Raw genomic sequence first — 68,299 nt, forward strand, 5'->3', positions numbered from 1 at the left:
CAGAAAAGGAAAAAATAGTGAATGAAATTTTAATAGAAATACACACTTCTGTTTTAAATATAAACTAAAATATATAATGTAGGTTGCTAGATGTGCGAGTGCAAACTCAGCGTGACGTAGGTAGCGGACCTGGCGGAACACGACACCATTACCGAATCGCATCCACTGACGCTGCAGTCCTGCACGTGCATGCTCCACTGACACGGAGCTGACATTTGTGCTTAGATTCATAAAATATGCGCAATAATTTATTTTTTTATTGTAGAATAACTTAAACTTATTAAGTAAACCAATACTAAAATATGTCTCAACTCCATTTTGATATTAACTATTTATATTGTAGAAGGTAGCAAAGCAAAGCAATACTTGCGATTATTCGAATAAAAATCCCATCAAATGTTTTTGCTGCGGCATATAACGTGATAAAATATCGTATCGTTCCGGCTGGGCGGGCGGCGCTGGGCGGGCGGCGCTGGGCGGGCGCGCGCCCGAGCGCACTCAATTTCCACCGGCCGCGCGCGCCGCAGCCTTCACGCATATTATGCACAGCCTAGCGCATGCCGGGAATATCTGCCTGAAATAGATGTACAGCCTGAACAACCCGCCGACCGGTCAATTTTTATGACGTTGATCTGAACGTGGTAAAATAATGACAATGTTTTATAAAATGAATGAAAATACACAAGTATTGTTTGCGGTTTTATTGCTCAGATCTCCATTTGGTAATTGATTACTGTACAACTTAACATGAATCAGTAAAGATTAAAAACTTGTGTATGTATGATGTGTCATGTGTCGGCCAGACGTGATAGGTCTCGTACGAAACTACGCAGCATGGAGATAGGCAATCAATACAGGTCCGGCGAGACACCCCGGGACAGTATGTCACCACACGCTGGCTGGTGCGGCGTGAGTACTGCTCACCTTGTGAAGGTTGTCGCCCACCAGCGCGACGTTGTGTACAATGTACCGCGCCCCGCGGCCCACGGTGACAGACGACCTTTGTAACTTTCAGGCTTTATCTAGATTAATAGTACTCACACTCTCCACTGTCACCCACTGTGTTAATGTTAAGAATTATTGTTCCAAAAATATTTGTTATATATGAAAAAAAAAACGGACTTCCAAAATGTAATTTTACTGTTTGAAATACATATTTTTCTTTAAACTAAATAAATGAGTTGTTTTCCTTTCTCCACTGTGTTGCAGTACTGTGTCAGCGCAGTGAGCGCGCTCTAACAATGCATTGTTCGACATCCCTTTCAACCAAAACATCTGATCAATTGCGGATTATTTCCTTTAAAATAAACACCAGAACGAGCAATTAAACAACATTGTATTTTTTTCAAGTAGGACAGAAAATATTTCTCAATCTCTTTCCTCATAATTTTACGTTTGATGGAAACGCTTTTGATCTAAACAATTTAAATACAGCGCTGTTCAGTTACCACAAAATCATAAAAATAAAACTAAAAAAAAAAACAACCTGGATACGTAACCCTGCGCTCCAGGACGAATTACACTGAGTGCTACGATAAGCTACGTTGATTTGCTACGGCGCGCTACGCCATGCTACGCCATACTACGCCGTGCTACGGTGGAATAATTGTAGCTAATTACAAGACTTTTATAAAAAAATACTGCTAGTTGAGCTTAAGACCAGTGAGTGTAGATTATAGACTCCTTTTAATTAAAATAAGTCTTTGGCGATTCCTTCAGAAACTAAATAAGAGGTGGACGTGTCGTGATTTACAAAACAATTTAAGTTTTCAATGAGTTGAAAAAAGTATTATACTTTTGTTTATATTTTCATGAAGTTTTATAATAATAGTAGTAACAGTAAGCGAGCTATCGTAAACATCTTTCAGAAACAGTTTTCAATATCAACGAAATTTCTTTAGCCAAGTGTTGACTTTTTCAATACAGGCTGTGTTTGATAAATGGTGAAATTTATGAATACAAGATCCCGTTAATGAGCCTTTCATATAAAAGTACGCAGTCACGTTTTTTAGTTGGCAAAGTGCGGCATCACGGTGCGTTCGGGTTTCAAGCAATATTACTAAAAGAATCTTGGAGCTTGTTCTTTTATTTTCGGCTTGAAATGACCTTAAGAGCTTATCGCGGAGGATAAAGGCTTTAAAAATGTTGGATTACTTGGATCATCGTATTATTGATGTTTCGGTGCGATCCGAGCATTGAATCGCTATAGAATATACATTTTTTATATGTTCTTGTTACAAGGTGGTGAGTTTTTATAACAAGAGTAGTGACGGCGGCACGTGTCGCACGAGATCACTCGATATAAACAGGTGTGAAGTGCTCAGTGCTCAGACACAATTATCTCACAATGTAAACAATTACTAATCATCGCAGTCCTCGCTAATAGTCGGCCATATTAAATATAGTTTTTCTCTCAGACATGTTCCGAGTAGTTCCAAGTTATCCTCAACAAGTGTTCACAAAACCTCAGTTTCGCAAGATTATTCTTAGAACAGCGAGCAGCGAGGGTTCAAAGAATGAGATGCCTTTGTTTGCGAACAACATTATCGCTGGCACTAATATCTCCGCGCTCTGTGCGAGGGATTTTGTGTTTCCGCTCCGAGGCATTCCTGAAGGTTTACGTAATAAGCTGTAGACCATAGACCTGTAGCTCGGGAACGGACCACCCCGCCGTTATCAGTGCTGGACCGTGCTATCTGGTTTGGAGATAAATAATTTGTTTTACTCCCATGAGTAAAACCATTTGCTTAGTTATTTTATCTACACATTTAGATATATTTCAAAGAAGCTAAGTATTTGGTATTTAACATTTTTATAACATTACTGTTTTATCGACCATTGATTTTGGGGCACCAGTACAACTACCGAGTTAAGAGTATTGAGTTTGATCCTTGGGACAGCAAATTTATCTTTGTGTTGAATGTTATCTGCTTAATACTAAGTAGTGCGTAATGTAATTGACTTGGGAGATTGTGGCCATAAATAAGATGTAATTACTTCATTGACACGGAACACGTCACGGCCGCGGCTGCGCCTGCGCCGGTCTGACGATGACAGTTAGTTGCGTGCGCCACGCAACGCGTCGCCAGCGTGCTCACGCGCAATGCATTTGTTTGTCAACAGTGACTACAAGGAGAGTTAGTTGTGCAAGTAAACTTCTTACACTAATACAATTACAATAAATACTCCTTGAGTTGTACGAACAATGAGTGGCGGCGGTAGTAGCAGTAACTATAATCTATTTTATTATTGGCGCTGGCTGTACGATGCACACGGAGTGGCGTTCTGGCCCATTGGGCGGCACGCCTGACTGCGCGTGCGCGTCTCCCACTACGTATGACATGCGAGTACGAGCTGTGGACTGACATTGATGCGATTACCAAAAACAGTATTCACATGTTATACACATTTCTCTATTTTTATATCAATTAACATTCACATTGATCAGGTGTTCGTGCCACACAGCGCACGGTTTCAGATCTGATTCCCGGATGGGGAATATTTCATAACTTGTTAACTTATCGGAAATCAGTTATAAATTATCACTAAAATTTAAATGTTGTCCTGTGTAATTAGTAATGGATTTCTCTCCTCTATCTTTATTGCAAACCTGGCAAAATGAGTATTATTTACAATGTGCACCTCTGCTCAACATTTTTAATAACGAGTTATTGAAATGTGAAGTAAATATAAAATGTATTTATTGTATTGCGTAATGATGTCCGCGTTGTGTCCAAGTTTCGTTTACTACGAACATGATTACAGAACAAAATGCAATTAACTTGACGTGTGTCTATGTTGTCTAGTATCTGACAGTAACAGTACTCAACTGTGATGGCCACCGTCTGCATAAGTTATGATTTAACAATAATAGGAAGGAAGCCATTGTTGATTCGAAGGGAGCGACTGTCGGATCCCAATAGATTAAAAATTCTATTACTGTTCCCTACTTTGTAGTTATCTACCAAAAATGGTGGACTAGACTAGGGTTCAGGTAACCGAGTAGAATTCATTGTGAACTAGACAGCAGTACCACCCTCCCGCAGTTTTGGAACAACATAGAGTATATAATGTTCGTAGGCATCATACACGTGAGGGCTTAACTTTCTTCCTCCTTCCAAAGTGTAGGTTTGCAACCATAATGTTGAGGCTCCCGGCGAGTAGTTAGTGTCTGTAACTTTAATTGCTGTAACAAGTTGTTAACTAGCTTTGAATGCATTATAACTCCAGCCATGAGAACGATAAACCGATTTCATGGCAGTTACGATAAAACATAAAGTAGGCTGCAGCCGCGGCGGGCAACACGAGTAGTAGCCGCGTTACAGCCGACCGGTGGAGTGCAGTAGTCGGCGGTGCTGTGCGGGCGGCAGCACGGCGCGGCGTGGCCGTGGCGTGGCGCGGCGGCGGGCGTCGCTGGGCGCGCGTGCCTGCCGCCGCCGCCACCCACACCACTCGCGTCCTAACCCTCGCCGCGGACGGACGGCATGGCGGCCGCGCGCTGAACGCCATTACGAATACGTGTCTGTGCTGTGAAACATAACACGCTCGATCTACCTCCAGTCGCGACCGCCGACAACAACATGACCCGGTGAGTACTCTGCTGCTCCTGCTTGGCCGCGAGCCTCACTTTTCTCCATACTTTCCATTTTACCTCGAGCCGGTGTTTTCCCTCCGGAAAATTGTAATAACAGACATCCTCGGAGATTAGTTTTGATTTATTGAATGATCAGATCGGCTTTATTTCGCCTGCGGTAGTACAATCAGTGGATGGCCAGCTCCAATGTATTGTGTGTATTGTATTGTATCGACTAAATATTTGTTTTAGTATCTCAATACAGACGCAATGAAAGGTCACGAAATTTCAATAACAGTCGAAGAGGTGAATCACTGCTAACTTGCTCACTGAGTCACCGCGGAATATTCACTGTGTACTTACTGGAGTAGTCCTTTAGGTGCCGGGGGAGCTGATGCAATTACTTTCTATACAAACACAAGTATTTTATATACAATTGTGCGTATCTTTTCAATTTGGGAACTTATTGTTAGGAAAGTGTTTTGACTTATTTTATTTTACGTTGTTTGTACGTTTTACACACAGAAATGTAGTTGTAATAGAGTATATTGGTAAAGGAGAGTAGTGTACTTGTACCGGTGCAGTGTAGTCAGTGCAGTGTGCCTGCAGCCGGCTCCGGGCTGCGCAATTACTGCGCTCATCATCACGTCGATCTCCCATCGAAGGCTGCTTGATATCACACTACATTCGGAATTTTAATGGGTGACGCAATGACCTCGGATACTTTTATTTTTGCGAAGAATGCAATAACCTGTTGTATCATCGTGCACTAAACGTGAGTCAGGCTGGCTCTCCTTGGAGTCACGCCGCCGGCACCGGCCCGGCTCGGAGCTCGCCGCGCGGTTTGCAAGACGCGCCGCCGCGCGGCCATTATTGTAGCAGTACGTTGCATACATATTGTGCTCGGGTCACTGGTTCTTTGATTATAACTAGTTGCTGGTGTAACTGAATGTAGGTTACGATACAAGTACTGCTGCTAGCATGCACACCGGCCGGGTCCACATAATCATACCGCCGTGGTTGGCGGGCGGGAACACTTGATTTTTCAATTGTATGCAGATGAGACAACGTAGCAATATTACTAGAACTCGTTTGGAAAAAACGAGCGCCATTTATGCGTATTAAATGTCTATATACAGCTTATGCAATTAAAACAGTTGAATTAAAGTAGCAGCGAGTGACACGCGACGAATATTAAAGTTTGAATGCGGATACTTGCGCAACATAATTGTTGGTGCGCCTCGTGAATCGCGAGTAATCCATGTTAATAACTGGTGTGCCGTGTATGCTGAGCAGCGCCGGCAGCGGCGGCAGTCGCGCGGGTGTCGCAAGCGGCGGCGTTAGTCGCGCGGCCGCACGCCGGCCCGGCGCCACGCCGCGCGCCGTGCGCTGGGAATCGCAATTAGCAGTTGTGTGCGATCGCCGGCGCATGGCAACAATGCACCGGACACGATGAGAACATGACACGAGCTTACATTTCATTTGCATAAAGCCGAGCTCCTAACTGGCGCGCAGCACGACTCGCAGCGACGCGGGCGTCGGCGCGGCTGCCGCCATACTGCACTCGTGCGCAGTTTTGAAATAATGTCAGAAGTGATATAGTTAGCGTATTGCACAGGCCTTTTGCAAATGCAACAACTGCAATCAGTAATTAAAAATCTAGCACAGAGGCAACTTATTAAATAAATACTGTAACTGGTCCGCTTACTTGTACAGCGCGTCTCTGAAATACCATGAGAGATGCGCTTCAGGATAGTTATACATAGAATTATTTATGTGTGCTTACACACAATGCGTATTGAAATAATTAGAGATATGAAGGGAACCGAAACCGTTCTTAAATCAGTGCAGGTTCAAAATCTACCAACGGCAAGTACCAATGTGACTTTTTCCGAGTTATGTGTACTTTCTAAGAATTTAGATACCGACTGACAAATGGTGAAGGAAAACATCGTGAAGAATCCTGGGCTTATAATTTCAAATTATAAGTTTAAAATCGCCAACCCGCGTTGCGCAAGCATGGCGATTAATACTCAAACCTTCTCCGTGAAAGAAGAGGCCTTTGGTCACTTATAGGCTGTTAATCATGGGAGACATTGTATTGTTGCGTCGACAACGAACCACAATTTTTCAGGATTCATTGAACATATATAAGTCAAAGCCAAAGTGTAACTTTACTTTATGCTTATTGTAGACGCTGTCACTGTGGAAGGAAGTCGAGTGCCTAAATTCATAGTAGTGCGGTACTATAGCTAATGATGACACTATCCCGTAGTACTAGCTAATGCAGGTGTTTTCCAATTAATCATAACTCTCCTACTTACAGAACAATCGGAGTAGACATGTCCTGGTCAAAAGTAGTAGTTGATTTAGTGGCGAGTGTCACGTTGTTGCACAATGCGGCAGTCCCACACATGCAGTATCCATGCCGGTATCAGTAACATCGCATACCTGTCCGGGACGGCCGGCGCAGGAATGCGAAATTCAATTAAGTACCTTTTTTATGTTCCGTCCATGGTGATCCCTTCTGACTGAGATAACGTGGCCCGAGATTATGATGTGAAGTTTTAAGAGGAGCATAGCAAAGTTAATTTTTTTTTTGCAAAAAAATAAGGATTTGATTCAGTAAGAATACAATATGTATCGATCGGTAAAGATAGTGTTCAAGTAATCGCAAAGCTTTACCGTGACTATAGTACCGTGTAGTTGTTCAAACCGCTCAAATTCATCTCGTCTATTTATGTAACCCTTTGTAAGAGAAACGTTCCATGAAAGAATATAATACGAGTATCTACGTGATGTAACTTTCAGCTAATTAACAGAATGTTGTCACAAGCAGCGAGGGGCTGGTTGCTGCTCGCTGGGACATAGTGACGCTGACATGTGAAAGTATTCATTAATTACCTCTATACTGTCATGTCACTGATTCTGTACAAATATTCACTATTCCTATGATGGCTCCAATACAAATTAAAAGTACATAGCTAAAATATTACGTGAACAATATTGTTCGATACTATCTCTCACATATAATTAGTTTATGTAAGTATTTCTCTATGTTTTATTTGGACAGTTATGATCCTTGTTAACAGTGTATGTGATATGGCTTGACGATCCTTGTATGTTTTGATTTATGTTTTATTCATATCGATTTTAATATTTTCTTACGTACGTTTACAGTAACTTGATACAGTGCAGATACTGGTAAAATAAATGTAGATAGTGCACGTCCAACTGTAGATACTAGATGTAGAGGTAGGTGCTACTGTAACTGATGAACGTGCAAGTTTTCAGTTTGCAACGTCCACGACTTGAGATAACTTTTTAAATTATTTTGATAAACACGTTTAGTCTGTACTTGTACTATTATATGTTACATTTAAATAACATCTAATGAGATAAATCAAGAATCTGTATTGTATTGTTTGTAGTTTAATATTAGTTTGTGAATGATACCTTTACAGAAAATCAAAGTATACAAACCGTATGCATTGTTGTTTTAGTTGAAATACTAAGAGAGACTTAATTATTTATTTATCTACAATAAGTTTCACTCATTGACTGATCTCTATGAAACAACAATTAGGTAACGTAGTCGGCTTCCGAATGTTTATCAACATTTATAATAACATCAGCGTGTATTGTAAACGTATGAACAAACAGACTGCGATGTAATCATCAAATCTTACTAATTACCTTCCCTGTTGTCTGTCTGTCGCTGCTAGAGAGAATTGTAAAATAAAAGCTTCTCACATTCTACATTCTTGGACAAGAAAAGATGATACAGAATGGTCATTACTCTTAGCACTGACAGAGGAATACGAAGTACAAATCATATTTAATAAATATTCATCCTGAAAATTCTCGAGCATTTAGTACAGTACGACCGTAAACAATCCTCAGATTTTAATGTAATGCGTTTGTTTGCCAAGTTGTTAGTAATTCGGAATTCCCAGCGTCGTAGTAGGAAGCAAACACTGCCGAGGTCTTCTGGCCAGCAGTACAGCAGGTGTTGAGTGCCTGGTGGTGGAGTGGGAGGCAGGCAGCATTGGTATGCGGCGGCCGGCGCCGGCTCCGGCACGTGTCGCCGCAATCATTACCTTCATTCAGTTTCGTTATTCAAATCGAGTGTGCGTCGAAAGTGGAAACTGTTTTATGAAATGTACCTGTCCGTGTGTTATGGCCGAGGACTTGCTAGTTGCCCTGAGTTTCCCAACGGTGCTCGTACGTACGCGCGCAGACAACATCACATTACGTTACACTCATGTGTAAAGGTCATTTCATTAATTTTCAATTTTATTGATTTGCAACCAAGTCCACAGGGAATTTTATAGTGTGGGGTAGCTTCATACATACACAATTCGGAGAAAATAAGATGAGTCTGTATTTAACGAGCGCGCGTTCGATTTCACGAAATGTTGTAAAACACAGCCTAGACTAAGGACTCTTTGGAAGTAAATAATGACAGAATATGGATTCCTAGAATATTACGTAAGCGTATGTTTTTTCAAGGAAACTAGCGACTTATACTATACATCAGTAAGATATTGCCAATTAAAGAGTGACGTTGGCGTGCAATACAATGAAACAATTTGTCAAATAACCAAAAATTCCACAAAATGTACGCATAATAAGAACAGTACAGAGATGTGGAGTGCAGACAGACAGGCCGCGCGTGCAGCGGCCGATGTTTTGACTAGTTACTCCAAACATGCCACTCATGTAGTCACACTTGTAGACCTGTAGCACTTACTTGCAGACTATAGTAGATCATAGCAGTGCACTTTGGAAACTAATTTTACAATTGTTTCTACATCCTATCATCAAGGTATTGTGCTACGATGTATAGGTTTAATGTCTTGTAGGGTCTTCATGGTGAGAAGATGGGTCGTAGTCCTGTTTTGAAATTTGGTAGATTCTGACAGATTACAAAATAGCAGCAGGCAGCAGGCAGTGGGCAGCAGATGGAGTGACGCAACTCCGGCGCATACACTTTCACTAGCGTGGACAATGGGTCCAGAGTGTTGTTGTGCATAAAATTCCGCGGGTAACAATAGCCGGACGATGTGCCACCAACAGTACACGCGCAGCTATGTACAGCTATGTACACAGCACGCACTAATTGTGCCCACTACTGGGATCCTTCTCTGTGGCTCTCGGTTGGACATCTTCGTCGTTTGGTGGTACGCATGCGCACACAGACGTTTCTTTTGTGTAATTAGTAGATAGCATCAAGTTGGCAACTAATTGAGAACTTCCACAATAGAGCAGCAGTATACATTCTGTGCACTGATATTGCGAAACTCTGTGATGTGCATATACAGCTGCAATTATCAAAATCGCAACAACTACAAAAAGGGGCGTTACATAAATATGTGCTCTATGTGTATCCGCATAACGTTTGTTTTAGCAGTAATCTGATGATATCTCCGCAGCACTGTGTGCGGCCAGCGATGCACAATAGTGTTATTGTAGGTGCGTGCGCCTGTGCATCATGTAACGCCTGGACTCGCTCGTTATGAAACAGCCAAATAACTTAACCGGATACTTAATTAATTAGTTGTTAGTATTTAGCCTACCTTACTTGTTTATAAATAGTTTCAGTTATTTACGTATTGATATACCATTCATGATACTGCTCTGCTCAGCCTCAGTATAGATAGATGAAGCGTGACGATGTGTGCAGACTGCTGATCAATAGCCGTTCGTTATCTCCGAGCGATCTGTTTGTCAGATGTTAGTTAAAGGCTCGGCGATTAGACACGTCCGCGTCGCGTCGCCGTGTCGTCGCCGTGTCGTATCGCTCTCTACCTATATACGCAGTGTAAGTACTCGCGGGCGAGACGTTATATAAATATTTCACTGACTGTACTGTAGTAAACTGCTCTGATAAGGAAATAGAGTAACTTTGGTTAGTTTCACGTGTTTGGAGTCGAACAAAAAAATTGAAAGAAACACGTTTGAGAATACAAGTTTATGTAGTGTGCTATGTAACTATACAGCGTGACATGATTTTCTTGAAACTCAATTCGCCTATTGCTGATTAGATTTTAGCCCTTTTTTGTCATTCAGTCAGTTGCTTCGCTTATAGTGCTTGCTCGCCATCAATACTCCGCAGCTCGCTACCGTCGAGTATCTGAAATACCCAATAACGGGTACATACGCAGGGAAATGTGAGTGCATTGTGCTACTTTATGTTTGAGTAAACAATTGATTGTGCAACATTTTCCTTGTGATCAAGATGGACGATAGCCGCAGCCTCTGGCTGTAACACTCGAATACTTTCCTCACTTCCTGACACAGAACTTAGACCACGAAGCTGTCGAGTCACGATCCATTGCGGGTTTTCAGTGACCTTTGAATTGTAATTACGTAAACATGCAGCAACGGACGAAAAATGTCGTGTTACAAAATGCGCAAACTACCAGCAGAATTATAATTCAGTAGTTACGTGTCTCCATTCATAGCTTTTTGAATAATAAATAGCGTTTAATGGTAGATAAGAGATGTAAAACAATTTGTAGCGCAGCAAAAAATAAGTCGTAATTGAGTGCTATTAAAGGCGGATAATTGGTCGAGGAATTAATTACTGTCGTCCTCGTAAGTATAGTTCGGCTAGATAGCATCGCGCCATTGTAGTGCGGCGGCCGGCTGCCGGGCGCGCGCTGCGCCGGCGCATTGTTAACTACCGTTACTTTACCTTTCACACTTTATCGGATAACATCGGCGACGGCGCAGGCGATGGCTTAATCAACCACAATGAGTAGGATCTTTGCTTCGAACAACATCATTGAACGCTAATTTAACTAATTTGCGTTCAATGACTTTGTTGCACTCACTTCTAACTGTCAGTTTACATCAACGTTCTAATTTCTAACCTTAATAACAATCCCGGTAACTTTTATTCCCCTTCCTCATACTCCTAGTTCCCGACCAGATCGGTGTGGCAGTAGCCCACTCTGTCAGCCTTCACTTTACCGATGGTATTTCAGAATCGATAACTCGTGGTCACATCAGTAATATTGTGCGCATATCTTATTTGATAAGATCGCGCTGCGCGCGCGCACGGCCCGTTACTCACTGACTCACGCGCACTCACTGATTCATTATGGCATACTTTTACTTGTCACACTGACACCATCGGATTCATCTTGAAATATTGATGTTTTTGGAGCGCCTCAGTCTGCTGGTAATACTGGTCAGGATTAAATATAACATTATCATGTTACATACCTATACCAGTTAATACTCGTCTGTACATACGTGATATTACATTGGCCGTACAATCTACTGCGTACTGCATACAATCATATGTTTTGGCCGCAGTCAGCACGAGCCACAAGAAATCAGTATAAGAAGTATGTATAATCGCGGGCAAGTTCACGACATGACATTGGTGAACAGTTACTAGAACGAAATATAATCCACACTGCGGTGTAGTGCCGGAGTGCGTTATCATGAACTTGACCGCACGCTCCGCCACCGCGCACGCGCACCGGTCAGCTGCCCACTGCGGGCGGACGAGAGCGCTCTTTGCCACCAGAAGGTCGCCGCTCCACGCGCTGCCTAGTCACTGCTGTACATTACTAGGTATTAGCTTAACCTTATTGAAGCTTTTACCGGGGGCTGTGTCTGCTCGTGTACGGGATAAAAGTACTTAACGTGATCTAACAGGGTGTTACTTAGTAATTGTTTCATTGGTGTGACGAAGCGTGCTTGCTCAGTACAGATCGGTCATCAGAAGAGTGGGTCCCCAGCGCCAAACATGGAGTGTCGCAGTCATTGTCTCCAGCCACCAGGCCGGGTCCCCGCGGCGCCGCCCCGGGCTGCCCGTGACCCGCCGACATACTTGCGCTGCTCTCATTGTTGTCTCGCCACATCTACTTTACATATCGCCACTGCCGCGGGCCGCGGGCTGTACTCAAGGCCTATTATAGCGAACCTACAGAATGTACTCGCAAAAACCATTTCAATATTCAGATAAATTCAGTAGACAGCGCAATACTTCGATTTGCATATTTATGCCATGTTATTGCTTTATTGTCTGTTCGGTACTGTAACTTAGATATTATTTCAGCTAAATAAGCCGTCAGAGGCAATAGTTCTGTTTTGAAACAAACGTAGGTAACTCAATTAAGTTCGGGTCGCGGCGCCGCGGCCGCTCGCATAACTTTACCCCACTCGGGATAATCCACATTTACATATGTTCCGCCGCGGCCGGCGCATGATCTCCAATTTGTTACTAGATCCGTGTCTCTCTGATTAACTTGTCGTGTCAATTCCGATACCCACATCACTTTCGGCTGTATGAGTCTTGATGTCTTACAGCGTGAAAGTGGGGTTTGATTCAATGAACAGTTATAGTGTAATATCGCGTGCTACGAGCTGGGTCACACTCTCGACTGTAATCATATTGTCAGATTTAAACAATGCATGATGTATGTGAGATGTTGCTGATCTATGTTCGAGCGCGGTCTAGATGTTGGATGAACGGCGCTACGTCGATCTATGTTCTAGATCGCTGCGTGTGCGCAAGGAGGCCGAGCTTGATTGACGTCTGTCGCCCGCCAGGTGAAAGTGTACGGGACTTTCGCAATCCCTCTCTCTCACACATACGTTTGCAAAAAACAGAACGCTGATAGCCGCGCTAAATATTTCATCGAACAAAAAATGTTGTAACACTTCGTGACACAAAAATAGAACATTGTATCAGACCGCACGCTGTTTGATGATGTCTCTATGTTCACACAGCTTGTCTGCGCATACTTTTACTTTTTACATGACCACTGCGACTACTGCGGGGGAACAATTCGTCTCGTTCTGTGGATGTGTGCAGTGTGTAGGCTCAGTGTGTCGCGCCACACGCGCCACGACGCAGGATGTCATAATTAGCCGCACGGAGTTCGTTTAACCGTGACATTTGCCAGCACATAATATAAGTTTACACGTTTGTCTGCGCATTACAAGGCGCACATGAAATTATATTGTACCCATAGCCTTACATAATTCACGTAACCGAGCACCAATTACTGCAGTGCTGCTAAACAGCGCGAGTAGCGAGCCACATCAAAACATTGGCGTCACAACCTCTGACCAAGGCGACGTACCAATGTCAGTGCTCGAGATGTAGTTAGCGACATTGTAATAAATGTAGCACTGTGACGGCCCTCTATGGACGCGACAATTAGCTACATTTTGAGCGATAAATCATCACGGCCGCGTTGGTACGATTAGACCCTCAGTTTTACAAGTCCAAACGTAATTTGCAGGCGGCATGTCGCTTAAGCTTCGTGTAATTTATGGGTGAGCGAAAACTCCCAAAGAGGCTTTAAATAAGAATTTGGGGTTTTGTACCTTATCACGTTACACTATTCGTACTTTCCTGCAGGCATTGTAGACGAGGTAAATGTTTGCTCTGGCTGGAGTGACGTGTACCTCGACACATGCGGACTGACATCGTGTGTCTCACCATCCATCATTAGACACATGCAGGACCTACTTACATATAATTCTGACGTTTGAACTACTGACACAAAAAAGGCAATGAGGTTAGAGGGTTTATATTGATTTTGGTGATTATCATTTCCCCGCTGGCTGCTAGTTGTTTCGAAGGACAAACATTAAATGTGTTTTTATTGTTTCAAGTAAATTGTGTGTTATTTACAGTACAGTGAGTGAGTCAGTAAGTGAGTGCTTAGTATTCGAAGCGGTCTGTAAGATGATGTATGTAATGTGGGTCACGTCTGTAGGAAGCTGAGAGTGCCGCCGGGTTTTCCTCAGCGAGCAGCGCGGCCTCCGCCACCAATGCCAGGCTCCTCCGTATGCAATATATATCGTCGCTCGTAAAATATGACATTGTGACCACGGAAAGGAAATTCAGATCCTATTTTATTTATTAATGTACTTCTATGTGTTTTTCCGAGACATTGCGGCTGTATTTTCCCGGCGATAAATCCGAGTCCCTAACGAGTCATTCCTCGAATTATATAAATAAACAGGATGAAAGCCTTTTGGGGACCTTCAGCCAAACTGTGTTTATCGAACTGTGGAAATATTTAGCTGAACGTACGTAATGTAAGGCTTGTTATACCACGTAGCTTTTAGTTTGGCCAGTTAGTAACTTTTCCTGATAAAATGTTTGGATCTCACACAAAATATTGCAGTATTCGGATGCGTGTGTATCGCGCCCAGGCACCACCGCGGTGTCTGCCCCAGTACTAGTGTAATGGTGGTAGCCGCTATAAATAGCCTCGAAGCAGGCTAGTATTCTAGATGTGCAACCAGCATGTGCGTACATAACACGTTATGTAAGTGTGCTCGTCTGCGCTTGCGCACCGTGCGCCACTGCCCTCAGCATTCGGCGCACGCGCCACCTTCTCTCCAAAACATGTTCACCCGATACTTTCCTAATATTTTCTATTTTGCTCCATGTTTTGGGTTTCTAACAGACCGTGTATTTTGAATGAGTATCTATTATTTGTGTACGTTTACCGGAATAAAGTAAATCAGCAAGTTGTCACAAACCGCTACACTCGCTTCTTCTGAAAACTACAACTCAATAAGTTATTGTTAAGTATCTTTAAATAGAATTGATTTCACTTGTGATTTTGCTAGTAAAATCTGAATACATCCAAGACATATTATAATTTTTCCAATAGAAAGTTCTGTTGGTGTAAATATGATTTCCTTTCCTTTTCTAGTACTTTTCCTTTTCTTATGTGACCTGAATAGTGGGTCGGGTGTACATCAGTAAATAAGGCCCGGCACACACCTCCGCATGGCAACTATCCATGGTAGCTACATCATACACATAAAAATAAATTGCGGACCAACATAAAGGTCCCGTCCCGTTCCGCCCCGCCGCCGCCCCGCTGCCGCCCCGCCGCCGCCCCGCGCCCGCGCCGCTCTGCATGCTCGATAGTTCGTTGCTTATTTACGTTTCGGACTACACAGAACTATGCGTATTTTTCGGTTGATTTCATATTCTTGTAACGTTTGTGCGAAGGTCGCGTTGTGCGTACGGTGACAGACTCTACGTATTATACACATTATGTACACAGTACACACGGTACGTACAGCGGCTGCGTGCGACGTGTACTTGTGTACTTGTGCGAGCTAGATATGTTCCGCGTACGCGTCACGGTAGCGATAGCTTATTGTTTTCTATACAGTTAGGTCACGTGACAAGATTTGTTTTTGTTTGGCCACGGTCGTCCACCCCTGCCCCTGCTCACCGTGAACTGTGCAAGGAACATCATATATAGCGTGATACGTGACAGCAATGCGTTTAATTGTTTCACCTCTACTCGCATGTGTATAAATAGAAATAGCAAGGCCATTACTCCTAATGATCGACTGACTTATTGAAGCTGGGCGAGCATTGAGGATAATGTTTTCCTCGTGTCACATGTCAAGCGAAGTGTCGCGAAGACAACATACACAGAGCGCGTCCTTATAAGAGAAAAAGTAAATATATGAATATGTAAGTAAGCGCATAATTCACGAAAACTTGTTCATTACATGGCTAGTGAGCAGCGAGCAGCGCGCAGGCAGCGCAGTGTTCCGGCAGTCGGCGCTACAAGGGCGGCCGCGAGACGAACAAAAAACTTTAGCGCTTCATTTACTTAGCTCATTCTTAAATCATTATCCACTCGACGAACTGATGGATGCTGACATTGTGCGCTTACTAAATGTTTAGGTTACACTCATTCATTGTGCTTTCAAGTAAAACTCTGTCATTGATCACTGTTACTGTGGCTGCGACGTATTTATACTGCATCTGAATATATCACTACTCTGGAAACCGTGTGTTCAATGTAAAGGCATATTGTGCATGTATTCATGGAATATAATAATATAGGATACGAAGGAGCTTAACTGTGATACCGCCTTATTTTGTCTAATTATGTTAATGAAACAAGGTGCTGATAAGATGCCGCGCGGTGACAAACTGATGACCTAAATATTCAAGAGTAGCGGTGTGCCACTAGTGCACTGTCACTAACGTTAATGTGTTTAATCAAAATAAAAGCTCGCGGTAATATAATGTACTGTACCTACATTGACTGGATACGTCGTGGGGTAGTCTACACCAGTTAATGTGCATTCAGCAAATAATATAGTTTGCATAATTATAAAGTAGATGTTGCGAATATACAGTATTGCCTGTACAGCGCCAGAATACAAAGACCACGGATGGTATAGCGCAGGGTACCGGCAGAAAACTCACTCGTCGCGACTGTTGAGACCAATACACTTTTCCTTACAGTACGAATTTTCTTTATGGCATACTAGCTACTTCCGCGTGGTTTCACCCGCTCTGCTTGGCTCCTATTGGTCATAGCGTGATGTTTTATAGCCTATAGCCTTCCTCGATAAATGCACTATCCAACACAAAAAGAATTATTTAAATCGGACCAGAAGTTCTGGAGATTAGCGCGTTCAAACAAACAAACAAACTCTTCAGCTTTATAATATTAGTATAGATTTGTTTGATTCTTGAGGTGTTAATTTTTTTTATTATTTCTACAATTCCCTTTCGATATTATATTTTTGATTTGTTTTTTGACAACGTAGGAGTAATTTTCTGATCGATTTTCATTTTCATATCTGACATTAGAGCAATGTTTAGTACGTTCAGGAACTTGTATCAGATATTGATTGCGCACCTTCTGATAATAATGACGATGATATTTTATTTAGCCGTAATATCGCTGTGACGGTAGCGGATACATCCGGACGGAGCCGGAGCGGCCGCGTCCGGTGCCGGAAGCGCTGACAGTCGCCGGTGTCGTGCCGCGCCGTGTGCCACCTCTATTGTTTATGTCAGCCATGTCATAGCCGGCGTGCCTGTAGGTTGCAGCTATCTTATATTCCTAGCTAGACATGGCATTAGTTCTGCGATGAACATCTCGTCTTTTGTTTCCCAAAAGGCTATGATACATATTATCTAAATAATAGAAGATTTGATGTGAGCCTATTGCCCTTGTATCGTGCGCAGTGATAACAAAAAACCAAACACAAACCTAAACTTATACCTTTCCTTTTTATATTCTAAAAAATACTTTTTACAAAAAATAAACCGACTTCACTAAAAAAGTTAAAAATAACTTTAATTTCGGAAGTCGGTGTTTCTCGGTATTATTTGTTTGCTACACCGACTTCCGAAATTAAAGTTATTTTTAACTTTTTTAGTGAAGTCGGTTTATTTTTTTGTAAAAAGTATTTTATTTTACACTTTTTAGTTGCGATACTCAGTATCGCAACTAAAAAAGTCGGTTAAAATTCTCTATCTCAATAACTACTTTATTTATTTGTATTGTCACAGTCAATTAAATAACTTTATTGTGATTTCTATGTGAGTATAAAGTTCCATTGGCTATTTCTGGTCTTCTTCATCGGTTCCACCTCTTCAAAGGTTACTTTTTGACTGTAAATGCTTCAATTCTAGATGAATATACAAAATCACTATATAGTTCCCTATAATATTTGAGGAGTTCCCTCGATTTCTCTAAGATCCCATCATCAGATCCTAACTTGGTGACAATGGGACTACCTCAGAACTATCTACTTTCGAACAAAAAAAGAATTTTGAAAATCCGTCGACAATTGACGGAGTATTAATTAACTTTATTGTGATTTCTATGTGAGTATGAAGTTCCATTGGAAATTTCTAGTCTTCTTCATCAGTTCCACCTCTTCAAAGGTTACTTTTTGACTGTAAATACTTCAATTCTAGATGAATATACCAAAATCACCATATAGTTCCCTATAATATTTGAGGAGTTCCCTCGATTTCTCTAAGATTCCATCATCAGATCCTAACTTGGTGACAATGGGACCACCTCAGAACTATCTACTTTCGAACAAAAAAAGAATTTTGAAAATCCGTCGACAATTGACGGAGTATTCGATGAACAAACATACAAAAAAAAAAAACATACAAACAGCCGAACATAGTACCTCCGCCTTTTTGTGAAGTCGGTAAAAAAAACTAAGTGATTAATGTGAGAACTATAATGGTACTATTTTTGCACATAGAATAATATAAAATAAATTCGCATTACACGAGCACATTTGTCTGCCATACTGTGTAATGTACGCAAACACCGCAAGTTGTGGCAGACTGCGTGTCACATTAACCATTTGGTTAGCTTTAGTGGAGTGATGAGTTAGCGTGACTGACGTGTCTGGCAGCCATCTGTCACGCTGCCGTGTCTGGCGACCATAACGCCTGGTGCCCGCGGCTGGCAGACACAGCATTATCTGGCCAACGTGCCCTGTGACATGGGTGTGAGTGGTGTTGCCGATATTAAGGTGCTACTTACACATGTATGTCATGTGAACAGTTTCCAGCTGTTGCTGCCGAATACATACTTGGTGTAAGTCGCATAGCATAGCGTTTTGATCTCATCAAACTATGTTGTAGAAACAATTTCCCCGAATCCCTCTCTAGTACGTATAACCTGAACTGTTGAGTGTGGGCCGTATGCTCCAACGGGCGGCCTGTCTGTCGGCACCACGTAACGGTGTGTCTGCATTCTCGTGCGCAGTACTGTTGGCACTGGACAGTGGACGCGGCACGCGCTGGACGCGGGCTTATAGCACAACGGTGTCATTGTTAGCTTAGCTTACTGCTTACCTCCGCGTCCGCAATCAAATTATCTTTCCTTATTAAGCAAGAATACTAATTAACCTAATGAGCATAAGATTAATTGGTGATCTATGTTAAATACGTGATAACTCTATAAAGGAGAACTGTTTCACTTTGAGTAAACAGAATAACATAATGATTAGTTTCAATTAAGTTTTTACATAACACAAACGAGGTTATATCATCAGCAGTAACATTGGTTAGTGTGCTACATAGGACGGCAGACATCAGTTCTCGCTAACAAAAACATTAGTTATGTACACACACACAGAATTGGCACATTAACATCATGTAATGTGCCCCACACACCGGCCGGCCCCGGCTCCGGCCGCGCTTTGTAACAACCGATTCATACACTACCTCGTATTGTATTACAATTCTATTAATGTTTGTAGAGTTAATATTTGACAAGTGTGTGCAAAGCACACAGTCGGGGCGGACTGCGACCTTTGAAGGGTTGCGGCACAGCCAAACACGGGGCGGATGAATGTAAGTCGAGGCGCATGCCGCGGCCTACATAAAATATAAGTGTACACTCACAACTTTGCTTGTGGCCTTCAACTTCATTTATTAATGGCTTCTGGGCAGTTAGGGTTACTTAGGAAACATTGCTGTAACAAAATGTACCGGTCCATCAATAACCAGTAGGTAACGTGTGACTAGGAACCAATATTGCCAGTTGATGGATTCTCTCTAAACTACAAGTGGAGTGTAACGAATGAGCTGCTGACGTATGTGGACGGCAATAGGTGTCGGGTGATAAATTCCCGGCGAGTACAATGTACGGTGTAGTGTGGCGACGCGCCGGCACGCCGTGCATCATGGCGGAGGGACGCGCCAAACTACTGCACACTGCACTACTACATCACTAGTGAGCTGCGAGCTGCGACCGCACCAAATATTGAACTGTCACTCCGATCCGTTGCGTTTGGACAATTGTATCCATGTACCTGCCTGTATAGTACATGGTTGAATTAGTGTAGGCAATTACTTCAGTTCAAAATATATGAAATCATTACGAAAGCATTTATTTTCGATATTTTGCAGTTATGTAATTCTCATTGTTCATCAAAAGTGAAGGCGCGAGGACAGTAAACTCGGAACCTTCAGCCATTGTGAGGAACATTGCACTCAGTACATGGAAAACTGCACATTAATATTCATTCCATTAAATTACTAACAGCTCGCGTTGTAGTTGTACAGTATAATGTCACATTTGGTAACTACTAGGGAGCTCCTAATGGTGATAGACTGTTTTGTCAATATCCGACCAACTCCGAAGTTAGTACATAAGAAGACAACAATTTGTACATACGATTTATGTATAAGTTTTATATACTAACATTTAATCTTCGTACTTATGAAGTCACTGTATATAACAAGCTTCTTCACTAGTACCAGCAAAAAGCTCGTAGTTGCATCACCTAGCAACGGACCGGTTGCTAAGATAAACTTAGCAAGTTAGAGTGCTCCCGACTTGGAACCCGCTTCACATGCACTGTGCTCGGGCCGGACTAGAACCTGCGTCTATTTATATCAGGCAGGTTCCCGTCATCCAGCGCGTCGCTAGCGCCAAGTATCGTAATGTCAGGTGTCTGGGTGTCTGTGGCCGGCTCTGTAATGTATTACGAGTATATTACTAGCGATTTAATTCGTTTATAATTTTGACCAGGCTGTATTTATGTCAGAGTTCACATCTTTTTCCTTAATTACCATTCAACCATTGTCCTAATTCGAATGTATAAAGTGTAACACTAATCATTTCTGTAGAAATTATTGTTGATGGACGTGAAACATTAGTTAGCTCAATATGAAAGTAGATATATCTCCGAATGTAGCTCCAGTACTGCTCACACAACACAATGTAGTGGCTACGTCAGACGGAGTGGCTCCACCTGCACATTCCACAGTATGTACCTGACAATGGCTCGTTATATCTAACTCTACCTACACCCGCCGTGCGAGTGCCGATGTAATACTACACGTACCGATACTGAGGTGGACGGCATTGCTTGTCTGTTTTATGGCAAAGGCCACATTTCACGATCCACGACCAGTTTCAGTATAAGAGTTAATAATTTAGGTGAGTCTGTAAATATCAATTTCGTTGTAACTTTTTTGACAGTAATGATATTTCATGAACGAAATTCAATCCTGAAACTATTGAATTACATATAAATCCGATGCAAGTAATTTTGTAAGAAATGTAGTTATGTAATTACACATATGTCGACTCTACAATACATCAATAGCTGACAAGGGTGTGCATCACAGCTGCGGGTATGCGCGCGCGCATCGCGGCGCCCGCGCAACTAACTGGGTCATTGACAATGTGCGCGGCTGTTAAACCTGCGCCTGCGACACTCGCTAATCCAAACGTTACGCGATCACAACGCACTTCCTTCACAACCTGCTGCCGTGGGTTTGTCCACGATATTATAATATAATGTGGTGCTGCGCTGGACCTACCATACTCTACTAATAGAGAGTCAACTTCCAATTGTATAAAATATGTAAGTTTCAAAATTGAGAGCAATAGAGAGTGATGGATGTATTCAGTGCGTGACGTATTCCGGCTGCCGGAGATAAACGATGCTCGAACAAGCAGCGACCGTAAACTGATACAGATGACAAACGTGGAGCAGAGCGCAGCAGACATTGGCGCACTAGTGTTAGTGTTACGATGTATACTGAACCACAGGTTATTGTTATTGACTACATAAAGTTATATTAAATCATAAACCGAGTATTACGTTGTACAGCTGTTTGTAATAATCTTTTAAAAGTTGCCAAACAAACACGAAAGCTGTTATACGGGCGTATTCAGAACGGCTTTGTATTTCATTACACGGCCATTCTTATTCATAATGTTTTAATATTTAAATGAATGGTAATAGCATTGGAAGATGCTGAGCTGTGCTCAAAGTTACTGGAGGAACATTGCGGGGCTGGTGGGGTGCCGGGGCTGGTGGAGCATTGTGTGCCATCCCCACAGGCAGTCGTGTCAATGTGCTCGGCTGTGCTATAAACATCAACTGCGCAAATATCTCGCCACCAAACATCGGCCATTGTTGTCAGAATGGCCTCAGTAACGTAGTATTTAACAGGCTGCCAATGTAACCGTCTACTTCTCCCTTTACTTAGGATCCCGACATGCTGAGAAATCATCTGAAAATTCTCGATGCTGGATGGTCCTGGCGCCGCGCGAGGAGTGCGCGAGTGCAATGTTCCCAGCGATTATCTGTCGCGCATAAACTGTGCCATGTAAGGGTTACGCGCGAATGTCTCGAAACTAGTTTGACTTGTGTGCGAGAGAAAAAAATAATAAAAAAGAATATGGAGATCGCCGCCGCCGGACGTTGCTTCTCGAGTCTGATTACTATATCCCCAGTTATTTGAAATTGCGGATCCTACGTGATACAATTACAAATACTTGCTGCCTAAAGTATCTGCAATATGTTTCAGCGCTGATTTCAACAGCCGAGTCTCGCTTCATTGGAATACTTTGGAGAATTTCTGTGAATTTTGTTCCATAACGAAATACTTCAAGTGTTTGTAGACAAAGTTATTCCTTGAATTGTTTGTATATTGCGATCGAGTACTCGGCACAGACATAAAGCAGCTTATACACGAACAATACTTGTATGAACATGCGACAGACGTACCAACACATGTAACAGTACATAGTTGCAGGACGCATGGACGAAAAGTGCAGTTACAGTGCTCAGACGTGGCAGTGCTCACTCAGTAATTCTGATAACAAACCAGCTGAGTGGGGGCGGTCGTCCAACGCAGACCGTTACAGCAACCTCTACCAAACGCTGGGAGGAGCTGAAAGTTGTATCAAATATAATCTCTATAGTATATCCCTGTAAGGCTCTAAGCTCTATGTGTTCCTGATCGTTATGCGTTGCTATCTCCTCGTGAATATTCATATGTTCATTATGTTTCGCTATATTTTTCCTTTGCTCTGAAATTTCAACGCGTAGCCTATGTGTCGCACTCTCTTTATGCAAATGAGAAGCTCTCACAGGCGCGACATCTTTCCTGAACTAACTACAAATTATAAATTTGTTGCAGAATATTGTTAGCGTTATGATTTAAACCACGCTTGTTCCATTAACAATGTGTACAACTTGAAAACGTTTTCTCCGTAATGTTCAATTTGAAGTATTCATCATTCCAATACAATATTTTCTCAGTAATAACTCTATTTACATCGACGAACCCACAACAATAGACCACAAGCCTAGTCCCGCGCGATGGCTCCGTTCGTCAATTGACAATTTGTTTCCCGCTCAACAATTCAATTTCCTTCGAGCTTCGTCTCTTCGTAATTTCCCTATGAATCAGTGGTCGACTACATTTTGTATTTATTTTGTTTACAATTTATAAAAGGGACCAATATTTTGATATTTGTACAGAGGCAGTGGTGCTTGTTGTGAACAATGGCCGTCTCCGCGGATCCACACAATTAGGTTGGGGAAATTGTGTGTGGTATAGATTCCGTTTCGGAATTAGTTGCGGCTTGAATAACAAATATTTGCATACCGCATTAGTCACTCCACATCATTATACATATATGCTTAAACTCATTAAAAACCTGCTCACAGGCTCGCGCAGGCTCACTAATCTAACGGAATGACATTCTTGTCATCTAGCGAAGTAACGATGGTTCTTTTGTTTTTGTGGAATATTGTACCTAGTGTAAGGAATAGATGTATGTGTGTGTGAGACGCGAGGTGGGCGTGCCGGCTGCGGCTATAAATTAATATTGATGAGGTGTCGGACAGATGATGGGCCACTTCTGTCCGCACATTATTTATTGCTCGCTCCACTACCAGTTAAGTGCTTGTAGCCAAACTTTGTAGTGGAGCCATGAATTTAATAGCTTCGCATGATACAGCTTTGTTTTTTCAACATTCCACGGTAGCGGCTTAATTTCATATCAGTGTCTGTGTAATCCTAATATCTCTAAGTCGCTTAGTATGTAGTGTTAGATGTGCTACAAGTGTGCAGCGGCATCAGTAATGAGGCTGCTGCCTACCAACATGGCTGACATTTCCAACCCTTGGCTCGTTAAATATCACTCGCTACTAATTGGGAAAGTAATTGGACATAACCTTGCTTAGTAGGCTTTCACTTTATGATTGTAAAAGAAATGGCCACGTTTTCACATTAAATCGATTTGCAGCTTTACAGAAATGGAAAAGTTAGAAATTACGTGAAATAACTAATTATAGATATTTGTCAAGTTTTATGAGGAAATAAAATGCTGCGCGCGGGGAAACACTCATTAATAACTCAAACAGCTGTGGAACCGCGGCCGCGACACCTTACTGCTCGTACTCACTCATTATATGTTAGTATCCGACAAATTACACCACACACACACTTTGTACTTCAAGTATTCATTAATTAATGAAACTTAGTTCCCTCACCTTTAACGAACATAATTATCAGAAGATTTAAATGATATTCATAAAGAAACTTAAATATGTGTGCAATCGGAATGTTCGTGTATATTTTTGCTTCAGACATTTTAAAAATAAGCTTATTATTAAATAAGGTATTGCCCACATGACATAACGGAATTAATAATATCAAGTTGATCTAGTCACGAGTGCTACGGAATCTTGTCATTCAGGCTTATACAGTACTTTATTTAGTTCGGAATGTATTCGACCATATTCTAACATTGTTCGTTTGGTGCGTTCCTACAATATACGTCATCAAATTGTTCTCTCCTTAATACACACGTTTTGTATAAATTGGACACGCCCATTTATAGCCAATTATTATAAAGCCGAAGTTAATTACATTGTAATTAACGACACGCTTCTATATTTAGGAAACAATCTAATACCATTGTTCAATATATAAGATTAGAGGCATTTTTCCTATAGGTTCCTCAATAGGACAAAGGTAACAAAGCCCACATATAATGACATGCAAGGTTGTAGGTAAGCTGACACGCGGCCAGTTCGCGAGGAATGCGGGTTAGATGCTGGTCAATATTGACAGAGCGCCGGCGCGGCCGGTGTCATGTCGACTCGCGCGTACCGTTGCGAGCGATGATCCGACTCTGGCCGCGGGTTGGTCTCGGGTCTCGGTACTCAATGTATTCAGATGTCTAAATATGCTAAGAACACGTAATTCTAATATACTGAATGAAGTTCCTTGTAACTCCAGTAATGTTTAATGTAAACCTGGCCGTAATTTTCACATCGCAAAAATTTTCTAGTTCTTCTGACAGTGCAATCATTTCTATATTCATGTTATTCCCGAGCGGCGTAATGGACTCGAACCGAACAAGTCGCAATTACATGGCACCTGTTGTCCGGACGGCCGAGCGATCACGCACGTCCTCACAACATGCCACCGCCACAAAAAATTACAAACCGCAATTTATAATCAAAATTCTGAATTGGGAATCGACAAAAAGTGTTCGGGGCGCCGACACTTGATTGTCAATAGTAAACAGTGGCGCCAGCAGCACCGCTAGCTGTCAGCCCGCAGCTACAACAATACTTATTATTGGGTCAACGGACTTGTGCAACATTCAGGCCGGTGACCACTTGCGGGCTGAGCCGGCGACGGTTACAGATCAATCAGCTAATCAACTCAGCCTAGTTCATACATTGACAATGATGATACAATTCCACTGAACCTATTTGTCAGCACAGTACGCGCGGCGGCCGCCAACTACTCCACGCGTCACAAGTCATTGCACAAGAACATCGTTATTGCCGCAAACTGTTGTTTTAAACAAAACACTGCAAACGAGTGCTAATTGATACAACGATCGATTATTTTACAATCGATTCGCGTATTTATCGATAATTGTGCGGCTGACGATAATGAAAGTTGCGTAATGAATGCACAGTGTACCGTGCACCGTGCATAACGTGCACCGAGCAGTCAGCGAGCTCTATCAAACGTCGCGCGCTCTTACTAATCATGAGTTAATTTGACGTAAAATTTACTTGAACACCGAATCACAGATAAAGCAGTACTTAGAAACGTCGATTGATTTGTAGCGCATACAACCTTAAGTCATAAAGTCTTTATAATAAGATTTATATTTAACTGTTTCAGCAATATTGTTAGCGTTTATAAGTTTCTGTACATATAAGATCATGAACGATGTACATTAAAGATTTTTTAAGAAATTGTGATGAAAAATATCGTCAATGTTTTCAATGTTTTTTTGCTGAACAATTAGTTTTTGTGGATGTTACGTCGGTAACGAGGTACCTTACAATAGTTATCGCGGAGTGACGCGAACTCCTTCTAATATCTTTATGGAGTTTTTCTCGCAGTTTTTACTCGCGCCGAGTAATGACGAGCATTGTGCCGGAATGATGTTTGCTCGGTGGCCACATTGGACAACTTAATAACGTGTTACTTAGCATCACTCTGTTACTTGACCAACAACTTTGAGCTGTATTAATAAGTTTAGTGTATTTGTCCTGTAGTAAAATTCACACTTAAACAAAACTGAAGATCACTAATGACATATATGACAAGATATATCCCAATTTATTGGGTATGTTAGTAGATCGGTATTGGGCTGTTATCTGCAGCACGACACTGACTGATGGGGAGGTCTGCAGTCTGCAGTCTGTGTCACATGTGGTGTTGGCATTAGAAAGGTGTTGCACTACATATGTGTACCGGCTCGATAACATTGACTGCTAGTACTAACAGCTATTGTAATTATTGTTTATTTAATGTATCAACATGTATACCACAATATAGTAAACAATTGCATAATGTGTTTATTGATTACTGTTGACATTAGTCGCGTGCTGCTCTGTAAATACATCTGCGTCTGGTACTAGGTTTATGATGTGCAGCAACATTGCTGCATTGTGATTCAGTTGCATTAGTGTCTGTTGGCCATCAATATAAATATTAAACTTCCTGCTACACGCGGACTTCTCTTTTATTACACAAGAACGTAAAGTCAAGTACGGTAGTTTTGAGTTTTCGTTACAAAGTTGTTGAAATCGTCCTCCTCATTAGTGATTGTAGACGTACATAATACAGATAATATGGAGATAGCCTGGGGCTTTCTACTAAAGTGATAATGCCCACCACAATATATTATTGTACAGTATATAACCAAACTTCTGGTTCTATAATGTGATTAGTCTCGTATATACATAGGAACTGTAGTCTGACTGTCTGTGTGTAAGTTGTTACTTTCGCGTCCGGTGTCTGGTGACGTGCGCCCGCGCCACTCATGTAACGCCGCACAGAGGATTGTCTGTCAAGTGTTGGTGTAAGTAACAAGGAGCTGGTCGCGTTGTGCCCGCCGCACGCTCTGCGCAGGTACTTGGCTGTCAAGTGGCGAGCTCGCCTGAACATATTATGTAAATCTTTTGTTGTCGTCCAACTTCCGAGACGAATGGAGAAACCTGAAAGTTTACTTATGTAATTATTAGGATGTTAGGTACTTGTTCATCAGACAAAAGTGTATTGAAATCTTTGAGAATATTGTTGGTAGGTACAATACGAGTAATGTATTATTTTACTAAATAAATGGTTGATTATAAATGGTAATTGAAATTACCATTACGAGTGCGCCTCACTGTACAAAATCACGGAGCGCCGCAACGTTTGCTCAGCTGTACGAGTGCGCAGCGTGCCACAACAATACCGTGCCCTGGGCACTGAGCACTGGCAGCCACTTACTACACCAGCATTGTCTCAGAAGCCGGACAGCTGTTCAGTATTCTCTATACATGTACATGTTTGCTACCAAATTATAATTTCAGTGTCAACAGTTCCAATGAGAGAAAATATTCATGCACGGCTCTCGATAAATAAAACATTCGAGTTCCTCACATAGAACATAAAGCTCTCTCGTACTTCAAAGAAATCGCACAAGTTTTAATAGTGTTTTCCTTTAACTAAAGCTACCTAGTTGTGGTTTATGTTGAACGATTCGTTTCATCTACGTACGTAGAAATATATTTTGTACTAAAGTTTTCCTTCGTATTCAATTCGTTATTCCAGTTACAATTTTAGGGAGCTGCGAAAGATTGTGTGTTAAGTATAAAACAATGAGTAAAGTAGTATCGGGAGTGTCACATTACGGCAGTGTCGGTGTGGCGGCGGAATGTTCCCAGGGAGCAGTTCGCACGGTGGCTGCCGCCGCCGGGAGGTAACGGCAGGGCAGCCATTATCCTATTGAGAGCGATACGATGCGATTGATCAATCACTTGCGAGGTCGTCCACCCGCGCCGGACTCTGGACAGCCGACACTCGGGGCGCTGCTCCACTGGCACTGTGCTACTGTCCTGTACTTACTCTTAATGGTATTCATAATGTCGGCATGTACTCGGTCGGCGGTACAAGATATTGCTGATACCAATCTAGGTACACTAACTGTAATAAAATATAAATTAAAGTAAAACTTTTACATAATAAAATAAAATCATAATAATGAGTGCTCATTAAATTAACTACTAGGTGCATCCTTCTATCATTATGGCCCATTCTTTTAGAATATATGTAAAATTTTCCTTGTAAGACGTGAGTCAGTAGCTCTTCTTGAAACGAGTCCTTACACACACCGCGTGCAATAAGTGCGGAACCCGCGCGAGTCTGCGTGGTTTCGGTCCAGTGCGAGGATGGCATTAATGTGACATGGTTCTCATATCGGGGGACATTCGTCTCCCAGAATGGGACAGTGGGTGGATGGATGGCGATAAGTGGGTGTCGTCCTTTATTTATTGAGCCGCTCGGCCCCGGCCGGGAGACGGTGGTCTGATTGATTCTAAGTATTTGTGCTCCGACCGTTTACTGATGCTAATGCGGCCATTACTTGTAGTAAGTGGCCAGTGATTGCAGTCGTTAATATATTATTTGCACATGTAATTGTCCAATCGTTTGCTAGTGAATTACTGCTTCGTATTCTGTTTACTTGGCTGTTTCTGGTTACTTTATTCATTGGCCAGTGGAGCCACAAATTCAGTGCGTCTCGTTATGTTGTCTATCCTCGACTATTTTGAACCAATAGTTATGTAAATAGTTATTTTATCGTAAGTTGCAGCCGTCCTGCATGTCTTGCTACAAAAAGCGTAGTTAAAATATTCGTTATGTACAGTGCCTATACACAAAAACAAAATGGCGCAGTTTTATTATTATTAAACTGGCTCCGGGCATTGGCTCTTGTGCAATGATCATCAAACAGGCTTTTTTCTCGAGTAATATTACGGAGGCTGATCTAGGGGATGTGATTGCGCGGGAGTTAGGTCGTCGACCGCGACGCTGCGCAGGCGCCGCTTTTTGCGATGCGCCTGATATGCATTTTTGTTTAGCGCTCTTACTTAGCGATTGATTGCCTTGTAAACTACGTGATAGCAGGCATAAATGCCAACAGCATACGTAGTGGGTGTTTTACTGGAAAAATTTAGGATTCAGATAGTCTCACGAACTTGCTTTTTCTTTAGATTAAACATTTTGTCTGTTCTACATTTAGATAAAACTGTTATTGATGAATTGATAGAGTCTTTGGAAACATTATCAGTAATACATGAAGTGGCAATTAGTCATATGCTGATGTTTGTTTGTTGTTTGTTGCAGATCGCGAGGCGACATGGCGTCGCCGAGACAAACGTTCCTGCTGCTGGCATCGCTCAGCATTGTTGCTCTCTGTCGAGCCGGTGAGTTGGACACAATGCATATACATACCTATAATGTATAAATTGTAATATAATGTTTTGTAGATTGGGCAGGAATGTGCCTATAAAGTCGTTCTTTACATATTTAGTCTTTTTTAAGTCAAAAACCAAAAATGAGATACTACCTCAAAATAAAGACATTGCGAAGGACAAGACTTTTTGAAAACATGAATGCATCGCGTCTGAAATAAATGAGTCAATAATCCCGGCGGTCCCACAAACTAATACGTCGCACTCGTACGTTAAAACCAGTCCAATTCACAAACAACAACTTGTTTTGGTAATAACAATATCGATGCGCAAATTAAATGTAATAAAATATACTATTTGTGTAGGTATATACCTATAATTATATAGATTTGTTTATTTTCCTTTTAACAAAATATTAGGCGTCGCCAGCCGGTGTGGCGTACCGTTTTTAAAAGTTTAGCTGAGTCATGCGTCGGTATCGAAGGTCACACGTGGTGACGTCACTCAGTTCTCACGTCTGACTAGAACCTAATCAGGATATAGTTTTACATCTTCACGCAACATTCGAGCCGGTCGTTATGTACACGAACCCCTCCACACTCCGCCACCGCGGCGGAGGCTGCGCTGCACGAGCATAGCTTTTAATGAAAAGCTCTCGCGTCTTATTAAACATTCTTTCAAGTCACTCGCCTTTGACGTCTTCATTGTTTTAATACCTGTAACACTAGGTACTAGATCAACTAAGCATTTTTATGGGCATTTTTACTCGTACACGTATTTTCGTATTCGCATTTAATTCGTATAAAAAGGCGCGAGAGCAGCCATTGTATAAAACACATTGATATAAAATATAGTTGCGATAACCTGTGGCGCGCTATACTTGGCCCAGTGTGTAAGATCAAAGAGTTTGATAAAGGTAATATGATGGAGCGCGGTATTTCCCGGCGCCTGAGAAAGTGCACCGACTTATTTTCCTGTCGCCGGGCGCCGGGCGCCGGCCCGTGCCGGAATGCGGCCGTATCTTAATGTTCCTACACTCAATATTTCAAGTATCATTTCGAGATACTTTTATTGATATTGCGCGCAGGTATCATTATCGACGTATCTAAATTGGTGCTGTTGTGTCAGTGGCTGTGTCTGTATTGTCTGTCGAGACAATTACTTTTACTCGTGTTTTAATAGCGCTGCATTGTTTTTGTCCAACTATTGCAGCTTAGTATAAAGTAAGAGTTAATATTATAGTAACAAATAAATCGCGAATTTCCTGTCCAACCCCCCACGATAGTATTCAGTATCGGTATATCATTGTCTCGTCACTGTCAACTGATATGTAGTCAGTATCGTTTTCATGTGATCAGTGTCAAGTGAGCGCGAGATCTCGGAGGGATGCTGGCGGCGGCAGCTGTCGGAGAGGCAATCAAATACGTGCCCCGCCTGCCAGCCCGCCACGACACAACTACACATTATTTCTTTCATGCGAGAATTTAGTTCAGCCTGATATTACACTTTTTGTGATTTTCCTCCAGTATTAAACGTAACGTTGGTATTTCTTGTCAGTAGTGAAGGATGGCCTCACATATGTTTTGGATAATGTATTATACATATTGTTCAACTTCACGATGTTTATGAAGACTAAACTCGCGGTTATTTAGCGTACAATAGTAACAAGATGTTTCTAATCAATCAATGGAGCCTCTTTCTATGTAATTAAAACTTAATTCCAAGTGCCGCTAATTATGTTGTGATTAGGATGTAATTTGCTTCTTATAATGAATAGCTGCGAGTATTGTATGGTCGATGTCGTCGGCCGTGAGGCGCCTGCGCATCGTGTACAGTTATGAATGAACATTCGACGTATTTTTATAGACTCATTAAATCACAAGAGTATTCTGAAAATGTGTGTGAATAATATGAACGCGATTAACTCCGCGGGGCCAATTAACACATAATTTGATACAAATTCTTGATGTTTATCTATCAACACAATTCATCCTAATTGTCTTGCTCACAAATAAACTCGTAGATAATATCTGATAACAACGTTATAGATTTAAAGCCAACAGACAACAGCCGGCGGATGCAATGTGCAGGCATTACACGTTTGTATATCCTAGAGTGACTAGACTTTTACGAAAACAATTTCTTCATTACGTTTTATTGTTCCGAGCTATTCTTACTCATACTACCTACAAGTACTTATAAACCAATTGTTTATGCACAGATGTACTTTTTCCTTGATTACAAAAATTGCGCAAAATATTAGTGCTGGAAGAGATCTTCTTGTTTATAGCTTCCAGGTTTGATATATAGTATATAAATACATATACATATATGTATATTAATAATGGCGCCATGTATCATGTGTTCCACTTACCAGAAACTAGTAACATTTGGGTAAAGTATATTTACACAAGTGCCGGTAATTGGTTTATACGTAGCTATAGCGAACTACTGCAGACGTCTGTTGTTTGTGCGCTGTTTATCTACTTTCTTTACGTACAGGTTGTGCGTTTGTAGCTTTGTTACTTTAGTATATTACAGGACTTTACGATACAGTTTTGTTAGTTTCGAAAATGTATTTAATAACCATTTTTTTAGTTCTAAGTTGAGGTCTAGATTAGTCTATATCTAACTGTTACATTTGTTTTGTTGCCAACATAATTAGTAATGTCGTGTCTAACACATTCCGCGCGATAGTGATGCGCGACCACTTACAGCTTGCGGCCGCACACTGTAGCTTACTGCTAGTGCTCAGATAAAGTTGCAAAATCATTTTCATATTTTGTTTGTCTATTCAAATTAAAATAAATTAATCGCTTTAAAATATGCCTTATTTTAAAGCGATTAATTTGTTTGGCCTTTTTTTGCTGAAACTACTTTGAAGATTTTTACTAGTTTATTAGCTTTTCATCTCGATATAACATCAGTGACTTAATTATCCGAAAAATATTACATCACATTGCAAAATTAACAAATTTTAAGGCAATGAGTCATAGTTTTCATCAACTCTTCCTACCAAAACTAAGAACTTCCTCGTTGATGACGGTGATGTAGGATAATGTGGCTAAAATGAATTTACAAGACAGTTAGGTACGCGGTCGCGTCCGGCTGAGTCACGCTCGGAATGCTGTCGGTCCGGCCGGCCCCTGCCGCCCGCCCCGCTGGCGAGGCCCACTGACAGTCCACCTCTACTGGCTCTAGCCATGGGAACTGCATAGCACACATAGCTCATCTGTCGAGGACACTCAGTGCCAATTATATTTGGACACACATCATTCACAAATAAAGACTACAATGTCAATCGAATATTTGAAACAATTCCTACAAGAGGAATATCAAGGGCGTCAATATGTATTGGCATAAAACATATCACATAATTGTGGGGCAATGTTAATAATATTGAACATGACGGTCTTCACACGAGACATAAATACTGAGCCTCCGCTGGCCCGGAGCACTCGTCAACTAAACTGTCCCAGAAGGGCAAACAAGGCGTGACTTATAGCAAGGTGTTATGTCGTATAACTAGAGTTTACTGTCTGTCCCAGGTGACAGGGCAGTGCCTAGTGTCGGCTCATAAACTAAATACTTGTATTAATATTAACATGTATGTATATGAAATGTTTGGGTAATGACTGATTGGCCAGATTTCACAAAATATATTTATAGTTTAGTGCTAAGATGTTTAGAGACATTTTTTTGGTCTTGGTTTATGATGAACCATAAATATCAGTGCAAAAAACCCCAATATAACCCAGAAATCCTTATTTTCCACACACTGGAAGTGAAGTCTAGAAGTTTGACAATATTTCACTGGAGCACTGACGAGGGAATTGAAGTTTGACAAAGCAGTTTATCACTCGTTGACGTAGAGTGAGAAAAACGAATCCGAGGGCTTGGAATGGAGGGATCGTTTATATACGAGTTATAGACTCGTATACATATATAGATACTATCGGGGATTGTATACAAGTTCTTGACTTTAGGTATTCTATGTGACTAATATACCAAAGTTCATTAAATTAGGCTGTGTATGTGTGTGTGAAGTGAAAAGAATTAGTGAGCTGGTGTTGGGAAAACCTATTGTGTCACTCCAGCGTCTACTCAGTCGTAGTATTGACGTCTAGCCACCGCAGCCAATGATTCAATCATATCATGCCGATACAAAAACTACTATAAAATTATGTGACGTAGCAAACAATCGGTACTGCGGATATTTTATGAAAGGAATCATACAACAGGAACATAATTCACTGGGAGTAAGTATGAGATGAATAAACTCACTGTAACTGTCACCAACTCAGAAACAACTTGCTCATATAACTCCAAATATTCTTTACAAAATCTTTCTGATGAAATTGCGTTTCGAATCGGAAATCGGCGCCATCCGAATCAATAGCGAGTTGAAACCTGAAGTCGATCGAATTGATCGAATTCAATACGTTATTTCCAAGTCAGATAGGCATGGTGTTTGATAAAACATGCGCTAGAAACACCGAGAGTATAAAACTGAAAAATATACGATAAAGGAATATAATTCCGTAGTATAGCGGAGTACACAGTGCACAGTGCAGGCCGCGCCGGGTCCCTGAACTAGTTGACATGGTTCTACTAATCGTCAAGTAATTTGGTGTCCTCGACGAGGTCGGAGATTATGTATTATTACTTTTACATTGAACAATTTTGGGAATCCCGATAGCAAACTGTATTTTTTCTGCAATTTAATAGAGTTACAACTAGCGCTGAAACATTCACTATGCATCCACTGAACCATTACAATAACGCACTCGTTGGAGGTACATGTATATTGTATAGTGACCTGTGTGGGTAACGTTTGTTTACACACGTTTTTATTTAGTAGTACACAAAGTGTATTGTACACTGACCTAGTCCCTTTCAAACAATGGTTTCTGTAGAATTGTGCGGCGGTAAAGTGTAGAGCTCCTTTGTTTTAATTTGGCCCGCGGGTCCTGCGAGTCCTGGTACAGTTGTTGATAGAAGTCGTTACAAGGGCGGGGGCGGTATCGATCGTGCCCGTGACACGCCGTATCTAGTCCCTAGACAGTGTGGCGACGCGGACGGGATGAACTATCGATTGCCACCCTCTACATCGAACCCTCTGGGAATAGCTTCGGGAATTCGGTGAAGGTCGGTGCAGCAATGGAGGGCAATAATACTTTATTATTGTTTAGTGGTATAGGGTTGTTATGGAATTATACTTTACTGTTTTCGGAGTTGCTAGGGCTGAAGAAATTGGGATATAGAATATGTAGTTGGACAACATTTAATCAAGATATTCACTGTTACACAGAAAGCGATGTTCCGATAGCATGTGGTTAACATTGTAGAGTGTATCGCTACGACGGAGCGTTGAAACAATGCCTCATAAATCGATGGGCAGCACTCGAGTTAATAACACGGTGTTAATCAAAGTTATCGCGGCCGGCGGCCGGCGCGGCGGCTGCGGCGGCACGTGCGGCGCGCGGCGCCCTGCTGCTGCCGGTGGTACTGTGCATGCTGGATGGGATGGGGCCATGTAATCTCTTACAGTCCTACTATGTCACCTTACTTTTAGGTTTAAGTCAACGGTCTTGTTATACAAACAATGTTGACTGTTAATGTTGATTATGTATTACAAGTTAAATCCATTCAATCCTCGCGAAACTAACAGTGCTCGAGTAAATACGAGTAAGGCAAGAGGGAAGATATTTACAATTCAGTAACTTTCAATAAAATATGAGGAGTCTCCGAAAATGTCAAGATCTTTATTTGAATAAGTTTCGATATCAGCCTAGAGCAGAAATAGTTATTTGCATAGACGACCGCCCTAACTGTTGCCGAAGCCTTAGTCAGCGAATTATTTATGAATCCCTAAAGTTATTTGTGAATAATTTAAATAAAATAGCAATAAACCGGCCTTGTTTGTGGTTCCGAGGAAAAATGACAAAGTTTAAATTATAAACTATGAGCTGGAAGCAGGCGACGCGGCCTAGCGTTGTGACTGTGACACGCGAATATTTATCGATTGTGATAAAACCTCTGTGGGTAACTTCTTCATTTGTTGTATAGTGAATAGTGTAAAAATATCATAACATTGCTTCACAAAGAAAAGTTAAAATTGTGTATTTTTAAATTAATAAACGTTATGTCTAAATCTACCGAAGCGAGTGAAATTATTAATATTTGTGATTGACTGGCTAGTCTGCTGCAGAAAGTAGTTTGTTTCTGTAGTAACGCAAATATTGTATTTCATGTGGGCAACCTAACAAGGAGCAAGTATAAGGGTACTTCACATTATTCAAAGTTTGAATTACGCTTTGTTATTACTGTATAGTTGTAGTACTGAGAACACTAATTGTACTTTATTGCCCTCGTGTGTGAACTATGTACATACTTCTCTGCCACCGGATCAATGTGGGCCAGTACTTGTGTACAAGGATCAAGAACCAGAGCCTCGGTAAACAAAGTCTCTGAGCTACTGTACCGGGGCGTGATCGACGACACGATTACTTATCTTAACGCGCCTCATTAACGGGATCAGCAGATCTCCCAGTGCTGATACCTGCCAAGGCATTATTTTGTAAAGATTAATGCGAATTAAAGCGATAAAGTTTGAAGTTGATCGTGATTATAAAAGAGCGTGCCGATACTCATTGTGTCTCTATTCCATGCTGTTACCGGCTCGACAGTAACATGTCAACCCTAAGCTAGTAGTTGCCCCGTATAATTTGTCTATGTAAGCAGTGATTTCATTTCACGAGATAGAATGAAATCTGAGCGTGCGACAATCTCATTTACCCGCCATGTTCAAAGACAGAGCCGTAATGTACTCGGGAAGGTTAATTAACTTGTATGACAAAGAAGTCGGGCCACTGGAGGCGGCCGGCAGCCGGCAGCCGGGACGGGAGCCGGCAGAGCTAGCGTATATTTTAATTAAAGCCGGCGGCTCCGGCAGTACGGGCCGTGTAATGAACGTCCGGGATGTGCGCCGGCTTATTACTGCCCACGCTGGAGGACGGAATTAATATCGTGGCTCTGTGGATGCTGTATTACTGCGCCTTGTGTCCGCAGCTCTCGGGGTGTACTTGTGTATACTAGCACTACTCGTGAGGATCGTTTGATGGACATGTTTGCTCGCTTCATCCTAAATTAATGTCACGAGATGGAAATCCTTTTTGTGAGTGACTGACATTACAGTAAGCTACACACAGACATGTATATCTACGTATGTACGGCACGGAAAGCCTACGAGGTGTAATGTCCCCTCGAACTACTCGTAGTAAGTGGGATAGAGGCTGTGTACCAATTACTGTGGTTTGATGTATCGGTGTTCCGATACATTGACCTCCCGGCGACATCCATTAGGACATCCTTTGCGCCAGATAGTGCCCGGGTGAAGTAGGGCGGCGGTTGTAAGGTTAATACTCTCGGAGCTCCTCATCGCCGCCCTACTTACAGGTCCCCGCCTGCCCTTCACCAGTCACATTGTCGCGCGACACTCACACATCTGTCATTGTGAGCTATACACTTCCTCGACGGATATTAGTTGTGAGAAATACGTGATATATATTTCAGGAAGTAACGCTGGCTTTGGCTTAATAGTAACAATTTAGAGGCTCTTTGTTCCTTGTTACATATTTTATATTTTTTGTAAAACTCGTCTATTTTTATTCTTTTGAGGAAAAATGTTAGAATCAGTCTCCATTTATTCTGACTCAAAAGTTCATGTCTCCACTCGGTGTACCTAGGACATCTGGTGCGTGTAACCATTACAGTCCGCCCTAGTTCCGGTACATCCGCCCGCCGCCGCCCTACAGGCTGCGAGTCACTGACTCCTGCCAATCAACAGCCTCCACAGAGGTCGACCAGTCGGCCTGTAACCTCCGCACACTGAAACTACTGAAAGCTTCAGTTAATTTCATTACAACGAGCAGCACATTAGCTTGTGTGCTCACACAATGAACTATGCGCTTGGTAGTAAAGTTTTAATTTGTTTATAGTACACTTTTGGGACTGACCAGACAAGGTCCCGGGTGTAGTTTACATTATGTTTAATGATCTATTATAAGTATACACTTACCATCTTACAGTTACACTTCTTTTGAGAAATTGTTAATAAAAGTTTGACTTTAGGGCTCTTTGTTGGGACCTAGTAAATACAGTTTCACTAAAATATGAACATCTTTGTGTTTAAACAGGGTGCTATAATTAAAATTGGTGCCTTGAAATTGACCACTTTTATATTGAATGTAATGAGATATTTTTTTTATTAAATAAGGTTTACATCAAATGATGTTTATACAGTAGGTAAATAGAAGAGTAATACTGTATTTAAAAACGTGTACAATTTGTGAATTGTTTCCAAACTGCTTACATAAGGTACAGGCAGGCTATTAGTAGCTAGTCAGACGAATGTTGCACGGTCATAAAGTTGTATCGATATAATTTAATCGATTACCGCTGGACGCATTCGATGCTCCAATCAGGAAACAATAACCCATACCGTACTGAATGCACACTGCGTTTAAACCAACACAATAGTATTCATTAATTACTATATAATAATTAGCCAAACGTAATATAATAACTTGAATAGTTATTACTAATAATTACTTATATACGGTTACTGTTACAAATCATGGTTAATGTTTGTATGCGTAAAACCATATAATATTACATTACTATAGGTTTGGTGAAAGATGTTCAAGGGAAGTGGAAGCTATTCATTTTCTTCTCATCTATTGAAATTTTACAATTATTTTATTAAATGACATATATTCGTTGTCAATCGGTTGTTTTGATGTAAATATTTAATTCTACTTGGAAAATAACCGAAACAAAATTTTCTAAAAGGGCAATATGTGAAATTTAATTTTCGGTAGTAGCACAGAGTCTGGAATTATGCTCAGTATATGGCAATAGGCTCACCCCCTATTACATGGGACTTATAACACAAAATGATAAATGTGGGTGTACATTGTACAGCGGCATTACGTGCCGTAATGTGCACCTCTACCTACGAATAAAAAGCGTGACGATACTATTTTATTTCTCGAAAGGGTAGTAGGACATGCTATAGAGTACATATAAATACTTACCTAAAATATAATATCATGTTATGTAAAACGACAGTGCACACGACGGCACAATTTTCGTCTGTTTACTTGGCAGCAATACCTATATATTTAATTTTCCTGTAACGAAACTGCAGCTGCAGCGCACAGCTGTGCTCACTGCTCATCATTAGCGCATACATAAGGTATATTCATAAAGTAAACATAGCTACATATAGTCAGTTGTTTGTTTTCAATAATAAATAAATGTTTCTATAAGTAAACACAAATGGGGCAGGATATTGTTCGGTGAGGTGTTTGGACAATGCAATATAAATATATGATGTAAGTTATATATTCAAATTTTACCTTCCTTTATTTATTTTCTTCCGAAATACATTATATACCTACATCTGTACGTCGTTAATGAGCGGTCCTATTAATTATAAAAGTAGTCTTATAAGTAAAACTATTTTTGTAAGTAATACTAAAATTTTTTTTTTTCTAATATATCTAAAATATCGCCGACGATATTTATGAGTCCTGGTATGACTTTAAACAAGTAGAGCTTTTCTCGAATACTTCCACGACTTTAATCCGTATTATTTATTTAATTTAAATCAATTGGTACAAGGTGACAATAAACAAAGGCCTGTAGGATAAATATATAATCAATATTACTAATATAACAAAATAGAAAAAGGTCATCGTTTAAAAAACCAATATGCACTAAGCTTAATGAATGTATATGTACGTATGCGGGTGTTATCTAGTGACAGACACACGCCACTACCTGTCTGTCAAATTGTTTTGTAGAATCACACACAAACAAATAATTTAAAGTAAACATTACATCACTTTCTACAAACAGTTCAATTGTTTGTTATAATTGCATCGCAACCAACAACAATAGTGCAAGCAATAGTAACACATTACAATATAATAACAATAACAATTAGCTGAACGTAACAACAATTACTAATAATTCATTACGAGCACTAACTGTTAAACTCAGTACTATTTGTTTGACAATAAACTTTACATGGTAACGCCATTACCAGTGACGTGTGTACGTATATACATATAGTGTACACACATGTATATACATTGTATACATTATGTACAGTCAGAGATCAGACGTCACAATGTTGTACAAATATTGGCAGCCGTCTGATCAATTCGGTCGGAGCCCCGTGCCAATCGATTCTACTGTTTAACTTTGTTTCGAGTTCAATATTTTAATTCAAAGGCGTGTTTTGCCATATTTTCCACTGAGAGGCAGATACAAAGGTGTACACAATATTAACTCGGCCTTTGTTATTTAAATTGCGGACCAATCATTTCATATTTCATTAGGGGATTAAATATAATTATACAATGAACGTTAAAAAAATAAAAGGTTTCTGGTTATCATGTACACAATTGTTTCATTATTTTTGATTTGGGTTAATATCGTAGGTCGGTATCAAGTACCCCTCCTTATCCGCGCCTTTATTATTGTGGGAGGAATTTCAGGAGTTCACAAGTTGAATGTTTTGGTAAAGCCGCCAGGCTCGGCACAGTTTGAACTTGTTAGCGACAGTTTTACCTCTTCTAGGACACAACTTGTGAATCTTCGCGGAACTTTTACTGCGCCCTCTGACACGCGGTACTTATGTAAGTAGGCGCTGTGGGGAAACGTCTATTTTATTGCCTTCTGTTTTAACTACAGTTTGCTTAATTATTAGGTTAATTCATTATACTTATTTTGGTACAGGTTACTTCTGTATACGTTTTTAATTAATCGGTTAACTAAAATGATTTATAGAAATAAGACGTTTATTGTGAACTAAAAATATTCTTAAAATATCTCGGGTTTGTTGTCTGGCGCTATGAACTATCGCATCATTGCCGCTTAACTTATGTGGTAGGTGGTGACGTCACCCAGCGATATGTGCCTGTGAATGAGTACATACGTCACACACCATCATTCATACACAACCTAATAAGATATCGCAGGACACTGCACTCGCGTGTGTTGTGAGTACATTACTTTAACTAGTCAAGTTTAAACTTGTTTACTAATTTTGCAATCAAAATTTAGAGTAAAAATGTCAGAATTGGTTGAGAAAGTTCAATTTATTACGTGTCTCGATGATATAATACAAATAATTCCGTCAATAAAATACGCGAGAGGTGGCCGCGGGGTTGTGAAACTCATTGCCTCACGTCTCACCTGGGACTATAACAAGTGAACCTAAATACCTAATTTGGTATCATCATTTTCGATACTGAACTGTATACCTAACAACCGCTCGCCTACTTTACTGAGTTCTTAACAAGCTGATTGGTAGATGATTAAATTAGCATCCATGTTTGTAGATCGTACTGCTCGCGACATAGACAGGTAATGTGGATTCCTGTACACAAGCCATGTGACACGCTGAATGTGAAGCTCCAGTAATTAATGATCACAGATCAGATGTACGGCTGCATAATTCAGCAGCCATTAGCCGAGTGGCCATCATCTTAATGTATAATGCGACATCAGTGACACAAGGCACATAATGGCCGCAGTTGACGGGACACAATCTGTTTGGGAAACTCTTTCGTCCCCCAGTTTCGACGCACAATGCTGACGCAGAGATTTTTTCTCAAGAGTAAGGCGCCATAAAGTTTGCCTGAATGCTGCCGGGTTCGAGACATAAATCAAAGAGCGCCGTAATGCCGGCGAGGGCGCCCACTCACAGTCCGACTGAAAGGGTTGTCGCGAGCTGTTCACGGTCTGTTCAATTACGTGAATGGGAGACGGGAGCTCTTATGAGATTGTCATAAAGGCACGTGTAGCAATATATTTATATTTTAGTAGTTTGACACGATGACACGGTGGCTTTGTGAGATACCTGGTAGCTGAATAGGGAAATACAATTTGTGGATAACACAAAGAGTTGAGTGGACAATGCAATGTAATGCGCGTTCAATATCGTTGTTCGTACAATTACTACGCTAATTTGTTTTGGACATTAGAAGACTTAAAGAAACTAATAAAAAATATGAAATTACGTTTGGTTGATTATTTAGTAATATTGCCAGACAAAGATATTTGATATTGCAGTAAACAGCCGTAAAATCATTGAGTAGAACTGAAGGCAATGCAACTGTGCAATCTGGTGCCGGCGCACGATTGCTTTTGTGAAATAAGTGCATAATCGTATTCGTTGACTCTCTGCGTAATGTATTCCATACAATCTCACCGCGAGCACTCAGCTGCAAGGACTATTATAGCAACTTTACATCGGTCGTAAATGTTACTGCTGTCTGATGGCACAGGCTTACTTTCATCCGCGATTGTCGCGATGTGAGTGGTACATTCTATGACGCAGCTGATGCCGAGTGTTACTGAGGTCCTGTGGTCATTACAAATAAGTATACAGTACAGGGGGGAACAATTAGTCGCACTGCGCATTGGTTTGACGCTCGCGGCTCCGGAGACATGCTCGAGGGTCTCCCGGACAGGCTCGAGGGGACGCAAGTTCAAATGTTACTTAATAACAAGTGCCACTTGAACTTGTTTCTTTTGTAAGCATTTTCCTTTGACGGAGAAATAATAAAACAGCGAACAGAATCAAATATTGTGTCTAAGTTGACGCGTTTCTTCTTACTCTTGTTTTATTTGAAGTGAAGATTCGGAGACAGTTGTTCGTGACTTCAGTATTCACAGTTTGTAATACTACAATTCTAAATAAGACATGAAACAACTTCTCGACACTGTTTAATCTAAAGTATATTCGCAACACGAGGCATCTGAGCCCAGCAACAAAGCTCAACTCATTAAGAGCTCACAGTTTGAAGTCGGGGGGGAATCGATAGTAATTAAGTTAAGGCAAGTCGGAATTTTGTATGTAATTCATTCGTCTGTGTCTCGGAGGCTCGGCGGAGTCGGCGGCCGGGATTACGGGACTTGATGCAAATTGTCGGAGACGGCAGACCTCAATCAAACACAATTGCCGTCGGAATTGAATTTGTGAGCCGTCGCCGTTCCGTCAGTACACCGGCAGTACACCGGCAGTACACCGGCAGTACACCGTCAGTACACCGCCAGTACACCGCCAGTACACCGCCGGGCTGCCGGACCACTTTACCGGCTCGTCTGTGTGTTGCGCTTCCTAGAACGTCAATTGTCTGGAACAATGTTGCACTAATTGGTCACTCAATTTGAGTCTGAAACGTCCATATAATGCTTAGTTGTAGGTGGTGTGGTCGCGAGCTTGTGTCACATAACGTCATGTAGTACAAAATCGTGTTCTTAAACTTGATGTAATTTATTTGTAGATTAAATTAACATGAATTACATTTTATTACCCGACTAAGAAATCAAATTGTAAAGAAAAACTTCCAAAGTAATCGATATAGGCATATTCATAGTGTAGGAAATATATTTTCTAGTAAAACCGTAGTTCTAGCTACTATAAGTACTAAGAGTGAGGGAAAGAGGTCCCCTGTGGCCTGTTTTCCTGATGAGGTAAAATACTCCGCGATGGTTATACAGGAAGTACTCGAGTGATTGTATTAAGTCGGGTTCCCTCGTTACAGGTCCCCTGGGCCCGCTGCCGAACGTGACCAGCGCTGACGTCGCTCTCAAGGAAGGTGAGTCGGTTTTACCTATATATTGTTGTATTTCGTGAGCCATCCAATGTTATTAATACCTTTTGAGATTAACATTTTCAAGTATGAAAGATGATAAAATACATAACAATCAATTGGTATTTATAAATTAATTACGTCACTGTAAAGTACTTAATAGTTTTCTCAGGTAATTTTACTATTAATTAAATGGGTTCAAAAATTTGGCGAATGTTCACCTCGCTCTATATTTATGGGCTGTGGAAGCACATACTGACAGAATTCCATTGATCTTTCCAGGAAGCTGTGCTCTAGGCGATGTGGTGTACATGCCAGGCGATGAGTTCCCGGGTTCGGACCCGTGCGAGAGCTGCAAGTGCACAGGCGGCGACGTGCAGTGCGCGCGCCAGCGCTGCGAGCCGCGGCCCGGCTGCAAGGCGCTGCACCGCCCCGACCACTGCTGCCCCACATACCAGTGCGGTCAGTATACATTCATGAACATCATCATTAAAGCCTTCGTTCTTTAAAAGTAGTGTGTGTGATAATCTCTAAGCTTGGCGATGGGCAAATGCATTGCATATTATTTATACCCGAGTGACCCGAGCCAGTGCATTTATTTGTCCTGGCAATTTCCACTACCTACTTATTTTGTTAGCGACTCTGTTTTGATGACGGGTGTGTATTGTGTTTCAGAATGCGAACAAGAGGGGCGGGTGTACGGTAACGGTGAGAAGCTGGTGGACCCTGCAGACCCGTGCCGCGTGTGCTACTGCCAGGGGGGGGAGGTGGTGTGCCGGCGCATCGCGTGCTTCGTGCGCGACGACTGCACGCCGCGCCTCGTGCCCGGCCGCTGCTGCCCGGAGTACGACAACTGCCCACTGAGAGGTTAGTTTATAAATACAAATAAATGTTACAGTAATTAATCTTTAGTTTTGTATGTAAATAATAGGATTTATAATGAGAATTGAGTAAAACAAATGTACTTAATTTTTTTCAGGAGTAACCAGTCTACCCGGCGTGTCGTCTTCAATTGCAAGTTCGGCTGCATCTGAGAGCGTGGAGTCGCAACCAGCGCCACCAAAAGAAAACATTAAGCAAGAGATCACCATCAAGGAAATCACTCCAGTCTCTGAGATTCCAATTATCACAGACGTTAAAATAAAAGAGATTTTGCCATCGCCCAGCATTGAAGTAGCCGAGTATTCGTCTTCCAAGTCTCCCCTGATTCCACGAGAGGCTACATCTGAAAGAAATATTAAGGAAAACGATTCCAAAACAGAGTCTCCCAGCATCATCGAGATCCACTCATCGTTACCTGTAATTGTAACATCACCAGATGCGACACAATTCACGGCAACCGAAAATAAGAATGAAGACACACCTCCATCTAAGATTAGCTTCTCTACACAAGATTCTACGCACAGTGCTATTTATCCTTCAAATGTGCCGATTGTAGCAACTATGGGGATTCCACCCGTAACATCCGAACCTGTGCCTGTTGCCACCACTAAAGCTCCCATTATTGAAGAAGAAGATTTTGATCACAATCCTGCTTTCCCTCCACTTCCTGACGATTTGGCTGTATTACGAAACCATGAAGATGAAATAGTACCAGAACAGGTCGTCGACAATGACCACGTGTCTGGTCATGACATTACCGTGGCCAACATGTCTCCTACTGTTGAATCTGAATCAAAAGATCCACTAACCACTACATCCAAGGATCTTCCAGACACAACAACAGTAACGACCACAGAGAAACCTAAAACATCTACCGACGCAGTGACTACGCCAGCAGATGTACCACAAAGTACAGAAGCTCCTAGTTTTAAAGAAAATCCAACGATTAATTTGAGATCAGCAATTCCAACAGAAATATTGAATGAGCCGACAACGGTTGTCCATGAAGAACCAGGTACTTCTGAAATAGCCGATACTAAAACCAGTATTGAAAGTTTAACACCGGCCGTTACTACTACTCAAGTGCCCCAAAAGATTGAGGAAGTTGAAGTTACAACAGAGAAAGCAGAGATATCTACACTGGACACGTCGATGAAAACATCGACTGAAGGCGAAGCATTATCCCAACTTGTATTCGATACCACTACCCATCGCAAAGAAACCGAAATTGAATCAGGACCATTTACCACGGAACAAGAACAAACCACCAGTTCACTCGCAAAGTCTAATGTTGCTACTGAAGTGACGTCACAGACTGAGCTTAGTTCGCTGCCTATCGAAACTAGCGACCAAAATCCACCCGCGCTACCGAGTGAAAATACTACTCACGACAAAGAGACTCCTTCTACCGTAGATCCCATAGACATCAGTTCCAAGATACCATCAACTAGTTCAGAAGTGATCACTGTATCCAGATCTGCTTCCAGTGACAATATTGGATTAGAAAATGTAGAAACGACAGAATTCATTGTAACGTCATTTGGTTCTTCAGAAACAGCGACTGATGCCGTCGAGTTGATCAAAATATCGGCAAATCCTGAGAAGAGCGCGGCGATTATTGAATCAGCCGATGGCAAGAAAACTAATGATTTCACTGACTTGATCAACTTAGTACGAGACGTTGCTTCCATTAGTGACAATACTGAGGAACCAGACACTGCACAGCACGTGACAACTACAGGGAGTATTTCTGATTCTGAGGAACTCATCCCAGTCAACGCAGGGTATAAGAGTAAAAACAAAAACTTTAATCAAAACTCTATCACTGAGGTACCTCACAAGAGCAAAATTGCAACCACTGTGAACAAGCAAAAGGTGGTCGAGATTGAAGACGACGAGTCAGAGAGTGTGACGGACTCACCACCACCCTTCGATAAGGTGGAGCCCACCACACGACGGCCCATTATTGATAACGTGTCAGATGATGTCAACATCGCGGAGAACAAGACGCAACAAGACAAGAAGGACATCGAGATCATCACGCAATCTTATGTACCCACTATTAACCACCGGCGACCCACCAAAGTCGTCATGAAGAAGAGCAACGAGAAGCCAGCGTCATCTGGAGAGTCTCTCGGTGTGTCTACAACTACTGAAACCTCTACAGACAGTAGTATTTTAAATGAAACTCCCATTGCTGGGTCAGGGGAAACCGAGAGGAAGGAAAAGATCTCGAGCGACGTCACACAAGCGGTACTGAGCACCGACTCTCCCACTGTTACCACTGCAGCTCCTGCGAGCAGCACTGATGCTCCGGCATCCACTACTGTAACCGTTCGCGACCTCGTGACCACTGCTGCTCCGTCAAGCAGCTCTGAAGCAGCAACCACTGCTGGTCCCGCTGGTGAGTCATCGGCCACCTCCTCCGCTCCTCCGAGCACGGCGCAGTGAGCAGCCGCGCGGCGCAACCCGTATGGAACCTCAGCTAATTAGCATTTTATAGAGAGTAAGTTTCGTTCTTGAAACTGTAAGTTAACGTAGAGACTATTAGGTTTATAGGCGTATGCGACCCTTTCGGAATCGATCATATTCCTCGTCAATTGATGGCCGGTGAAGGGAGACCCGTCTCCGGCCGTTTGTATTTTGTAATGTAAGTAGACGGCCGGATTTATGTGTATTAGCTGGACAAATTATTTATAATACCTTAGCGTTAGGGAGCGAGCGTGGCCGGCGTGGCCGCCGCCCGCGTTGTGTCAAATTAGGGCGAGGCGAGTCGGTGGCTCCTCGCGTTAGCGAATAAGTTATTTATTTGTTTAGTGAGAGATCGTGAGTAGAGTGATCGATAAGTAAGCAACCAAGCTAGTCAAGATGTGACAGTGCAGGCGCGCCGCCCGGCCGCCGCACCTCGACGCCACGTTGCCATTACTGCTAGCTGTATTTTACGAGAACATGACAAACATGGCAGACATTAACGTAAGCATTCCGCGCATAGATGTAGTTCCTTTAATATGTGTAAGAACAAAGAGAAGCGCCCGCGCAGCCTACGCGACGCGGCGCTCCTACCCTACGTATTATATCATTACTAAATTGGTACAAAACGAATTTGATATTTAGAATATTGTCCACCTTATGAAAGTTTAGGCGTAGAGTTATGATATGTGATCGCACGAACATTTTATTTATTGCACTTAGTGGCGAAGTACCGCGAGGGATTCTATCGGAAGGCTCAAGCGTAGAGTAAGGATAATTAATTTATTGTAATGTCCGGACGTCGCGCGTCGCACTCAGGCGGCGACGTCTGGTTTAGGTTCGTTCGGTTCCCTTTGTCTGCTACGGTCGGTTCATTGTGACTCCTGTAAGCGCCGGCGCAGACGGGCCGCCTGGCGGGGCGCGGGGGTGCGCGTGCGCCGGCGCTGTAGTGCGGCTTCTTGCTCCGGAAGACTGTCACTTTTCCCGGGCAATAAGCGCACATGCTCACTGTATTATTTAATTATTAATTATTGTTTTTTTACAAATAAAAGAAACCTAGACTGATGATTCGTTTTATTTATTTCAATTTGTGTAAGCCCTTATTGTATAGTAATTATTGAACATGGCATTGTGCCTCTTCTCACTTGAATGGTAAGCAAAAGTGAACTGTGATTCAATGCAATAAAACAGACATTAGTTCCTTAAACGACATGCTGCCTATGACTGGTGGTTTTGTTGACAGACAACGTTGCTTAAAAAGTTGTGTTGTGTTGGAACATGTTGCGAGTCAAATGTTGCCAAGTGCTACGAATATTTAGCGAACAAATTGAAGAGCTGTATCTATTATAACTACAAATGAAATATTGGTATAACAGAAAATGTCCTGAAATGAATATCGTTATGGAGTACTAACACGTTACACCAAACACTTACCTCGTAGGTTTAAAATATAGATGGCGACACTAGTCACATAGGAGTCACTACCTACATGATACAGATATACAGCAGGCAGGTACATAATTACTAGACGGGTGCGATGCTCTCACAGCTCCGTACATGGCCGGTGGAAGGTGTTGCCTCACTGCTGAAGGCCGGACCCTTGTAGGGAGCACACCTGACCCAGTTGCCGAGCGATGGTCTGGCCGCAGCGCCTAATGAGCGACTAGTTATGTCTATCTACTAATATATTAATGAGTTGTTAAGTGGTAGACTGAGACTCCACGACTGGTACAGTGGTTAGGCAACCAGCTGGCCCGCAACGTGTCATGGATTCAATTCCTAAAGATAACGTAATTGGTGGAAAGTTTACTGAGAGAAATTATATCAACACAACTATCTACACTATTTGTACAGCCATGGAACTAAGATGACTTCTATACACATTATATTACAATTGGTAGATACAAGTAGTAATGTGTAAGCGCCTGACGGAGATTTTATTTGTGTGTGTGCGAGCGCCTGCCGTGTGTGCGCCGCAATACTTCCCCACTCTTCTTCTTGCAGAAAGACTTTATCACAAGGTCCACTAATTCGGAGAATACAATAAATACTGTATATAATTTAAACCATCAATAAACTTTGGAACGAACACCTTGGAACGAACACCTTGGAACGAACACCTCACACTTCAGCTTATATGTATAGCTTCACTGACTGACAGATTGACGGAAAATTTAACGACGTTTTGACGTTTCAAAAGTGCCTAAAAATCAAATCTTGAAATCAATGCTTTGACTTTGAAGTTATGAATTTATAAATTAAGTTGAATGAAGAAGACTAAAGTTTCTTTCTTTCTTAATTCTGATCTTTGCCCAAATTGTATTGTGTATTCTTTACTGTAGTGACTGCCATCATACCTGCCAACTACTTTAGAGCTTTCTAACAAGTCATAAGAATGGTCGTATATGTTCCAATGACATTCGGATTATAATCCAAAATATTAATAATTTCGGATAACTCTGAAGGTTGTCAATTTCACCTCTGACATATGATTTGAATAATTTATTCAATAAATAGCAAACAAAGCAATTTGCTTAAGATGGCGACTTTAAAGTATTCTTGTGTGAATAGAATGTATTTAGCAAATATGTATGTTTGTCCATCAAACAGCCGAGTGTGTGCAAATATCGCGACGTTAGCCAAGTGACGCACTGTCAACAACTAGTCGTTACCAGCCCAGACTTGTTGAATGTGATTAAACAAACAAGTTACAATTAATTTTGGTACTGACTGGCCAACGCGGTCCACATTCAGCTGAACTCGTACAGGCAGGGAAGCTTACGTTGTGGTTTGTTTTATTAAACAATTGCAATAAAAGCGTTTTGTTTACAATTGTGTGCAATTTTGAAAGTGGTGGACGTGTAAATTATCGGGTGTCGAAGAGAAAGGACTCCTAAGTCTGCGCCGGCGCCGGTGGAGTGAGGCAACTGTTGGGACATGATGTGATATTGGCATTGATGATGCGCTCGCGCAAGGTATCACTCAATGTCAAATGTTTTGACGAACGACATGTGCCTTAATGAGTTGCCAAATCATTTGCGTTTCTAAATGCGCAGCTCATTTTCCTTAAGATGTTCGAACTTGTATTTAACATAATATTATAATCATAATCTTAAAGATATTATTTTTGAATATTTTTTAAAGAATAAAAGTATACGTAGTCAATGCCCTCACCGAATTTGGAACCGATTCAGTTCGAGCAGGCAACGAGTAGTTATTTCACTCGCTGTGAAATAATGTATTATTAAATGAATCTCGTGTCTCTATTTAATAACACATTATGGTAAAAGTAAAAATGCTTCGACAAATAAATGGGAAAGAGAATGCATGAGATCATTAATTGTAACTACATTACCATACATGTTGAATTGAACTAAATATATTCTAATATTAAGGGTATACATATATCTAACTACAATGTCTCTCGCTACGACTCTTGAGTCAGCATGACGTGTGAAGAGGGCAGTGTTGCTCAACCGCGCTGGTTGCGCATGCGCACGCGACCTCTGCCCTCCTCGCCAGCTCACTCTCTTTGTAATAACTAACTCATTTTGTACATCATTTTAGTTTTTGAATTTCCTCTCTATAATGTTTCTTCACTATTTCAAAATTATTTTGCCATAGATATGAAAATGGACATAAGTAACGAATTAGTTTGGATCTTTTCTGGCTATGAAGTTGACTTGTATTCGCTCTGTGTAGTGTGTAGATCATTTCTATTAAAATGTCAAATATAAAATATATATGGAATAATATGTAGAAATAAAGGCAATTACATTTATAATTCTTATTTGTATTGCAGTAAAACTATTGTTATCTCTTCTTCAGATATGCTTCTCTTATAAAAGACATCAACGCGTTACTACGCTACGAGCAATATAAAAACCGATAATATGCTTCGATGTAACTATTTGTACGATATTCTAAGATTTTTATATTAAAAGAGCTTAATTTGTGTGGTTTGAAGTGGCATGTATACACTTTACGACAGTCATCACAGGCGATACTCGTTCACATTTGTGGTTAGACTCAGACAGTGGTTTACATTTTTATATCTTTAGTGAAATTTGAAAAATCTCAGAGTCGTTAGAAATGAGCAAGAATTATAATATTGCAGACACAACAACAATATTACGGAAGCCCACAATATAATTCAGGTGTATGTGTAACTGTGTGGCCATAGAGATTCAGTAATGAGTGTTGCGCTTGCGACACGTTATTGCGGGTGTTGCGAGTGCACTTGGATGTTTGGATGTGCATTGTTACAACACTAGTAGCACGCAGCATCCGACATCTGTGTGCCTAAACAATTATACATCAATTGTCAATGTACCGCTTGTCTGCAGATTTCATGGTTTATAATGCAACTGTTTCTAAACCGCGCTGCCTCTGGAAATTAAGCGATCCATCTGTATATATCGTGAGGACATTCTGTGTTCATAAACGAACCCGGAAATATTATGAAGCAACCTGCTTCCTCAATTTATTTAGGAATGCATCAAATATTATAGTATGCAAATGTGCATCTAAATTAGGTATATGAATTATACAAATGTTGAACTTTTGAACATCCTTATGATTGAGTCAAAGGAGACGACGAGTATTGTATTAATTAAATAAATTAACATTCAATCACAAGTAAATTATTTGAACTGAAGATATGAACATTATCTGAGTCAGAGGCTAAACTCAGAGTCAAAAGTCAAAGTCAAAATTATTTATTTCAAAAAGACCAGGAAGGCACTTTTGAACGTCAAAGCAAATATAATAATATTAATAGCGTCTGTCTGTCGGTCAGTCCTCTAGTGAAGCTATTTGCTCGTTCCAAAGTGTAGATTCCCATGGAGAAGAACGAGCAAGAAACTCCATAGGTTACTGCTTTTCAATCACATTCACAATACAATTCTTGGTTACAATATTGTTTTGATTGCTACAAAAACTGTACATGTAAACATTTAACTTAGGCCTTTTTCTCGTCTGGTTAAACAAAAACTACAATTTGTCATCTACTATGATCCAACACAATTCTTTCATAGATAAGTAGCACCATGGTACACGATTTAGTAAAATTTGAAGAATTGAAACCTCGGAGTCACAATGAAGACTGTACGGTGCCACAGACGTAGCCCCAGTTAGAGCACTACAGCCTGTGGCCCACTGCGGCTAACGTTAACGTTGTATTAAATAAAGTTACGTAAGTATGTTAATGCACGCGACGTGAGCAAAGTCACGGCGAACTACTTTACTTGAAACGTTAACGCCTTGCTTGCACACAGCACACAATAGATGCGTGTGAGTGGCGCTCGCGGCTCACGCACACATTATACCATTATACATCAATAGAGTGAATTATTGGGGAAAGATCAAAGTTATTTCAATTGTGTGGTGCATGTGAGGTCACACTGAGGTAAACAAACATTTTCAACAATCGTATACATCGCTAAATATGGTGATTTATTTGGAATATTCTGTTACACAATATTTAAAAATGTAATTACAATCCAACGCGCTCAGTAAGTGCTATACGAAGATTTAAGAAGGGAAACATTAACATTATTTCAAAAGATGACAACAGCGATGTTCCTTTCTTTAGAAGGGAGAAAGGATCCTCCTTACGTAACTTCCCTCCATGAGCGTTAAATACGCTGCGAAACAATACCTACGTATACATATACGTATATATATGTAGGTATATAGGTAGGCGGAGGAAGTAATTGTTAGGCTGTACGAGTTCTGTCGTGTGGCGTCACATTTGCCTAAATTATGCCTCTGTTACAAAGTTCAGTGTGGGGGAGGAAACTTCTCCGATGTCAATACTGTGTCTTTAGACTTAGTTTCGTATACTCCACTCGTATATTTTATCATTCTAATTAAACTCGTGTACTATAATTATATATTTTTGTTCCATTTTTGGTATTATAGTCTTGTCTCATTTTAATGGAGTTTATAAATGGAACATGATCTTGAAAATAGCACAACGTACAAACACAAAATCTTAATTAGTAATGTGTGCCTAGCGCGTGCTTTTCCTCTATCTACTTCTTTGAAGATGTATGTAACATACACAAATATAGAAATCACTGTGGTATCTTAGAATTAAAAAAATATTTAGTATCGTGCTGCAGCAGACGGAACAAAACCAGTTTGTTACACATAACGCAGCATTATTTCCAGTAGACAGTCAAGTGATTAGAGGAACAAGGTAACCAACTACATAAGTACAGCCACACAAAGTAACCAGTCACCAGCCAGCAGCCACCCGCTACTGGTCTACAGCCACTGTGATATAATCGCGATACGCGATAACTTCCGAGGCAGGAAGCTTCAACTACTACCACTGTTACTAGGGCTGCCCAGAACCAGAGCAAACTTAGCAAATAGTCACATTATGAAAATCGTAACACAAATAAACATGTTAAAGTACTTAGAAGAAGAAAAGTGGCAAAAAATTAACAAAACATTTTGAATATTCTTGAAATATTTTACTCAACTTTGGTTTTTCGACATCTTTGCAACTTGTTTGTATATTTTGTTTAATACATAAATAAAAGTTCTGGAGCACATAGTATGTCACATTGGACAGCCCTACCTTATGTGGTTAGTATGAGACACATTGTTACATAAACGCACATACGAGTTGATTACATAAGCAATGAACATTAGAATCAATACATACAACTATTGGACACAACAACATTCACAAGCAATGGTAATGCAATCAGCTGAACATGAGCTTTTAATATTACACGATTACTGGGAAAGATATTCATCAAAACTGACGGATGTCGGAAGGTATAGGTAGAAGCAGGTCCGTTATGATCATCTATCAACAGGATACTCCCTGACTTCCACCGACACTCGGCTTATGCAAGCAGCGCCTGGAATCCGGATATTGATAACATTTTGCTTCGAACCTCTAGTTTCCCTACAAGTCATGCAGGTCAGCTACTCTGAAATATTAATAGGAAACGATAACGTTACAACCTTCTCGTGAAGCTTGCATTGTATAACACTACATTAACTAAACCTTCGAAAATCCATCGTTAGTAGTAATAACAACCAACTAACTATAAAGGAACATCTTTGTGAGTTTACAATACCGACACGATTCCGTATTTATTGGAAGCCATTCATATTTATTGTTATTTATATAGCTTAGTTAACGACGTAACGACTGCCCACTGAACCTTTCTAAATGTCTACACATCTGCTCGTTTAGCCCGCAATATATATGTGCATTAAACATAAGCTGCCGCCCGTTTGTAAGCTAACTAGCGCATCGCTTTTATTTGTGGTGGATCGGGAGCTACTCTGCGGATCATGGAACTGTAATCTAATCAAGTTTAATGATTATTATAAGAAGTGTCAGTAACTAGTGTACTAGAACGTTCGATGTCAGATTATAATGTAACATGTATCGGGAACCTCTACGAGTATTACGTATCGTGTAAGCTGTGGTGATCCCATTACAGTGATCCCTGTAAGCTGCTTACGTAGTGCGGCTGAAGGCGCGCAGACAAGCTTTCTACATCTGATGGACACTCGATATCTCCGGCGATTGGTTTAGATCGTGATCCGGATGCAGCTTCAAGTTTTTAGTTTTTTCTGCGTCAATATTTTAATTCCAAATGTTGGCTTCATCCTCCGTTTGATTGGAGCCACTAGAGTAGCGAGTGTTTGAGATAAAGCGATTCCTTGTAACATATTATTTCCGATATTTTAGTTTCAAGCTAGAAATGGTTTGTTTAACAAAAATAATATATTAAGACGTAATAGGTGCGTATATAATATCCACGTTTGCGTGAATTTCTTGACATTTGAATATTTTAACCGCGGAGTTATAAAATACTATTTTGTTACTCAACATTACCGACTATTGTAATCAACACATTTGTAACGGTTACGTCACATCGAGGAGTTATTATAAAGCCCTCGCGTACAGAGGCACTGGCCGCTAATGAAATGGAATGACAAAATGATGAGCGTACTTCGTGGCCACGCGTAGATCGTCAGGATGGTTGCGCAGGCGGTCCTCGCGGTGAAAGTTGTGCGCGGGGAGGGGGCGCCTATATCAGGCGACGTATGCTCGCGCGCACCACTCCGCAACCTCACAGGTGAGATATGGACACTTGTACCACCACTCGAGGGTACAGAAGGCCATACAAGCCGCGACTCTAGCTCACGCCGCCAAACTCCCGCGCAGCCGCACTGCCGACCGTTGCTATAGTTACTCACCAGTTTATCAGTGAGACTGTCTCCATTGTAGGCCTTCTGTACCTGCTGACTTAGTGCTAACTGTTAGGACAAACCCTTCGCTCGTGGATTGTGCCGAAAAAGTGGTAAAAGTGTGTGTTGTACTGATTAGCGGCTTTCGCGACGCATGCGCATAGATACGCATCTCGGCCGCGTTTGCGTAACTGATTTAGGAAGAGATCTGTGCTTCTAGAACCATCCCAAGTACAATTTGAGGCACAACAAAAATATTATAATGATGTATACAACGAAAGCTCAAAGCCTACTGAGCTTTCATTATTAAACATTGGCTTCATCTCATTCCCTCATAAACAGTTTAGTAAACAGTTACTACAAGCAGCAGCAGTAGAGCTTTCCATCTGACCAGCATGGTGTGTCTTCCACAGTTTGTCTCGTGTTCGTGTCGTCCGCGAAGTTCCCTCCTCTCTCACAATGAAGTCCGTGGTGCTGTGCGTGCTGGTGCTGGTGGCTGCCGCGGCTGCCGCTCCTCAGCGGGAGGGCGCTGCCTACACACGGGAGGCCATCAAGCAGGCACAGAACACACACCTCATCCCCAAGGACGCAGAGATCCAGAAGGTAAGGGAGCATATTTGTTCAAAGGCAGAAGAATGTAGTGAAGTGACTACAAACACAAACAACTAGTCCACGTTTCGATTTTATCGGCATTTACTTAATTTATTCAAACATTTCGAATTACTTTGTTATATTTATTAATTCCACTTTGGTAAATTACGTAGGTGTAAGTTTAATCACCACATTAAATATTTACAAGTTTAATGCCACAATTACAATAACACGAAGCTTCCTAGTAATACATAGTTGGCAGAAATATTTACTTCTTTGTAGTTAACTGAAATTATGCATGTAAAGCACGGCGCCGCTAATGAATGCGCGTGCGCATACAAACGCGGGAGCTTAACGTCTCATTTACATCGGAGAGCTGTTCTCTTCATTGTTGGATAACTTCCTCATTAATCATCAGTGATTAGCCTGAGACTGCGGAAGAGATGGGAGTAGCTACTTCTTACATTGAGGAACAAGAGTTGAAGTGTCAGGCCTGCTCTAACATATCCACTTTGTCACCAGGTCCAGGAAGGTATCGAGCTGGCGGCGTACGAGTCCATCCCCGTGAACCAGAGGATCAACCTGTTCGAGATCCTGGGTGACCAGGTGCCTTCCGAGGTCATCAACAACCTGCAGGGACAGATCGACCAGATCGGTCACCGCCAGTAATCTACTAATACTTAAGAAACAGTGCTTCACGACGACCAGTAGCGGCTGACACGTACAGAAGAAGATGCGCACTGCCGGGTGTTGCAGGCGCCCACATGTAGCGAGTATGGACGATGGTGTGGTGGTCGCTCGAGGCCACCCCCCACTGTTGCAACCGCTACTGGCCCCCGGTGAAGACACCGTCGAGTTATATTTAATTTATTGGTGACGCAAGTCGAGTACGAGACAGTGAATGTGATATTGTGCAACATCACCGTTTTATACGTTTGTACATAAATAATGTTAAAAAATAAATTGGTCGAACGATGTCCAACCGGCTGGTTTTGTTTTACGTAACCCGTAGGGACAATACCGTGACGCGGATGTGATCCGTATCTCGGTTACATAAGGTGGAAGATCGTGTGATAGCACGCCCATCGTTTATCGCGCCGAGTGACATAATGTATGATTATGTACTGAATATTCATAGACTTTCATCTAGGTGAGAAAAATACGAACTTTAGATTGAATATTAATTCGGGCCGACCGCGGGGCGACGCCAACTGATCGACCGATAGCGGTCTGGTAATATATTCAGCCAATAATAATGTTGCTAAGATATCTGATCCGTGTGAGGTCAATACATCCATAATGGACCATCAGCACGCCATGATGAAACAAGTTCACGTCTCCGCCAAAACTAGTGTTCAGTATAAACATTGTGTTATAGATAACAATAATATTTACGTGTGGCCGTATATAAGTTACGCTTAGGCGATTGGTAGGAGTGTAGGCATCGTGACAATTTGTTCAACTTTTTTCTGTAAACTAAGTTAGTAGACTTAATGTGATTTCCAGCACTTCAGCCAAACATTTTTGTTTACTTTGGATATAGGAGCCATCCCTAAAATTTATAACCTTCAATTCTTCGGTGAATAAGAACAACCGAAGCAATAATAACCACCACTGTACTTTAAAAATGTGGGTGAACCATATGACCATACACCTCTGCTTGCAAAACCCGGACCGATAGTAATTTTATATTGTTACCCAAATATAGCGAAACAAAAGTATTATTGACCCTGTCACCGCCTTCTTTGGTAGAAATCGTGTAGAAATGTAAGTCGCCATAAATGCGGATAATGTAACAGCGAATAAATATTAAGTCCATATAGGGAATGTTTGTCAATACGCAGCTGACTGGCTGTCTGTCTGTCTACCCACATACAGTGATCGAGTAATTGTCGTGTTAATGTCATAATTACAGTCGCAACGAGTGAGATATATTATGGAGACAATAATGCGTAATACGACCTTCAAACCTTCAATAAAAGAGCGTATTCTTTTTAAAAGGATGGCAACACAACTGTGTCTCCTCAGGTGTTGCGGGTGTCCATGGGCTGCGCTAATCTCTTACCGTCAGGTGATCCGTGTGCTCGATTGCCTCTTATTCCATAATATAATATGGCTGTCGTGTTTTCAAATTACACTCGTTTAACCTTAGGTATATGATACATTTTTTTTAAAGTTCTAAGTGAAAGGAAGCTCAAGAAAGCTTTGCCTACAAACTTTCAAAATTTTTCCTTTCCTTGCTCCTAGAAACAATATAATATAATATTGTTCAAGTTAATTGTTAGAAATGCTTCAATACAAACTGCAACACTGAGCTGTGGTCGACCCATCAATTGTCTATCTTTTGAAACAACAGCAGTGACTTGTCGGTTCCTCTGAACTTTCCAAATATAAATGGCTATTTCAGTATATTTGAATAAATGTTAGTGTCCAAAACTTTCTATTTCACTTCCTCGACACAAAATGTAATAAATATAGATCCGCTATCAACACACGAGCTTTCTTTCTGTGTTACGAACTAATGACACTAATCATTTTTGTTTCACTTCATTTACATAATCGTTGAAAACAACAACTTCAGTCTTATATACTTGTGAGGTGTTCTGCTGAGGAACATTTTTAGGTACTCTTACAGATCAGACTAACGTGTGCTACGAAGTATATCTAGTGACTATAAGTGCACGATACCTACGGCTGGTGCAATGAAGGTATACAATACTTAGAATGAATAATCCGAAAGTTCCAACGGTCGTTTTTAACTTTACTTACAAAAAACTAACAACAACAGTTTTCTCATAGAGTTGTAATAATAACATAATTCACGATTTGGTTATGAAGCGATGAAATAAATTTCATGTCAATAAATATTAATTCTGTAAATAATACGAAGCTCCAAATATGTAAGTTATAGTGGAACATTCTGTGGGAACTATTTCACTAACGTGACATTTACGCGGCGTGCGATTGACTCCCTGTAGCATCTCCGGCGCAGCTCGTTTGAACACTAATGGCCACTTACTTTTGACCATACTGGGAATATTTCTAGATGAATTAGAAACATGGACAGCTTCGATGGCAGTTTACTTTGAACGAGATAAATTAAAAATTAAAATTGGTCTAGCTGCTGCACTCAGAGGCATTAAATCATTACTTAAACCACCCTTAGTTAGGATTTTGTTGTGAAAACTATTTGCTTAGAACTGGATTAAGCAACAATCCAACGATTCTGAATACGGCGTTACCGCCGTAGTACATGTTATTATCTGATTTCGTCAGGTATTACAGGGTGAATAAGTTATCAAGTGTACCATTAAGTGAATGAAGTGACTGTTGACTCTTAGCATTAGCAAACGTAACCTTTCCCGGAACTGAAAGCAACTCGGCGATAATATTTCATAACAGTGGATAGTGTTGCAGCCACCTGCAGCATCATTTGCCGCGATACAGCAGACAATCTATTCTAAGTTGTATTATAATTATATAGAGCAGAATTATGTAGAGGACCCTGCGATACGGATGTCAGACTCAATCATAGCCAAAACACGTTTTTATGAATAAAACAAATGTCCAGGTATTCAGATATATCTAGTTTTATTGAAGTTATTGTATTAATATACTACATATATTTGGGTTTTTATTACGGAAATTAAATGCCACCGCATGTGGCGTCATCAGGAATTATGAATGAATATGTTTTCATCCGCCAGAGAGGTATCCTATTTAAATAATAAGAAAGGACTTTTTTAATGGATTATAAATTAACTAATAAGTAATACATACATTTGTAAGATCCTAAACCTAAAATTGTCGCCGTGCGTGGTATGTTAGGGAACAAAAAGTAGTTTGTAATCGCTAGAGTTTTGAAAGTTGTTTACACGCGTAAGTTATGAATGTTAATGTTACTGTAACTATTTGCCATAAAAACTAAATACTCACCAAATACCTGGCAATATTCAAAGTGTAGTTGCGAGGGATTGAAGTACTAAGTCATAAACTGTCATTTATTTATTTTGTCATGTACCCTCCACCGGCCGGCAACGTGATGTGAATACACAGTAGCCCTTTATTTGACACTATTTAAATATTACTTTCTACTCATAGTTATTGTGTTTTATAGTTTCCTGTTCAATAAAAGCCTTAATAGGGAATTGACTTGCGTTTTCCCCACCGCTATCCTAAAATGTCCTGCTGACTGGACAATCTGTCAAGTCTGTCTTAAATTGGTGGTTAATTACATATACACAATTCTAGATGGGTATGACTCAGGGCACCCATCTTTTATGTTTTAGACTAGAAAGGACCAATACCTCAAATATCGATAAACCGAAATAAATATAAATATTTTGGCTATAAACACTACACACATTAGTGAGCAGCTCGCGAGATTGTCGCCTCCGATCAATTAGTCGTTACCAGTCACAGTTCAGTGGTCAGTCTGGTTTCCACGTGATGTGGGATTCACTAACATTAATGAGGCTTTTGACCCAAACTCCGGATTCCTACACATTTATTTATTGAAAATTAAATTAGATACAGGTTGTCTATTCCAGTAAATGCGTGGACATTCGTTTTATAACATGTAGTTTTATAGGCACAATTTGAATAAAAACACGCTATCATAAGTTTATTAACATTATTCATGTAAAATGATAATTTAATGTAGGCTGCAAAATTACTTTTACACCAAAACTTAATATTTAAAATGGAATAACACAATGTTTTATTTACTTCACGAACAACACTGTCGTGTCGCGCAGTTTTAAATATAAATAATGCCGCGCCAACAGGGTGTAGTAACATAACGATATAATTACCATCTCGCGAGTGATGCGTGTGTCACCTCGCCACTCAGTAGCAGTTAATTACTTAACCGCCGCGCTTTTTGGTCGACAGTACACGCCAACATGGATACTCATTAGGTAAACAGATACATATGATTTGATACTGAGAATGTCGTTTAGCAATTTCGTGAAATACAAGTAATGTATATGAGTTCTGAATCAAATAAATTATACAAACACAACGTGTCCGGACTCTATTATTCTATTGTCCTTAAGGTTATTATCTCTTTGACGTAATATTGGTAAAGAACACAATGTAACCACGAATTGCATTGAGAACCTGATTGAAAAAGAGTAACATATGTAATATGTAATTTCTTGCTCGTGCTCGTTCTTCTCCAAAGTGTAGATACCTTAGCAAATAGCTTCACTAGAGGACTGACCGACAGACAAACATTTTTTAATATTATAATATCAAAGCAATTTGACGTTCAAAAGTGTCCTGGTCTATTTGAAATAAATAATTTTGTCTTGACCGCTACAAGTGCCCATTATCACTTCAAGAAATAAGACTATGTATTAGCTTAAATACTGTTTTTGTAAAATTGACAGAAAGTGAAATGAAGATAGTTATCAGCTATTCAGTTATAATAATGTAAATTTTGAAGTGTTTCCAAAATGCAGAGGTTTCTGTAGTCTGCACGTGTGTGGGTCCGGGCCAAATGTTACGCGATATCACACCACCGAAACACCGTGTTACAGCACTGCGCAGGCGCCGCACGAATAGTAATCACTCATGGCGCGTCACCGCTAGAAAGTATTGTGGCAGCCTGCTCAGCTCGGCAGGGTCTGGTGAATGTCAGAGCCAGGGATATGGCACCTAGCTACTACGCATCCACTCATTTTCAGCTCTTTCAGCTTTGCACCTTAGTCTCGTTGGTTCCAATTGTTAACTTATTTTAATTGTAACCCCAAATAATAGCACTGATAATAAAAGCTAAAAGTCTATGTTAATATGGGCTTAGCGCCTCTGTTCATCCTCTCTGCTTTTTTTTCTGGGAAAATCCAATCATTTCTCTTAGCTTGGTGAGGCGAGAGGGAGTGTCAGACTCTTACTAACTAAAAACCATCCCGTTCCTACTCCTGCTTTGAGCTGGTGCCCGGTAACCCGTTACGTTGTCCGCAGATCCGAATCTCTGTTTATTCCCCGGGAGAATAATAAGTAAAGAGGTTATAAGTCATGTTGTAAATAATTTCACTTTATTGGCTGTTTTCCAAATTGCAAAACTGCACAATCATTGAGAATTTCAAAATACGAAAGCTTCAAACACTTTTTGCTTTAGTACCATTTGGTGTAAGATAAAGAACAGCTCTTCATTGCAAACATTCACTAAATCAACGATTCAATATTAAAATAATACGTGAAAGTCTAGCACACAATGAAGTTCTATTTATCAATCAACATAATTGATGACCATTCTATCGAGCGGTGACTTCTGTAGTAGGAACCTATCTGATATCTTTCCTTTTGTCTTAAATGGTTTATTCGTACTTTGGATGCTCAATAATTGCCTAATAATTAATTAATGTGTACAAGCTATGAACGTGCCAATATGGCAGCGCGTTTTTAAAAACAGGCTTGAACTACTTGGCACAACATATCTACATTTTTTTTATAATTAAAGTAGAAGAGAAAAAGCTAAAGGATTTTCTTTTATTGTCGTCTCGTATATTGTATATGTTAAGGTCGCAATATGTATAGCTAGCTATACATGTTTTGTAAGTAGTTAAGTAGATGGCGACATCAATCTGTTATTTTGCTGGTTTACGATTTTGTTTTCGCAGGGAAGGGTCAAGGACCTTTGATCATATATTATCTCTAGTTATGTTTCTCGTTTACTGGAAACACCATGACGTTGCGTAGCTACATTGGACAATTTTTCTCATGTTTTTTATTATGCTATCGTGTAGTATCGCTTGGGGTTCCCACAAATATGGCAGAGATTACTAAACAGAGGTGTCTTATTACTTGGGTCTTACAAGTTTATATCTAACATCAACTTTAGCTTTAGGTTATTCATGCTCCTATGATGACATGTGGGTATTTAATTTTATCACACTTTGTATCAATATACATAAATAATTTTAAATTATTGTGCATAGTGGCGCCATCTGCGGGCCGAGTCCAGCACTGCGTCGTATTGTAAAGAAGTGTGAGGTTCTATTCAAGTAACGCTAGGACACACTGCACAGAAGATAGATGGCGTTACTTGGACAGTATTTCAAATTGACAAAATATTATTTGCAAAAGATTTTCTTACTGACATAAAACAATATTATAAGTTAACGTAATTTTTACTTGACGGTTTCTTTGTTCGTGTAAAATGTTACAGTTTAATGTTCAATAACGACCTTTAATAATTTTCAGTAATGACCAGGAACCTGAAACCGCACACGGAGTGTGGTCTAGGTTTTCATCGTCACCAGCCCGTGACGTCTCCTACTGACCTGTGAGCCTCGGCTTCCTAAGACATCAGACATACCCGGAGTTTACCATAATCTCCACGGTTGTCAGGTTGGTTGGAGATCACAGTTTAATAGGTCCAGGTTTATTACAGTGCTTCTGTCACATCTAAACATTAACCCGTCGTCGCCGTGATATACTTATTTCTAATTTATTTACACTTTATCAATAAATAGTCTAATAGTTTATGTTTACAAGGGCAGAAAGTTGTTCAATCAGAAAGTTGTTGAAATATATTTATTGTGGCACATCAAGAACATCTTAATAACTTGCTGTTCGGCTTAACTTTAAACTGAAGATTTTTTAACATTTGCTCACTCTAATTACAAAGGCACTATTTCGAATTGGTAGTGATGACGTCACATATTTTAAACAGATTTTCAGATGATGGTAGCCCATGTAGTAAGTAATAATGTGATGCACATAGCTTCTACATATAATATAATATAACTCCCAGAACTGGTAGTCTTTATACACTCGTTTTATACGCATGCTCTATCCGCTCGGCTAGAGTTTGCTGTATTTAGATATTAAGGTAATAAAATAAATAAGGTATTAAACTTAATTATCTGCCTGCATGGAGGAAAGGACCTGATGCAAGCGTTTGTTAATTATAGTCAGTGAACGTTATAATTGCATTCCATATGCAATGCTGATAGCAATTTATAGCTACCTGTACCTGCTATGTAGAGGTAATATATTTATGTATATGTAGGTAGAGTCGCATCAGGCAGACAGATATTACCCTTGCTAGTTGCTTGTAAACTTACAGAAACAGTAATAACGCAATTTGATGGACTGCTTCAGCTATCAGGCTCTGTTGCTATACAACCGCTGCAGTTTAATATTATCAAGATTTGACAACGATAAAGGGTAAATAATTGTTGTTCGTAATACCGAGAACACAATAACTGAGTCGGGTCTATCTTCCATATTCCATACAATCTTGGTCCAACTGAGTAGCTACTGAACAAAAACTCGCCAAGCAATGCGAAGTGAACCAGTACAAAGTAGAAACTGTTTACTGTATAGAACCGACAAATTCCATCGAATTATCTAAGAATTTAGCAAGAACCAATTTATCCACATAAAGCCGCGCGAATACTTGTCCGGTTCTTGAAATCATCCACAAAGACACGCGACACTTAATTTAATAGGTACTAAGTATACGATTACTAAGTGAGGTACATATTTCTACGCACTTTTTGCCGTTTACCTGATCTTAATTGGTGGTTAGAATGTCACATATCGCGGCCGCGTCGGGGAACTAACGGTCGCGCGGCGGCGCCGTGTGTGTCCTGCCTTACACGTAATGCGCTTTTAATTAACACAAAAAGGTGTATTCTTTTTAATTGTTCCCATTTGACGCACCGGGTGTGAGGAGGGCGGACATTCCTGCCGGTACTCCCGCGGTACTGTCGCGGTACTGTCGCGGTGCTGTGCACCACACACCGCGCTCTCACACTTTATAGTTCACGGTAATATAATTATGTTCCTTAGAGCTAAGAGATATGACTGTTATCATGGAGCACTCTGCACATTTTATTACCTGCTCAAGTAGCAGTAACTATTTAAGGATTGTCGTCAATTATTTGAAACCTTCTCTCTAATTCTACATATCTTATGAACATGCCCGTTATCCAACGAATAGATTGGCAGCGCACTCTTCGTAAATATTATTTTGATTCGGATTTGCCCTTGACCCACAGTTAATAAACAGTAAAGTAAAGGAACATCGGCTTTCTTTACATTTTTGATCGACTTAACCAGTTATCATTGTAGAGTCAACTATACATATGTATGTATATCAAAAAATATAACTAACTGCCGCGATGTCGCCCGCATTACAAACTATACTGCAGCAATATTACTACCTATTTAGTACTCATTTGCTGAAACTAGGCGCCCAACTATGTGTTATCTTTACTTTCACCCTCGTTATGTAGGCCGTGTCATGTAGTTAGTACCAGCCATTTAATAACTTCGCATGATTCTTACCAAAGTATTGTTATATTTATGTTAATGAAAACTGATTTTTTATAAACCATTTAACATTACACTCGCTCGTTCCTGAAAAAGTAGGCGAATGTGTCTTACTGTATTATATTTACTTTATATCGTTAACAAGCTAATAGTCATCGAATTCCAATCTTAGAAAACGCAAAGTACTTTAGCAGCATAGCAGTAGGATGTTACGCTCATTGCAGTAAGTCGCTACACTTGCAGCAGTATTATGCTATGCTCATTGCAGTATGACGCTATGCTCTTAGCAGTAAGACGCTATTTTGGTAGTAATGAGACAGTACGCACGAGTAGAAAGACGCTACGCTCATAGCAGTGAGAAGCTACGCACGTAGTAGAAAGACGCTACGTTCGTAGCAGCGAGACGCAACGCATGAGTAGACACTACGCTCATAGCAGTGAGGCGCACCGCACGAGAAAGACGCTACGCTCGTAGCAGTAAGACGCTACGCACGTAGTAGAAAGACGCTACGCTCGTAGCACTAAGACGCTACGCACGTAGTAGAAAGACGCTACGCTCGTAGCACTAAGACGCTACGCACGTAGTAGAAAGACGCTACGCTCGTAGCAGTAAGACGCAACGCACGTAGTAGAAGAAAGCTACGCTCGTAGCAGTAAGAAGCTACGCACGTAGTAGGAAATCGCTACGCTCGTAGCAGTGAGAAGCTACCCACGTAGTAAAAAGACGCTACGCTCGAAGCAGTGAGACGCCACGCACGTAGTAAAAAGACGCTACGCTCGTAGCAGTGAGATGCAACGCACGTAGTAGAAGAAAGCTACGCTCGTAGCAGTAAGAAGCTACGCACGTAATAGAAACACGCTACGCTCGTAGCAGTAAGACGCTACGCACGTCACGTAATGTCTACTTTTTGGTTTGCATTGCCTGGGAGTGCGCGGTTTCTGTATTGACTTCGTAAACACTAGCCGTCACAAGTCACCTCCTTGAAACTTCTAATTGTCGACTATCAATGATGATACGTATAGGCAAATACATATAAATAATAAGTATAGTTCATTATCTTGGACTCAGCGACGTGCTATTGACAGGCCTATGTACAGCAATGGACGGACGCCGGCTGATGATGATGATATTAGTTCTTCTTGAACAAATAATAGCATTAATTAAAATAACAGGAAAGACACCCGACACTGGCCCGCTGTTACACCGCAGTTTGCAAACAATCACATTATTTCAAAATATACTATAACGGTGGAGAGTCCAACAAACGTTCAACTAAAGTAAACACAAATCTGGATTCTTGTGAACATAATGAAACGTTACGTCAGCGACACAGTACAATACTACGCGCAGTGACGCCACTCGCTAACTTTTAATAATTTCAATACATTTTCGGAAACAATTACAAAACATTCTATTCTTCCATTTTGTATGCATTGTAATTGTATTAATGTTACTAACTTCTCAATTGTTTTGTAAATTCAATGGCTGCACTTTGATGGGTTAGCTGTATGTGCGACTGCCGCACTGAGTACTGGTAGTAAATATAAGATGTTTATTCAAAACTGTGAGGGTTGTAATCCACACACAAAGTCGTGATTAATGACAAAAGGAGGAAACCTATAAATTACAAAAGGACCGATGTCCATTCTCGCCTATGTCATAATTCCTACAACATAACATTATGAAGCACCAAAGACTGCGAGCTAAACCTTTACCTGAATATAATTACTGCCCTAGGTACACACATACAAAAAGAATGGTTTACATGAACGAGGTCATCAAAACGGTCATTTCTAAATAGCAGTTCTTTAAAAGATATTTTGTTTCACCTGATATCAGATTGCGTATAACATGCGATCAAAATACTGTGACTAACGTAGTGAGCCTACACCTTTAGTTAGTTGCATCCGATATTATTTCCGTCTTGGTTGGGCCATGGTTGGTTGTTAGTCATAGACATAGTCATAATCGACGTCCAATAATACGTATATTTGGCAATGTTTAGACTAGCAGTGTGTCTAACAGGAAAATAGAAAGTGCTGCATCACCTCTTCACGATATGTTGTGTGTTGGAGTCGGGAACGTGAACAAATAACGTTTCTGTCGAAATTGTTGCACTCTCAGCTGGTACAGTTATGAGTAACGTGACTTGCTGGCAGCCTGGCTCCGTGGTGTTCTTTCTGTAGATTCTACCAGTTATCGAACTAACCTAAACCTAATTAACATTATTTTACACGATACTAAAACATTAACGTAAGATTTTGAATTTAATTAATGATTAAACCAAGAATAGGCTGAAACAGTTTTTGGTTAGTTTCAGTTCGGATATACCTACAAGTTTAATTAATAAATCAGATGTTTGTTACTCTGCGGATGGAATTACAATATGAACGCCATCATTATTGGCAGTGGAAAATTACTACATGGCCTTACGACGTCTTTGTTGTACTTCATCTCCCAAACGATTCAACCCACCAATTATGGTACACTTACATGTAAATGACGATAGTTCGGGATATTTTTTTACAATAACTATCGAAGTCTTGATCAGGTTTATGTTAAATGTCAACATTTTAATAATTCAGCCGGCTTCATGAATTCTTCAACAAAAAGTAATGAGAGTCTTCACGAATGCAACTTTGTATACTGAAGACATTGATCGCGTTACGTGTGCGAGTGGTCTGTACAAATACGAGGTGGCCGATATGGACAATTGTGGCAAAAAGGCAGAAAGTGCCGCGGGACGTCTGTCAGGGCTGCGGCCAGCTGCCGGCTACCGGTCGCCGAGGACACCCGACTGCCTCGGTCGTTGACATCCCTGGACGAGGGACAAAGCTCGCCACCGACCTGCGAAAGTGTCCCAGCATATATCTACTAGTATACTCATAAAACTTAGGCAAATTGTTGTTGACTTGGCGAACGTCCGAGTCGCCAAACTCGAAGCTGCTGAAAACTCGTACAGTTATTGATTCGTTAATTTTCCTCTTCTTAGCTGCAGAAAATTAAAGTTATCGATAAGAATAAGTTCTGCAAATATTGACACGACTGCCCCTTGTATATCGCTCGCAGCCTCAAAGGACGAGCCGTTAATCACGCGCACCCCGCTGTGTCCGGAGATTCGCGCGCCCTGCAGACCTAATAACGTGTAGACTAGTCAGTTTAAATTAGATTAAACTTTCTTTTAAATTTTATCAATTTACTCCAAGGATATGATAACCATCATCATTATATATCAGACAGACACCAAAATTGATATCCTTGTAACATAATGCCTTGTAC

At 40.8% G+C, this 68,299-nt stretch overlaps 2 protein-coding genes across 4 annotated transcripts; both read left to right on the forward strand.

Moving 5' to 3' along the window:
- Positions 1-4,305: 4,305 nt before the first annotated feature.
- LOC118266742 (mucin-5AC) lies at positions 4,306-47,979 on the forward strand. The gene is made up of 6 exons (XM_035580264.2): positions 4,306-4,588; positions 29,823-29,902; positions 43,516-43,569; positions 43,846-44,025; positions 44,239-44,430; positions 44,543-47,979. Exons 1-6 carry the CDS (start codon positions 4,581-4,583, stop codon positions 46,894-46,896), a joined length of 2,868 nt encoding a protein of 955 aa, XP_035436157.2. The 5' UTR covers positions 4,306-4,580; the 3' UTR covers positions 46,897-47,979.
- Positions 47,980-55,005: 7,026 nt separating this feature from the next.
- On the forward strand, positions 55,006-56,713 carry LOC118267218 (uncharacterized). 3 transcript variants are annotated; one of them, XM_050702934.1, is made up of 3 exons: positions 55,006-55,028; positions 55,554-55,743; positions 56,254-56,713. In XM_050702934.1, the coding sequence occupies exons 2-3, from the start codon at positions 55,600-55,602 to the stop codon at positions 56,398-56,400; spliced, it is 291 nt and encodes a 96-aa protein (XP_050558891.1). In that variant the 5' UTR covers positions 55,006-55,028; positions 55,554-55,599; the 3' UTR covers positions 56,401-56,713. The 3 variants fall into 3 exon arrangements, with proteins under 3 accessions (XP_050558891.1, XP_035436966.1, XP_035436967.1); XM_035581073.2 differs by lacking the exon at positions 55,006-55,028 and adding an exon at positions 55,071-55,259; XM_035581074.2 differs by lacking the exon at positions 55,006-55,028 and adding an exon at positions 55,071-55,253.
- The last annotated feature ends 11,586 nt before the right edge of the window (positions 56,714-68,299 follow it).

The sequence above is a fragment of the Spodoptera frugiperda genome, chromosome 23 (assembly GCF_023101765.2).
Source record: "Spodoptera frugiperda isolate SF20-4 chromosome 23, AGI-APGP_CSIRO_Sfru_2.0, whole genome shotgun sequence".
Taxonomy (NCBI): Eukaryota; Metazoa; Arthropoda; class Insecta; order Lepidoptera; family Noctuidae; genus Spodoptera; species Spodoptera frugiperda.

What these genes read in the sequence shown, in the direction of transcription:
- LOC118266742 (XM_035580264.2), top strand. An exon ending in CTGCCCCACATACCAGTGCG is followed by an intron (nt 44,026 to 44,238) that starts GTCAGTATACAT and finishes ATTGTGTTTCAG; the next exon opens with AATGCGAACAAGAGGGGCGG. An exon ending in CGACAACTGCCCACTGAGAG is followed by an intron (nt 44,431 to 44,542) that starts GTTAGTTTATAA and finishes AATTTTTTTCAG; the next exon opens with GAGTAACCAGTCTACCCGGC.
- LOC118267218 (XM_050702934.1), top strand. Translation starts at nt 55,600, where the DNA reads ATGAAGTCCGTGGTGCTGTGCGTGCTGGTGCTGGTGGCTGCCGCGGCT. An exon ending in AGGACGCAGAGATCCAGAAG is followed by an intron (nt 55,744 to 56,253) that starts GTAAGGGAGCAT and finishes CTTTGTCACCAG; the next exon opens with GTCCAGGAAGGTATCGAGCT.